Here is a 71,677-nt window from a genome sequence, read left to right on the forward strand (position 1 = left end):
CCTCCAGGTTGTTGGCAACCCTAGAGGGGCTATGTACACCCCCGCCCCCCTGCATCTTCTCTCCCATCAGTCTGTTGCTTTCCTCTGATCCTGCCTCACTTCTCCTGATATTGGTGTTGGGAACAGAGAAAAGTGGCAAGACCAGGTGACTGCGAGAAAGGGAGGGGGAGGAGGTGGTGGGTTCAGTGCCCCTCTCCCCAGAGCTGCTTTCACCGCTAAGATAAAGCTCTCCCTGCTTTGTAGATTGTGTGCTACATCTAACACAGGGTGGAGTCCCAGACCTGATTCTTACCCAATGTGCTCAGGGCAGCCCGCTAGGGTTGCCAGGTCCCTCTTCGCTACAGGTGGGAGATTTTGGGGGCAGAGCCTGAGGAGGGCGAGGTTTAGGGAGAGGAGGGACTTCAATGCCATAGAGTCCAATTGCCAAAGCGGCCATTTTCTCCAGGTGAACTGATCTCTGTCGTCTGGAGATCATCTGTAACGGCTGGAGATCTCCAGCTAGTACCTGGAAGCTGGAAAGAATCCAGACAGCACTCACACGATATATTAAAGTACTAATTTATAGAAAGTGAAAGTAGGTGCAAAAGTGAACAATATGTACAATAAGATAACAATAAGATACACATATAAGTATATAAATAACAGTCCAGCAGAAGAACAAATTCAATATATAAATGTCCTGAAAATCAGTGGGTAGCCGTGTTAGTCTGTTTGCAGTAGTCAAAAAGGGCAAGAGTCCAGTAGCACCTTAAAGACTAACAAAAATATTTTCTGGTAGGGTATGAGCTTTCAGGTAAGTGAGTGTCTATTCCTGAATATCCTGTATAGCAGGTAAGTCAGTCTTAATAATCAAATATAGACTTCTCTATGTTTATAAACTGCTGGAAGGCGATGTCCCAGGTGAGAGCCACGGAGGGAAGATGTCAGGACGTCTATATTTGATTATTAAGACTGACTTACCTGCTATACAGGATATTCAGGAATAGACACCTGATTTTCAGGACATTTATATATTGAATTTGTTCTTCTGCTGGACTGTTATTTATATACTTATATGTGTATCTTATTGTTATCTTATTGTACATATTGTTCACTTTTGCACCTACTTTCACTTTCTATAAATTAGTACTTTAATATATCGTGTGAGTGCTGTCTGGATTCTTTCCATTATCCATACAGCACTGAGCCTTTCTTTCTCCAGTACCTGGAAGCTGGCAACTCTACAACACGCGCAAACTTCCTTGTCTGTCTGAACCGGACTCAGATCCAAGCTCAGGTGGAGGTGAAAGAACACTGTGTGCCCAGAGATTTGGGGTTGAAATAGACAGTGACAAAGCTCCAAAACAGGCTTAGAAAAGAAATCAGAGGCTGCAATAAATTGGAATGATCAGGGGTGGTTTATTAAGGAGAATCAGGGTTACTGACAAGCTGTCAGAGCAATATTTCAGTACATTTCAGCACAAAATACCACACAGCCCTTCAATACGAGTACCCATTTCTTACTTTGTTTTATTTACTTTATACCCCACCTTTCTCCTCAATGGAGACACAAAGTGGCTTACATATTCTCTCCTTCATTGTATCCTCACAATAACCCTATGAGGTAGGCTAGGCTGAAAGAGACTAGCCCGAGGGCACCCAGTAGGGTTGCCATTTTCCTGCCCCTGACTCCTTTTTCTGCTTCTTCTCCTGCAGCCAACAGGAAAAAAAATAATGTTGAAAAAAAGCTGTCAGTGATAGTGTGACATCACTTCTGGGGAAACCCTGGAAGTGATGTCAGTCTGCTCTAGTGATCTGGCAATTCTTAGAGAGGTGAGACATCATTGCTGGGATTTCCCTAGATGTGATATCATGCTTCGTTGATGGTACCCTCCTATCATCTCCCCCCCAGACTCCCACTAGTTACCAGCCCATGTCTAGTACCCTAGCACCCAGTGAGCTTCCATGGCAGAGTGGGAATTTGAATCTGGGTCTCCCAGATTCTAGCCTTGACACGCTAACCACTAACCACTGAGAGCCAGCGTAGTGTGGTGGTTAAGAAGAAGAAGAGTTGGTTTTTATATGCCGACTTTCTCTGCCACTTAAGGGAGACTCAAACCAGCTTACAATCACTTTTCCTTCCCCACCCCACAACAGACACCCTGTGAGGTAGGTGAAGCTGAGAGAATATGACTTGCCCAAGGCCACCCAGCTGGCTTCATGTGTGGAAGAGGGGAAACCAACCCAGTTCACCAGATTAGTCTCCGCCACTCATGTGGAAGAGTGGGGAATCAAACCCGGTTCTCCAGATCAGACTCCACTGCTCCAAACCACTGCTCTTAACCACTACACCATGCTGGTTCTTAACCACTATGCCATGCTGGCTTTTCTAAGAGCGGTGGTTAGGAGTGGTGAACTCTAATCTGGAGAACCGGGTTTGATTCCCCACTTCTCCACATGAGCGGCGGCGGCTAATCTGGTGACCCGGGTTGGTTTCCCCACTCCTCCACATGAAGCCAGCTGGGTGACCTTGGGCTAGTCACTGTTCTCTTAGAACACCTACCTCAGCCCCACGTACCTCACAGGGTATCTGTTGTGGGGAGGGGAAGGTGATTGTAAGCCGGTTTGATTCTTCCTTAAGTGCTAGAGAAAGTTGGCATATAAAACCCAACTCCTCTTTCTCCTCCTCACACATTCCAGCGCCCACCCAGGAGTTACCTCCACAGAGCAGTGTGTACCTCAGAGAATAATAGAAGGGGGGGAGCAGAGGAGGGCAAGACAACCTTATACGTAGGGTTGCCAGTTCTGGGTTGGGAAATACCTGGAGATTTTGGGGATGGAGTCTGAGGAGGGCAGGGTTTGACGAGAAGAGGGACTTCAATACCATAGAGTCCAATTGCCAAAGCGGCTATTTTCTCCAGGGGAACTTGGAGGTGTAATAACAGGGGATCTCCAGCCACCACTGGAGGTTGGCACCCCTAGGTGTAGGGATCTTCCCTCCCCACTTTTTCCTTATAGTGGCTAGAGTGGGTGACGTTGGGCCAGTCACACACTATAATCAGCCTAACCTACAACCACAGGGTTGTTGTGAGGATTTCCGTGGCTTGGAGATCAGTTGTAATAGCAGGACAGTTCCAGCCACCACCTGGAGGTTAGCAAAACAAGAAAAGAGCACCTCCGTGCTAATACCGTCAGGTTTGGAAACTGGCACGGGAAGAAATCAGTACAATAATACAAAATGTGTATATTGTGTTTCAAAACATTTCAACAAGTACAATGGACTACAAGTGACAATAAACGATATATACAAAATATACAAAACGACGTGTTTGATGCAGTCTATGAATAGTACAGTCTGTAAATAGTAGAATCTTCTTAGTATATAGAAAAGTATTTTTAAAAGTCCATCAGGTACATGTATAAATGATCACAAAATCTTCATTAAGCATGATGGGTGGGGGACGGCCGTTTCAAGAAAATTTCTTCAGCCCCATTTCCAATCCTACATTAAATATAATATAATATATACTATCATGAAATTCCTATAAGCTACATTTAATTGAAATTAATTCCTATATATTATAGTTACAAGTATCCAAGCTTAATTAAATTCTATATATCATCATGAAGTCAGTTCACGAACTGGTGAACTGACTTCATGATGAGATATAGAATTTAATTAAGCTTGGATACTTGTAACTATAATATATAGGAATTAATTTCAATTAAATGTAGCTTATAGGAATTTCATGATGGTATGTATTATATTATATTTAATGTAGGATTGGAAATGGGGCTGAAGAAATTTTCTTGAAACGGCCGTCCCCCACCCATCATGCTTAATGAAGATTTTGTGATCATTTATACATGTACCTGATGGACTTTTAAAAATACTTTTCTATATACTAAGAAGATTCTACTATTTACAGACTGTACTATTCATAGACTGCATCAAACACGTCGTTTTGTATATTTTGTATATATCGTTTATTGTCACTTGTTGTAGTCCATTGTACTTGTTGAAATGTTTTGAAACACAATATACACATTTTGTATTATTGTACTGATTTCTTCCCGTACCACCTGGAGGTTAGCAGCTCTACTTATATGTGAGTACTGGCAATTTTTTAATGAAAACAAAACAAAACAAACACACAGAATGCCATGGGGAAGGAAACTCAGTTATAGGGATCAAGCACAATAGAAAACAAAAGTTGCTTTTAACAGGCTTGCCAGGAATCAGGGAGAAAAAATCTGGGAAAACTGAACGTAACATTTGGCATAATGACTGGTGTATGGGTGCGAAGTGGAGTGGCTGCTTGCCTTTCCTCCAATCAGAGAAGGAAAGGAGGGACTGGAGATGTGCGAGAAGCTTGGTTGGTTCATTTGAATAAGAGCTGGCTGTGAAGAATCTGATTGGCCTGTTTGAACGAGAGCCGGTGCAAAGACATCTTTGGTATGAAGGGAAGGACGCTGGCCTAGACCAGTGGTTCTCAGTCTTTCATATCTTACATCCCACCAGTTACTCTTTCAAAGAACCTGGGTCCCACCATGATAGAAACCAAAAGCCCACGTTTCCCAAGAAGAACCTTTATATGTTTCTGCGCCTCCTGTTATTGCTATCAGCATGGCCAAAGGTCACAGATGGATAATCCATGGCAGGTAGGGTCAACAGGAGATGGAATGTCACACCTGCAGGTTGACATGGGGATTGACGGAAAGTGAATTCTTAGTAATTGTTATGACAGCCCTGCATCCCACCTAGACTACTTCTGAGTCCTACTGGTAGAACCACTGGCCTAGACCATAGCCTTGATTAGGTCACAGTAGCCATAGTGCCTTGGTTGTGCTGGGTTGGATCAGCTTTCATGGACCCTTCTAAAAGTCCTCCATACTTTAACTCCTTCCTTGATGAGCAAATCTTTGTCTTGGGGCCCCCCCCTCAGAATCAATCATTCTGAGGGTTGCTAACGTCCAGGTGGGGCCTGGAGATCTCCCGGAATTACTACAGATGATAGTTTCCTTAGAGTAAATGGCTGTTTTGGAGGGTAGGGTCTATGGCATTATACCCCATTGAGGTCTCTCCCCTCCCCAAACTCTGCCCTCTCCAGGCTCCACCCCCAAAATCTCCAGGAATTTCCCAACCCAGAGTTGGCAACCCTAGCAGAAGAGGGATTTAGACAGGGTCACGATTCCCCAAGTATTTAACCCACTTCATTGTACTCTGATCTAATTAGAACTTGTCTTGGATAGCACAGAAAACAGAAAACAGAACCTTTATTGGCATTAACAGTAACAAAGCAAACATGCAAAGCAGCTAGACATGGATCCAAAAAGAATGAATACACAGTTCATCGGCAAATATTATAATAAACAATTAAATGAGGGTTCCCCTCCTTCTTTCTCCCTCCTTTAGGACCTTGGCCAGGAACTCGGCTACTTGAGTGGTAACTTCAAAGCTTTTGTCATCCAATAAATGGGCTATGTTTCCAGTAGTCATTGCAATAGTAAATTGAGGAAGGGAGCTAGTTAAGCTGCATCGAAGCTGTGTGAAAAGTGGACAGTACAAGAGAATGTGTTGTATTGTGTCAGGTTCTTTGCATTGACACCTACAACATCTTGCTTCACGTGGTATTCCCTTGTATCTACCACTAACAACAGCTGAAGGGAATATATTAAATCTGGCCAACAAAAATGCTCTACGGTGAGAGGGTATAGTTAGGTTAAAAAAATACTGGGCCATAGAATTTGTTTGATAAGAAAGGCCTAAAAAACGAGGGGAGCAGATACCTTCAGCACCGGCTTTTATTATTTGGGAATCACTGTCCCATATCCTTTTTTGGATTGTCCTAAAAATATATAATTCACTGGAATTGGACAAGGAATCAAGATCAATCCCGAGTGATCTGATCCTATTTAAGATAAGCCGAGACCATCTAGAAACAGTTGAGTCAGTATGTAAAGCTGCCAATAAACTACTTGGGGGGGATCGAAAATGAGAGCAAGAAAAACACATAGGAAGCCCCAAAGCCATGAATCATATTTCACCCCCTGTAACTTATTAGGCCTAATTCCTTTACAGTTACCATGACATCTGGTTTACACCGAGTGCTTTTATGCCTGCTTCTTCTGTTCCTGCTGAGCTCCAGTTTTGCTTCTGGGGACGATACCGTGGTGGTCACTAGCAGTGGTCCCGTCAAAGGCAGGCACCTCACAACATCGTCTGGTATGGTGACGGCTTTTCTGGGCATCCCTTATGCTGAACCTCCTGTGGGGAGCCTGCGTTTTCAGAAGCCCCTTCCCCACAAGCCTTGGAACCACATCTTACAGGCTACCAGCTTCGGAAATTCCTGCTACCAGCAGAGCCTAGGCACTTTGAGCTACGAAATATATTTAGAATCCGACTCCACCTTGCCACTTGCCGAGGACTGCCTTTTCCTCAACATCTGGGTGCCTCATCCCCGGCCTTCTGCCCCAGCCTCTGTTCTTGTCTGGATCCATGGAGGCGGTTTCTTTAGTGGGAGCGGTGCCCTCGACAGGAGCTTCTTGGCTGCGACTGAGAATATCATTGTGGCTTCTATGAACTACCGTCTAAGTGCGTTGGGCTTTCTCTCACTACCCCCAGATGCTCCAGGAAATATCGGCTTTTGGGACCAACATCTGGCATTGAGCTGGTTGAAGGAGAACATGGCTGCCTTTGGTGGGGATCCAACCCGGATAACCCTGGGTGGTCAGAGCGCTGGGGCTGCATCCGTCGGCTTCCATCTTCTCTCTCCAGTGAGCCAGGATTTATTTGCTCAGGCCACCTTACAAAGCGGAGCCTCCATTTCCCCCTGGGCTTGGGTGAGCCCCGAGCAGGCCCAGGTGAGAGGGGAGACCCTGGGCCAGATACTTGGCTGTAGTGGGAACAGCAACAGAATCATTGTGAGCTGTCTGCAGAGGAAAAACCCAGAAGAGATTATGCTCAAATTGCCCATCTTAAGTCAGAAGATTTTGATAGACACTGTCTTTGTGCCAACGACAGACGGGGAATTCCTCCCAGATGCCCCCCGGAAACTTCTGGATGCGAAGAGTTTCCCGGTTAAACCTGTCCTGACTGGCTTCACTTCCACGGAGGGTTCCCTGTTCCTCTCAGCCAGTGCACCTGGTTTTAGCCTCTACAATAACAGTCTGATCAACCATCAGCAACTACTGGAGGGCCTCCGCCTCTTGCTTCCAGAAGCTTCTGACAGCGCAATTAAGATGGCTGATGTCGCCTACACTGATGGGGGGCACGGGGAGGCACAGTATCGAAACGCATTGGTTAAAGCTTCAGGGGACTATCTCTTCTTGTGCCCGGTGGCTGTGGTGGCCCACGAGATGGCAGAAGCTGGAAGCCCCGTTTTTGCATACTCTTTCAGCCACCGCCCTTCCTTCATATCTGCTGTGCCTGACTGGATTGGGGTACCCCACTGCGCTGAGCTGCCCTATGTGTTTGGTGACCCACTGTCTGGGGCAGGTGGCAACATCACATACACACCGGCGGAGGTGGAACTCAGCCAAAGGGTTATGCGGTATTGGGGAGAGTTTGTAAAGACCGGGTAAGTGACCTCTTCCATCACCACCCATTTCTTTATCCTTGTCTCCCTTCTGCCTCTCACTCCCTCCATGAGCAGAAGGATTCCAGTTTTAGTGCTGATCTCCCATATCTATTGACTTTGCTTACATTACCTTATCCTTATCACTTTCCCTGAGACTTCCTTAAGTGCAGTATGAAAGCAAAATTCTTCGCAACACAGTGGAGGCCTTGAAATAGGGTTGCCAGGTCCCTCTTCGCAACTGGGGGGAGGTTTTTGGGGTGGAGCCTGAGGAAGGCGGGGTTCAATGCCATAGGGTCCGATTGCCAAAGCTGCCATTTTCTCCAGGTGAACCGATCTCTATCAGTTGGAGATCAGTTGTAATAGCAGAGATCTCCAGGTAGTACCTGGAGGTTTGGTAAACAAAACGTTAGCCTGCTGTATGAAGGTTACAGAAATAAACCAGCAGTCTTATAAACCCTTAAAGTGTATTAATATGCATATAAAGCAACATAAGATAGAAAAATGATATTGTAATTCATATCATATTTTTGGGAACATACATTGTTGCCCCACCATAAATCACAAAGTTACAGATGTAAAGGACTGTTAACATTGACAGTAAATAGAACACTAGAGCACAACGTAAAATAACTCGCATTGAAGTTCTGCGTAAGTGGCTCCTAGTGTCTGTAGCTTTGAGGTTCCGATCTTCCCCTGTGTATTGGGGTGCGGTTCTTGCTTTTTACAGGGATCCGGTTATTTTATCACCCTGTTTCGACCTTTTTTTAGGTCTTCTTCAGGAACCACTATAATATTATAATGATAAAATTATTATATAACATTATAACACAATGATACAATAGTATTAATAACGTCTAAATTTGAAGGCAATTCGGCTTATACCTCAAAGCTACAGACACTAGGAGCCACTTACGCAGAACTTCAACGCTCGTTATTTTACGTTGTGCTCTAGTGTTCTATTTACTGTCAATGTTAACAGTCCTTTACATCTGTAACTTTGTGATTTATGGTGGGGCAACAATGTATGTTCCCAAGAATATGATATGAATTACAATATCATTTTTCTATCTTATGTTGCTTTATATGCATATTAATACACTTTAAGGCTTTATAAGACGGCTGGTTTATTTCAGTACCTGGAGGTTGGCAACCCTACCTTGAAAAATGAATTAATTAAGGTTTTTTGTCCTGCTTTGTAGCTAGGGTTGCCAGGTCCCTCTTCGCCACCGGTAGGAGTTTTTTTGGGTGGAGCCTGAGGAGGGCGGGGTTTAAGGAGGGGAGGGACTTTGATGCCATAGAGCCCTATTGCCAAAGCGGCCATTTTCTCCAGGTAACCTGATCTCTATCGGCTGGAGATCAGTTGTAATAGCAGGAGATCTCCAGCTACTACCTGGAAGTATAGAATTTTTTTTTAAAAAGTGTGCACCTCATCAACTTCATTGTCAGCTACTTCGAATGTAAAAGCGACACAGCTACTTGAAAGACTTCAAGATTTGTTGCAACTTTTCCCTTGGCTATTCAGCCAGCATTGTCTTTGTTGCCAACATCTCCTGACTTCCTGGAAGTTGGCAACCCTACTTGTAGCTGATGCTTCAATGGTAGCTAACAACACAAGTTAAAGCAAAAACAACAACAGGTTGGAAAATTCCTGGAGATTTTGGGGGCGGTGCCTGAGGAGGGCAGGGTTTGGAGAGGGGAGGGACTTCAAAGCCATAGAGTCCAATTGTCAAAGCGGCCATTTTCTCCAGGTGAACCGACCTCTATCGGCTGGAGATCAGTTATAATAGTGGGAGTTCTCCAGCCACCACCTGGAGTTTGGCAACCCTAATGGTAGAACAGCAAACCAGAGAAAATAAAAAAAAGTTATAAATGTGGGGATGGGGAGCAGGGAAGCATAAATCATCCATTGAAAACTTAGGAGAATAAACTTGTGTTCACCTGGTGCTTAAAAGCTATCCAAGTAGGTACCAACCAAAAGTTCCTGGAGAGCATATTTTGCAACTAGGGTGCCACCACTGAGGAGTCCCAATCTCTGATCACTACTTACCCAAAGACATGCTCTACAGGCAGAAATGCTTGAGCCCATGGAAAAAAACCCATGGATCCAATCATTATCTTGCAAAACACTTTGAAACACACCTAAGGCCCCTTACTCTTGGAATATTTATAATAATTGGCAAATCATGGAATCATAGAGTTGGAAGGTACCACAAGGATCATCTAGTCCAACCCCCTGCACAATGCAGGAAATTCACAACTACCTCCCCCCACACCCCGAGTGACCCCCTACTCCATGCCCAGAATATGGCCAAGATGCCCTCCCTCTCATGATCTGCCTAAAGTCATAGAATCAGCATTACTGACAGATGGCCATCTAGCCTCTGCTTAAAAACCTCCAGGGAAAGAGAGCTTACCACCATCCAAGGAACCCTTTTCCACTGAGATAATTCTTGATCAGCAGAAAATTCTGTGGACATGCCACAAATATTTGAATTCAACAAAGGTTAGCATCCTAGTTAATTCCAGAGGACTAGCTGTGTTCGTCTGTTGCAGGGGAAAAAAAGAACAGGCACCTTGTGGTGCCTTAAAGACTAAGATGTTTTTATTACAACAGTAGCTTTCTTGGACTGCAACCCACTTCTTAAAATGCATGAAGTGGATCTGCATTTTATACACACACATGGCCACTAAAGCTGGCTTAACTGGCTGGGCTAGCGCTTCAGCTAAAAGCAGGTTGCCCCTCAGCCTCTCCTCTGTCTCCCTCCCTGTGTACCACCCTCATCTGGACCTAACTGGTAAACTTTTCTTTCCCTCACAGATTCCCTGATGGGGAAAAAGGAAGGAGCTGGCCTGTTTATTCAGGGGAAAGTTTCTTCCAGATAAGCACACATCCTGCTCATGATGATGATGATGAGATAGCTATTGGTTACTGCATCCTCTGGGAGCTGTTGGCCACTGGGGATCCTAGAGGTAAGTCATGGGCCATGGTGATTTTGATAATATTCTTTTACTTAACTGTAGCCATTACGGGCAAAGCAATGGCTTGAAAGGATGTTTGAAGTTAGTTATGGTGAAGGAGTCTGGAAAGCCCTTGCTTTGGTTCAAATACAGTTTTCAACTTTTTTTTTTTTTTTACTGGGTTCTTGTGGAACTATTAACGTATTTTCATGGCTGCTGTTCACAACTTTTTCCTTCATAAACTTATATATGAATGCCTAGTGAAGAGGGCATACATGAATCTGACAAAATGATTTCTAGTCCATGAAAGATTATGACAGAATGAAAATGTGTTAGTCTTTAAGGGGCCGCAAGACTCCTGATTATTTTTTATAGTCGCAAGGTTTCTAAAGGAGGAGGAAACCACAAAATACTTGGATTACTCTCCGGACCCTGTTGTGGGACTCTCTGACTTCTGAGATGCTTCCATTCCTTTTTTCTGGGTGGCTCAGGAGACAGGGCTTCCTCTCTTGTGGCACGTTGATTCTAGAATAACTTTCCAACATCCATCCATCTCGGGCTCAGTGTACATCAGTAGATGAGAAGTCATTTAATCACGACAATCCTTGACGGTAACTCCATGAGAGAATTTCCTCCTTTCATAGAAGGGAGAGATGCATTGCAATCATATTTGAAATGTCTATGATGTTTCAGTACTGCCCTGATTATACCTAATAATCACAATGTTGTGAGATTCTGGCACCAGATTAAGACTTGTTGGTTTCTCCAGCATTCTGCTGATTTGATTACTTGCTAATTTTGTTGATCCTTATTGATAATAGCCTCAGTTCTTCTTTGTTGTTCTATGCTTTTCACATTTTCTGTTTTTTTAATAAAGTAGCGTTTTTATAAAGTATTTTCATACTTCATAAAATTTGAATTTTTTTGAAAAAGATGGTAATTTTTTTAAAAAAAAATATATATCTCACCTTTCTAAAACCTCTAGATGGCTTTCAGTGACAACCCATTACAGCAGAGGGTGGTGTGTGTGTGTTAAGTGCCGTCGAGTCGCTTCCGACTCATGGCGACCCTATGAATGAAAGTCCTCCAAAATGTCCTATCTTTGACAGCTTTGCTCAGATCCTGCAAATTGAAGGCTGTGGCTTCCTTTATTGAGTCAATCCATCTCTTGTTGGGTTTTCCTCTTTTCCTGCTGCCCTCAATTTTTCCTAGCATGACTGTCTTTTCCAGAGGGTGGTAGAATATCGAAATCAAGAATAAACAGAATTAAAATTAAATTTGCCTGAGAAGCAAGCACGGAGCACACTGATACTTTTGGCCAAATTTGCCCCCCAAAAGCATTCTGCTTATTGTGAGATCATCTCAGGATAAGAGGGTTGCCTACTCTGGCTAGGGAGATTCCTGGAGATATGGAGGTGGGGGCCTGGGGAAGGCAGAGTTTGGGGATGGGCGCTTGCCCCCTGAAGCTGCCATTCAGGGGAACTGACCTCTGTATTCTGGAGCTGGGGCTGCCGATTACTATCTGGCAGCAGGCAATCACCCCCTGCTGCAACCTATTGCTCCATGCTGGTACACAGGGCTGCCCAGTCCCTCTTTGTCACCAACGGGAGGTTTTTTGGGCAGAGCCTGATGAGGGCGGGGTTTGGGGAGGGGAGGGACTTCAATGCCGTAGAGTCCAATGGCCAAAGCGGCCATATTCTCCGGGTGAATTGATCTCTCTCGGCTGGAGAGTGGTTTTGGCCATTGGACTCTATGGCACTGAAGTCCCTCCCCTCCCCAAACCCCGCTCTCCTCATGCTCCGCCCCAAAAACCTCCCACTGGTGGCAAAGAGAGACCTGGCAACCCTATTCCACAGCCTCTACCATTCTTTTAGCCTCCCACCGTTGTCCTCCCCCTCCAGCTTTCTGCCGTTGCACAATGTTTATTGTGATTACTAGGCAACCCCCAAAATGGCAGCTAAGATCTCATTTTTCTGTAAGGTGTGATGTTACCTTTTGAAAGCCATCAAAGAGGGTGCTTAGCAGAGGTCCTCCAGTGGACGATCCCATAACAAGGGTGAAACGATAGAGAAGGCCTGGTTCCTAGCAGAGGCTGTATAAACCATTCATGTGGAGGAAACAAGCAGAAGGGATTGATGGGCTGGTGTAAAGGCTCATACCTAAAGCGTTAGTTTTTCAGATATCTTTATTTAGATTTTTTTAAACCACCCTGTAAAATTGTAAACTACCTGGGGTACCAAATTTGGTAGAAAGCATGGTTCAAAGGAATATGGTTCCCTTCATCTGATGATTGGAAATGTCTGTTTTTTTCCCCTCACAGCCCATCTTCAAATTGGTCCCATTCCATCAAACCAGTAAGATCATGAGGTATCTTTTAAATCCTAGTGGAGGGGATTTTTCAGGTAAGCAGGCTGCATACATACTGATGGCTACATCTAAGTTTACATGAACTTGACAGTTCACAAGTCTGCCACATGGACTCAGTAATGTGTAGGGTTGCTAGCTCTGGGTAGGGAAATTCCTGTGGGGAGTGTAGTTTCAGGAGGGGAGAGATCCCGGTGGAGTACAATGTCATACAGGCTACCCTCCGAAGCAGCCATTTCCCCCAGGGGAATTGATCTCAACAGTCTGGAGATCAGCTGATCACTCCAATAAGACTATTGCTAGCTAGTAGGGTTCCCAGCTGCCTGGTGGTGGCGGTGGGCAATTGCCACCCAACTAACCGGGCTGCCTGCCAAGTTTTTGGAGGAATGGGCTAGTGTCCGTCGCAATACCGGCACTTCCAGGGTAAACAATATAAGCTGCTTTGGATCCCCACTGGGGAGAAAAGCAAGATATAAATATCTAAATAAATAAATGGTGTCTAGCCTGGCATGGGTGACATTATGCAGACATAAATTAGGATTGTAGTAACAAAATTCTTTAGTTGTTTTAACTGGATACATTTCATTTTTTTTTAGGCTCTGACTCGATGGCTTCAGTAAAATCATCTCTCAGTGAAGTATCTGAAAATGAAGGTGGCTTCAGCATCTCCCCTGCATACGTCCTGGCCTGTAGCAGTGCTTCTCGTCTTACATTTTTCCTGTGCGAGGAAAAACAAAATCTTTATCATTGCTGTTTTTCTGTTAAAAAGAGGGGATTCAGACCTTCCTAATCATTAAAAAAGGCCATGTATGATTTCTGCACTTGCACCAAAGACCCCAAATTCACAAGCAAATAAAAGAGGCTGGCAACCTTGACTGTGTTGTGATTTCTGAGTCCGCCATTTCATGAGGTTGACCTCTGAGCAGGATGTCTTGACACCAGCATTAACAGAGCTCCTCCTCAAGAAGGAATCAAGGGATCTTTTTCACGAAGGCTTTAATATGTCGGTTTTGCCTAAACCACATTGTAATTTTTAGAGCCAGTGTGGTGTAGTGGTTAAGAGCAGTGGACTCTAATCTGGAGAACCGGGTTTGATTTCCCCACACCTCCACATGCAGTCTGCTGGGTGACCTTGGGCTAGTCACAGTTCTCTCAGAACTCTCTCAGCCCCACCTACCTCACAAGGTGTCTGTTGTGGGGTGGGGAAGGGAAGGCGGTTGTAAACCTTTTTGAGACTCCTTAAAGGTAGAGAAAAGCAGGGTATAAAAACCAACTCTTCCTCTAATGCAAATGAATAATCCTCTTGGGCCATCCCACTGCTGGTTTACATGACAAATGCCTCTCTTCTGTACTGGAATGACTTGTTCCTCTTGAAAGGAGACGGCAGAGAATAGCCACACACACGTGTAAATTCTTGTTCCTGGGATGCTCAGTGTTCTCCAGATACTAGCCTGGGATCAGAAAAATCTGTCCCCCATCATAGAGGGTCATACAGAAAGAACTTGCTGCAGTAAAGGGCAATGTCTGGACGACATTGTGCCCCATTTTGGCCTGAGTTGTTGGGCTCCCTGTTTCCCCCCGTTACTCCAGAGAAAATTTAAACCTCATTTAGTGTGAAGGTAAGGGAACACTGGTGGGTGACTGCAGATGGACGATGCATTTGGATACTCCCTGGTGGGGGAGAGTGCTAAGCATTGGATTCAAAATGGCAGAGGTAAGCATTCTCCTCCCCTTTACACTTTTTAAAGGCATTTTTGGTTTTGATACCAAGCTGTACAGGACCGCTGGGGAATACTTCTCTCTGTGTGTGTAAAGTGCTGTCAAGTCTCAGCCGAGTTATGGCGACTCCTTTTGGGGGTTTTCATGGCAAGACACTAACAGAGGTGGTTTGCCATTTCATGTCTCTGCATGGCAACCTTGGGATTCCTTGGTGGTCTCCCAACCAAATACTAACCAGGGCTGACCCTGCTTAGCTTCTAAGATCTGACGAGATCAGGCTAGCCAGGGCCATCCAGGTCAGGGTGGGAATACTTCTAAAGGGCTTTAAAGAGGAGTAGTGGGAGGAGGCTGCAGGGTAGGGTTGCCAGGTCCCTCTTCGCCACCGGCGGGAGGTTTTTGAGGTGGAGCCTGAGGAGAGCGGGGTTTGGGGAGGTGTGGGACAAATGCCACAGAGTCCAATGGCCAAACCGGTCATTTTCTCCAGGTGAACTGATCTCTTATCGGCTGAAGATCAGTTATAATAGCAGGCGATCTCCAGCTAGTACCTGGCAACCCTAGAGCTGGCAACCCTAGAAAGGGGCCATAACTTAGTAGCTTAAGATCACCAAGAGGGCTTTCTGGACCTGGTACAGTATTGAGCTAGGAGGAGAAAAACCTAGTGCAGGGGTGTCAAGCTCAATTGTTACAAGGGCCAGATATGCCATCAATAGGGTTGTCAACCTCCAGGTGGTGGCTGGAGATCTCCTGCTATTACAACTGATCCCCAGGTGACAGAGATCAGTTCCCCTGGAGAAAAGGTCCACTTTGGCAATTGGACTCTATGGCATGGAAGTTCCTCCCCTCCCTAAACCTTCCCTCTTCAGGCTCTGCCCTGGAAATCTCCAGGTATTTCCCAATACGGAGCTGGCAACCCTAGACATAAATGTCACTTGGTTGGGCCAGGCCATGCCTCGCCAGCCCAGATTGGGGTGGGTGGGTGGGGGGCTGGCTTGGCTGGATTTTGGGCTGGATAAGACTCTCAAGGGGCCTTGTGTTTGACACAGCAACAACAAAAAGGGGGGAAAAAACCCTTAACCCTATAAAACTAGAATAAGGAATCAACATGAAATCATGGGCTAATATTGATACAAGTGATTTAGCGAACAATATATAGTAAATTTAATACAAACACAACACAAACACAAAATTAAAATAAATATAAACAACTTCCTGTTGCCCAAGAAGGTCGGACCAGAACCAACGGGTTGAAATTGACTCAAAAGAGTTTCCGTCTAGACATTAGGAAGAATTTTATAACAGTTAGAGCGGTTCCTCAGTGGAACAGGCTTCCTCGGCAGGTGGTAAGCTCTCCTTCCCTGGAGGTTTTTAAGAAGAGGTTAGATGGCCAACTGTCAGCAATGCTGATTCTGTGACCTTAGGCAGATGATGAGAGGGAGGGCATCTTTGCCATCTTTTGGTCACTGGGGGTGTGGGGGGGAGGTAGTTGTGGTTTTCCTGCATTGTGCAGGCGGTTGGACTTGATGACCCTGATGGTCCCTTCCAACTCTATGATTCTATGATTCCATGAACTTGTATGTAGCCCTGTTCTAGCCTCTATGTATCTGTGCTGAACATGCCAAATAAACATAAAAACACAAAATTACAACAGTATAACAATATGCCCAAATAATATGTTTGACTCCCCTGACCTAGAGCGTGTGCTAGGGTTGCCAGGTCCCTCTTCGCCACCAGCGGGAGATTTTTGGGGCGGAACCTGAGGAGGGCGGGGTTTGGGGAGGGGAGGGACTTGAATGCCATAGAGTTCAATTGCCAAAGTGGCCATTTTTCTCCAGGTGATCTGATCTCTATCGGCTGGAGATCAGTTGAATTAGCAGGAGATCTCCTGCTACTACCTGGCAGTTGGCAACCCTAGTGGGTGCTCAGGATCCTGTAGAAGTCACTGTGGTCCCCTGACAATGGTTTTACTTGCATGTTCCGACAGTCTGAGGGAGCTGATGTCTGCTGATACTCTCTTTAGCCCTTTAGTTGTCTTTAAAGTCCGCCACCATCAACGTTCATGGGCAATGGCTGCTTTAATCCACACTTGAGCAGCAGCCATTCCTGGCGTGGGAGCAGGTTTCACCCCATCTCTATGCTGCTTACTGCTTCCCCTTTCCTTTGTCACATTTGCTTAGCACAGCCACTGTTTTTGTTTTTTAAACATATTTTATTAACAGATATAGATACAATCACAGTCACAAACACAGGAACACAAAGCAAACAAAGAGAGAGAAAAACAGTGAAACTAAAATTACAGCACTATTGGTCGAGGACTTAATATTTGTTGCAAATTCTTGTATATACATACACACACACACACACACACACACATTTAATAGAGAGAGCCAGCGTGGTGTAGTGGTTAAGAGCGGTGGTTTGGAGCGGTGGATTCTGATCTGGAGAACCGGGTTCAATTTCCCACTCCTCCCCATGAATGGCGGAGGCTAATCTGGTGAACTGGATTTGTTTCCCCACTCCTACGCACGAAGCCAGCTGGGTGACCTTGGACTAGTCACACTCTCTCAGCCTCACCTACCTCACAGGGTGTCTGTTGTGGGGAGGGGAGGGGAAGGTGATTGTAAGCCAGTTTGAGTCTCCCTTAACTGGTAGAGAAAGTTGGCATATAAAAACCAATATATACATATACATATATATGCAGGATTCCATTTCTGTAACTGCAGATCCTCTTTCCTGCAGCACTCTATGCCAAAGCAAAGTCAGCGTATTTCCCCATCTTTGACCCCTTGCACGGATTTCTCCTTTCCAATATGTACCCTCCTCCCACTGCATGAGCAGAGTCCAGGTGGTCATTGCTCTTACTATATACATTAAATTGCTTGCTCCCTGTTTATTATAACTGTGGCAGGGGAGAAGACCAGCCACCTCCATTTTCTCTTTATTGCTTTGGGTTGAGCAGTGAAGGAGCTGCAAAAGTCCATCAGGGAGAAGGAAGGTAAGTCCACACAGTCCAGAAGATTGTCCTGTCTTTAAGAAGGAGATAGTGACAGGAGACGAACATTAAAGCAGCAACACTGATCTCCAGCGCCATCTCCTTGCAGAGCCAGGGAGATCAGCCTCCAGGTGGGACCTGGGGATGCCCCGGAATTACAGCTCATCTCCAGGTAGGGTTGCCAACCTCCAGGTGATGGCCAGAAATAGCCTGCTATTACAACTGATCTCCCAGTGACAGAGATCAGTTCCCTTGGAGAAAACGGCCGCTTTGGCAATTGGACTCTATGGCATTGACGTCCCTCCCCTCCAAACCACGCCCTCCTCAGGCACCCCCCCTCCCAAATCTCCAGGTATTTCCCATCCCAGAGCTGGCAACCCTATCTCCAGTCTACAGAGATCGGTTCCCCTGGAGAACACTGCTGTTTTGGACCCCACTGAGGTCCCTCTCCTCCCCAGGAACCGCCCCAAAATCTCTAGGAGTTTCCCAGTATGGATCTGGCAACCCTACACCCCCCACCTCCCGCCAGTGGCCAAGGGGGGCCTGGCAACCCTATGCTGAGCAAGCCCTAGTTCCCTCTGTGGAGTGCAGCTGAAGTTGTTCAGCCCCGGCCAGTGGAACCAGCGGTTTGGATAAGTGCCATAGCAATAAATAAATGTGTGTGTGTTAAGTGCCGTCAAGACGCTTCCGACTCATGGCGACCCTATGAATGAAAGTCCTCCAAAATGTCCTATCTTTGACAGCCTTGCTCAGATCTTGCAAACTGAAGGCTGTGGCTTCCTTTATTGAGTCAATCCATCTGTTGTTGGGTCTTCCTCTTTTCCTGCTGCAATTTTAAATACATAAAAATAAAAATCCAGCCCCTTTGGTTTCTTTTATGCCTGGATCACAAGACAATGTCATTGCGCTACCTTGGACCCACCTTGGCTGGTGTACATCTTGTCCCCAAGCTGGATCACCCATTGACTGTCATGGAGGGGTGCTGTGTCAGGAATCTTGTTAATTCTTGGAATAATGTCAATCCTATTTGAGATACAATCCCCCCCCCCCGCACCCCTGTCCCATAGCCTGATAACTTCCTCCTCAGCCCTCCATATATTAGAGTCTTAATAGCTCCCAGTGGGGTATGGGATCTGGCCTGTCTGGCAGCGCAACCCTAAGCATACTCAGTGTATACTCAGTGTACTCAGAAGAAAATCCCACCTGCCCATGCGTCCTTCTGGTCCTTGGGCTCACATGTGCCCTCCTGCCCTTTCCTCGAGAGCACCGGATGGTGCTTGTGGTTGGACTTCTGCCACCACGATCTCTCCAGGAACACTGCTGCGCACAACCCCACACATCACCATAGACTGCCTGGACCACGGGTGGCAGAATGCTTGCAAGTGAAAGGGAGGGGGAAGGCTGCACGGGTGAAAGATGTCATATAAACAATGTAGACAATGGGTTACAAGGTTTAAAGCGATGCAGGAAAAGCCTGTGATACCTACAATAATACTTTAGTGGACTACAATCCTATTCCATTATAAAGGTGCCCTTCTGGATTGTTAATTCCATTATGGCTTGAATTCTTTTTAAAAAATAATGCCCTCTTGAATAGTACAGTTTTGCACATTTTGAGGAGTGACAGAAGTGTTGGAGCCTTCCTGACTTCTTCTGGCAGGCTGTTCCCTAGGGTTGCCAGGTCCCTCTTTGCCACCGGCGGGAGGTTTTTGGGGCAGAGCCTGATAGGGTTGCCAACTGCCAGGTAGTAGCAGATCTCCTGCTAATTCAACTGATCTCCAGTCCAAAGAGATGAGATCACCTGGAGAAAAATGGCCGCTTTGGCAATTGAACTCTATGGCATTGAAATCCCTCCCCTCCCCAAACCCCACCCTCTTCAGGCTCCACCCCCAAAATCTCCCACCGGTTGAGAAGAGGGACCTGGCAACCCTACAGCCTGAGGAGGGCGGGGTTTGGGGAGGAGAGGAACTTCAATGCCAGAGACTCCAATTGCCAAAGCAGCCATTTTCCCCAGGTGATCTGATCTCTATCAGCTGGAGATCAGTTGTAATAGCAGGAGATCTCCAGCTAGTACCTGGAGGTTTTCAAAACCAAAAACTCGTGCCAGAAATAGGAAGTTATGGAAAAAAGGCACTAATGGCATATACAAATATCAAATAGTACAATTAGTGCAAAATAGAATATTGCTAAATACTTTATAAGAACAATGCAAGAACATAAGAATTATATAAATTACAAGCAAAGCACAATCAATCCAATTAGGACAATAATGGTGTCACAAGGTACAAGCAAAATTGAGGGCACTAAGAATGGAAAAATAGTCTTATCATAATGGTAAATAAGTGTTCATAGTTCAAAAGCCAAGAAAAAGAAAAATGGGATTCTGGTATTATTCCCCATTTCACATCATGCTTCTTCAATTTCAAGTCAGCTTCTTCAATTTCATGTCAATTCTGAAGAATACATGAATAGTCTAGCCTCTCTTGTAGCAATTCTTTTGTAGTGAGATTAACATTCCTTAGAACATTTGTTCCAGGAAAAGAAGTGTATCCTGCGTAACAAAATCTATACTGATGGATGGCTATGAAGCTGACTTGAAATTGAAGAAGCATGATGCTTTGATTGTGCTTTGCTTGTAATTTATATAATTCTTATGTTTTTGCATTGTTCTTATAAAGTATTTAGCAACATTCTATTTTGCACTAATTGTACTATTTGATATTTGTATATGCCATTAGTGCCTTTTTTCCATAATTACCTGGAGGTTGGCAACCCTAGCTGTTTCACACCGAGAGCACATGTGAACAGGCAGCTGCTGATGCCAAAGCAGCCATTTTCTCCAGGGGAACTGATCTCTTTCACCTGGAGATCAAGTGTAATAGCAGGATCAGAGCAATGGTGTTTGTAATCTGGAAGGCCTACATACAAGATAATCAGGACAAAGCCTTCCCTGTTGTTGCACCTCAGCGCTGGTATTCAAAGTCCTCTGAGCATGGCAGTTCCATTCATTCATCACCCATTCATTCATAAGGGTTTTTTTCTGAGCAAGAAAAAAAGCCCCAGTTTCCCCCCTGTCACAACCAGTCATAGGTGAGATGGGAGCAGCATTCTGGTAAAAAGAGAAACATCCCATCTTGTTGGTTCTTGTAGGTAAGACCACGGTCACACAGCCCGGATAACCTACAAGAACCAATGAACTCTGACCATGAAAGCATTCGACAATATCCCATCTTGTATTTCACGTAACTTCCTCTGGAACTTTCCCCCTTTCTTCCAGCTTCCAGCTGCTGAAATGCCCAGTCTTTGCCTTTCATTCTTGTGGCTCTTCCTCCTTTCCCCACTGGCCTCCAAGGCTGCATCTGATGAAGATGACACTGTAGTGGTCACCAGCAGTGGGCCTATCAAAGGGAAGCGTCTCCAGGTTGGCTCTGGCTCCGTGACTGCTTATCTGGGCGTCCCCTATGCAGAACCGCCTTTGGGGAAATTGCGTTTCCAGAAGCCGCTTCCTCATCAGCCTTGGAGCCAAGTCCTGGAGGCGACCAGCTTTGGCAACTCCTGCTCCCAGTTCCTTCTTCATGATTTCCCTGATGCTTCGGTGTGGGCTGTCAACCCACCACTGTCAGAGGACTGTCTCTTTCTGAACATCTGGATGCCCCACCCACGGCCCTCTGCCCCACTCCCTGTCCTTGTCTGGATACACGGTGGGGGTTATTGCACTGGAGCATCTTCTCTGGATTTGTATAATGGGGCCTCCTTAGCTGCTGAGGAGAACCTCATAGTGATCTCTTTGAATTATCGCTTGGGGGCTCTAGGCTTCCTTTCATTACCACCAAGTGCCCCAGGTAACGTTGGCCTCTTGGACCAACAGCTGGCACTGAAATGGGTAAAAGAGAATGCAGCCTCCTTTGGAGGAGATCCTGCTCAGGTGACCCTTTTGGGACAGAGTGCTGGAGCAGCCTCGGTGGGTTTCCATCTCCTCTCGCCAGGAAGTCAGCCCCTTTTTGCTCAGGCTGTGCTGCAAAGTGGATCTGTGAATGCCGTCTGGTCTTGGAGTAGTCCTGAGGAGGCCAAACAGAAAGCCCTTGTTTTGGGACAGACGCTGGGCTGTACTCAAGATAATGATGCTGCTGTGGTGACCTGCCTACAGGGAAAAGATGTAGCGGGTTTCAGTCAGTATGAGTTATCCGAACTGAACACCACGATATTTCTGAATCTTCCTTTCGTGCCCACCACTGATGGAGAGTTCCTCCCAGAGGACCCACAAAAGCTTCTGGAGCCTGGGCGCATTCCGAATAAACCGATTCTCATCGGCATCACTTCTGATGAAGGGTCTACCTTTGTGCCATACACTTTTCCAGACGCCAAAGACGGGCTAATAACTTGGCAGCAGCTGGTGGAGGGTGTGAAGAGGACGGTACGAAGGGCTACAGAAGAAGTTATTCAAGCCGTGGCACGAAGATACAGCAAAGAGGACCATGGCCCCGCATCCTACCGCCAGGCCATGGTGCACTCCAGTAGCGATTACTTCTTTGTATGCCCCGTAGCAGAAACCGCTGCAAAGTTGACCGAAGCTGGGAGTCCTGTGTACAGTTACTTCTTCTCACAGCACACCTCTGGCTCTGTTTGGCCTGAGTGGATTGGGGCATCCCATGGTGCTGAACTACCGTACTTATTTGGCACCTTTAAGACTGTCCTGGTTGCCAACCAAACATACACAGAGGCGGAAGCTGCATTGAGCCTTAGGGTGAAGCGATATTGGGCAGAGTTTGCTAGAAATGGGTAAGGTGTCCACTTTTCCTCTCACACCCTTCTGCTTTCTACCACAGGTATGCTCTTTTGTTTAAAACTCTAGAATAAAGGTGAGAAAATGTCGGCCTCTTCCTTCATTAAGATGGTTCTCTGTATTAAGCAGTGCACAAAACAGCACCCTGACAAGACTGCTTAATACAGTTATCCAAGCAAGCTGTAGCAAATAGTAAGGATGTTCATCAGATAAAGTCAAACTAAAAAAAATCCAAAATAAATAAATAACTTCTTGGTATGGGGGGGGTTTATATTGAAAAAATGACAGTAATAAAAGGGAGCCAAAAAAGCAGATCTCGAATACTGCCAAATCTATTCCCTTCCCTCCCTCATTTATTTCTCTCCCCTCCCCCTCCCTCACTTACCTGCTGGCTGGGTTTGCCGCTGCCTCCAAACGCCATGTGGAGTTTGGAAGCGGTATCAAAGCAAAACCGAAGGCTGGGCTTGCTCCAAGTGAGCCCATCCTTCAGTTCTGTGCCGCATATTTTTTGGGTTCAGGTTTATTAACTGCAAATTTTTTGATTAATCGGGAAAAGTCAAAATAAGTATTCAGCTTCTTTCATCTTAAAAAAAAAATTCCAGGTCTATTAAACCCAAACCCAAAAAATTTCACAAAACAACAACAACAAACAAACAAAAAAACTGATTCATACCCCTAGCAAACATTTAATATACAGGTAATATGTGAGTATTATTAAATGGCCCAAATTTTGCAGTATGTTCTTGTGACATGATTATCATATCTAGGGTTGCCAACAAGCCACAAAAAATGGATGTGGCCTGATTCTTTGCCTTGGTATGCAAAAAGTGGTATCAAGAGTTCGACTGCAAAGCATCTGATGTGAGACAAACAGCCCTCTTCAGACATTATCTCTGTGTGAACTCAGAGCCTGCCAACAGCTTGTATCAGAAGTATGAAGTTCCTGCAAGGAATCTGATAAGTGTCATCTCTCTTGTGTGAAAGGGCAACTGGGTAGATCATGTGAATGGTGGGGACGGCACGCTCCCTATACATAGGGTTCCCAAGTTCTGCTTATGGAGGGCAATCTACCAGTGGCTGCTCGTGTTGCCTGCCGACTCTTAGGTGTTGGCGGGCAGAAGCAGGCGGGGGAAGGGACGGGGAGCATCCGGTGTGATGATGTCATGAGTCCAACTGGGGCGCTGGAGGAAAAAAGCAGCCCCAGACGACCACTGGAACGAGGGAAGTAACAAAGGTAAAACAGGTAAAACAGGCTGTGAGCAGTGCCCCGTCCTCCTGCCTCGCGCCAAACAATGGATTGTTTCCTCCCCTCCAACTACCCTCCCAGTGCCTCCCAGAGCCTTGCCATTAATCAGTTGTTTGGTGGACACTGCTCGCAGCCTGTTTTACCTTCGTCACTTCCCTCGTTCCGGTGGTCGTCTGGGGCTGCCCTGCCAAACCGGAGGTGACGTCATCACGTAGATGACCCTCATCTCCACCCCCAACCCTGCCTCCCTAAACCTCCTGCTGGATGCAAGGAGGACCTGGCAACCCTACCTATAAACATGGCTGGTATTTTCCCAGTTCATCTTGACATAAGTCTGAAGAGGCTCCTATCACGACTTCCTGCCTGTTACAGAAGGGTTAGGAAAGAAGGTCATAACTCTAATCCAGAGTTCTCCAACTCAGCACCCATGGGTGGCATGGCATTTGCCACTACTTGCCCTGACGCCCTCATTCAAATGAAAGAGTTTTCCACAGCTGCAATAGTAGCTGGAGGCCATGGAAACCCTACTTCTACTGCATTAACTATTTTTTTTCCTATCCCCTCCACAGGAATCCTAATGGGGTAACAGCCAATGAGACTGAATGGCCGCTCTACAATGTCACAGAGCAGAACTTCTTCCTCCTTTCCACAAAACCACCCCAAGTTGTACAGAAATCGCCTGCCCGACACTGTGGTTTCTGGAAAACACAGGTTTTGAACGTCACACAGACAAGTGAGTTCAGCTTTTAGGTCAGTGGTTCCCAAACCTTTCGGGCCACCGCCCCCTCGGCTCCACAAACTCAACCCCAGTGTCCCCTACCCTATCCAACAACACAGTTGAAGGAGCCCACCTCTAGCGCCCCCCTGCTGCCCCCTTGCCTCTTAGTGCCCTCCCTAGGTAATCCCACTGCCCTCCAGGGGGCGGTACTGCCCACTTTGGGAACCACTGTTTTAGATTCATGGTGTGTGCTTTTGGTTGGGGTGAGAGCTGATATCTCATGAGAGGAAATTTTCTAGAAAATTTGGCTTGGATTGGAATTGCACCTCCTAAATCTGAAAGAGTTTATATGTATTGTTTCATGATCCTTCCCTCAGCTGTTGGAGCTGTTTACTTGCACATTTTACCAGCTGACTAGGCAACAAGCATTTCCACATACAAGAACTGGTTCCAAAACAAATTAATTCAGGAGTCCCAAGATTCTTAAATCTTAACTCTTCAACAAAATAAAAAAATCTTTTCTAGACCTCCTAAATTGGTGTGATTTCTACACAGGTCACTTATTCAGCCCTCATTGCAGTTTGACCACATCATATTCCTTTGTTGGTTACAGGTAATTGATGGGCTTCCTGCTTCTTGAGGACAGTCTAGATGTTTCCAAGAGGCCTGGAAAAACACAGAAGAATGTTCCACGCTGAGTAATAAAGACCCATTTCTTGGACGGATGTTGTCTGCTCTGAATTCACTAACAAGGGTCTCATTAAAACATGGGCCGCCCATTCCTGAAGGGTGGGGGAAGTTAGACAGGGGCTGGGAGCAGCACAGCCAGGTTGCCTTGACAGAGATTTCCTGCCAAAATGAAATTTAAAACAGTTTAAAAATAAAAGAAAAACTAGAATATGCCCCGATTGACTGCAGTAGAGTGTGCCACCAAAAAAGATGGAATAGCCATGCCGCAGCACGAGGAGGAGTTTCTGGGGTGAAAAGGGGTTAGGCGGCTGCCTAAAGGCAGCTCTGCCCCTTGGAACCCCCCCCCCCGAGAATGCCCCCTCCCCCGCCGGCACAGGCTTTCCCTTCTGGGAATTCCCTGCTGAGGTGGGTGGACTGGGGTGGGGGCCAGCGCAGCTCCACGGCTCCCTGACGCCGGCGTTCTTGCCCCCCCGGGACGGCATCAGCACCGCTGATGAGCTGTTTTTCCCAGTCAGCTGTTTGGCGTGAGGCAGGAGGATGGGGTGCTGCTTGCCAGCCTGCTTTGCCTTCATTGCTCCCTGCATTGGGGTGGTCATCTGGGGCTGCTTTTTTCCTCCGCCACCCCAGTTGGGCTCCCCCTCCCTTCCCCCATCTGCTTCCGCCTGCCGACAGCTGAGAATGGGAGCAATGGGTGGCAGATTGCCCTCCATAAGCGGGCAGTTGGGAACCCTACCTGAGAGAGAGAGTGACCGGGCCAAAGGTCCAACAAGCTTCATGGCAGAGTAGGGATTTGAACCTGAGTCTCCCAGATCCTAGTCTGACACCTGAAACACAACCCACCCTACCTTACAACTAGTTTGGCCCTTAGCACAATATGAGGATTTAACTAAACTGAAGCTGGGTTTTCAGTGACTCTATCTACAGGAGCTCTTTATGGCATAACACCTCTCCTCTGTAGGAGTCCTGGCCAGAGGTTGCCAGCATTTGACTCCCACCCCCTTAGCTGCCCCTGTAGCAGAGGTTTGATCCACAGCAATTAACAGGTGATCATGTTTTGCTCCATGCCATGAAAAGTCCCACCTGCTAATTGCTGTGGATCCAGCCTCTGTTAAAGGCACAAGAGCAGACTGTGTGTGTGTGTGTGTGTGTGTGTGTGTGTGTGTGTGTGTGTGTGTGTGTGTGTATATATATATAAAGTGCCTTCAAGACGCAGCTGACTTATGGCGACCCCTTTTGGGGTTTTCATGGCAAGAGACTAACAGAGGTGGTTTGCCAGTGTCTTCCTCTGCACAGCAACCCTGGACTTCCTTGGCGGTCTCCCATCCAAATACTAACCAGGGCTGACCCTGCTTAGCTTCTGAGATCTGACGAGATCATGCTAGATTGGGCCATCCAGGTCAGGGTAAGAGCAGACTAGGCTGGGTTTTTTTCTTAGGCAGTTGGCAACCCTGCTGTTATGCAGTGCTATGGCTATGGATATAGCAACTGGTTCAAGACTATAAGCTACCAGCAAGCTAAAGTTGTTGCTATTGTGCTAGGAGGCAATCTAAAGGATATCTGTAAAGCTGGGACTCATTGTAGGTGAATGGTGGGTGGAAGTGGTTCTACAGTGTCTCTCCTGTACCAAAAGAGATTCATGGGACTTTCCTAATAGCTGTGCCAGAAAACACAGAGGAGAATGGTTTCCACCTACTCACAGCTCCATTCTTCTGAGGCTGCATGTGTTTAATATGGATGAAGTAGGGTTGCCAGGTCCCGCTTTGCCACCAGTGGGAGGTTTTTGGGGCGGAGCCTGAGGAGGTCGGGGTTTGGGGAAGGGAGGGACTTCAATGCCATAGAGTCCCATTGCCAAAGTGGCCATTTTCTCCAGGGGATCTGATCTCTATTGGCTGGAATCACTTGTAATAGCAGGAGATCTCCAGCTAGTACCTGGAGGTTGGCAAACCTAGGGTGAATTCAGACACCAATTGGGTTGCCTCACCAACCAAATCAGAGGCCCCGTCTCATCAGTCTTCAATGCATTTGGGCACCCACACAAATAGGACTAATCTCCTTTGTGGGTTTTTCCCCTTGGGGGTGGGGGTGGGCAGCTGATATTTTCCCATGTAAACAAAATGCTTCTGGCCTCATTATGCCCGGTATATTATGTTAGCTGCCATGGAACACAGGCAGGATGCTGCTGCAGTCATCTTGTTTGTGGGCTTTCTAGAGGCACCCGGTTGGCCACTGTGTATGAACAGACTGCAGGACTTGCTGGGCCTTGGTCTGATCCAGCATGGCTTTTCTTATGTTCTTATGTCCTTACTTTCTACAAAGGGACCAAGACTTCAGATTTAGATATGATAATGAGGTAGTTCTATCCTTGTTCAGATTTTGGTACTCCAACCCCACGCACACATGAACACATGAAGAAGAAGAAGAAGAGGAGTTGGTTGTTATATGCCAACTTTCTCTACCACTTAAGGAAGAATCAAACCGGCTTACAATCACCTTCCCCTCCCCGCAACAGACACCTTGTGAGGTAGGTGAGGCTAAGAGAGATCTAAGAGCTGTGACTAGCCCAAGGTCACCCAGCTGGCTTCACGTGTAGGAGTGTGGAAACAAATCCAGTTCACCAGATTAGCCTCCGCTGCTCATGTGGAGGAGTGGGGAATCAAACCCGGTTCTCCAGATCAGAGTCCACCACTCCAAACCACTGCTCTTAACCACTACACCACACTGCCTTATACTGAGTCAGACCCTTGGTCTGTCAGGGCCAGCACTGTTTATTCTACTCTAACCAGCAGGAGCTCTCCAGGGTCTTAGGCAAAGTTCTTTCACATTACCTGCTACCTGAGCTTTTTAACTGGAGATCCTGTTCAATCCTGGAGATTGAACCGGAGACTTTCTGCTTGCAAAGCAGATGCTTTGCCACTGAGACATAGTTCCTATCTGTGTAATGGGAAAGTGCGCTACCCACAATCTTCTCTCAATATGTGCAATTGCCATTTTGTGGGAACAGAGCAACATACGTATTTTTCAGTTTTAGTAAGTGTGATCAAAATTCCAGATTTCTGCAGTACACATTCATATGTACTGGAGCTGGTACATACTCTCATTGCCCTATTCACATAAAACAGCAACCACTCAGATCTAGAAGAGGGCAGGGAGTGCACTCTTTTGTTACACAAATTGGACTGCCAAAATTGTAATGACCGAACAGGTGAGCTGATGATCCTTCCTGACATGAAGTATTGTGGAGTGGCTGTAACGTAACTGGAGGATGCACTAAATGCAGGGGTGGGGAACCTTTTTTCTGCCAAGGGCCATTAGGATTTTTTAAACATCATTCATGGGCCATACAAAATTATCAACTTAAAAATTAGCTGGCCAAACCCCAAGCAGGCAGCTGCCCCAGGTGACCACCCCCTGTGCGCGGGCTAGCAGGCAGGCATCCAACCAGTGGTGCACTCGCCCACCTGGTGGCACAGGATGGTCTGTTGCACCAGCCGGGCGTAGCCGTCCAGCCACACGCAGGAGTTGCTCCTGCTCCGCATGGTCAGGGCCAGATTCTCCAGCCAGCTCCTGCTACCTCCGCCTGCAGGGATGAAATGAGGACACACTGGCTAGGAACTCAACCCTCCCACTGCGCATTCTGACCCTGCCTCCTTTAACCCCTCCATTGTCGCCACTTCCACCCCCAGCCCTCTTGTAGTACAAAGGGAATACATTTCTCCACGGCCTGGCTGGGAAAGGGTTAACACAGTTTCTTCAGCGGTCCTAGCAGCTCCATAGCTAAAGACTCTTCTGCAAGGAGGAAAAAAGGTTCCTCTTCTCGGCAAAACAAACATCTGCCTTGAATAGAGGCTATTCCTGTCCGCGGGAGGGGGCGGATCACCAGTCTTAGATCCTTCTAAACTAGAGATCTGCCAGGACCCACAAAGGGCCAGACCAAATGATTTTGTGGGCCTTAAACGGCTCCCGGGCCTGACGTTCCCCACCTTTGACTAAGTGGTTGTGGGGAATGATCCTAAGGTATGCCCCAGACACTACATATTACTCTGTAAGGCTACTATATTGGAGCAGAGGCCGAAAATCCAAGATCAGTTTCTTTAAAAAAAGAAGAGGGAAACATCCAGTGTCAAGAACCTCAACAGATGAATGATTGTACCATGTTTGCTGAAGAAATCCAAGGTTGGTAAACAGAGTTGTCCTCACCGAGGAGGGCAGGGTCGAATTTTGACAAGATGAAATTTGGGGAAACATTCATTGCCAAGATTCAAACCACCTTTACAGGAAAGGCAATGGGTAGAACCATCCAATATTCCCCCCTCCCTTGGCTATTTAGTCTTTTAAGTTTGAACAATGTGCTACAGAATAAGTAAGATTTTGCATGATTTAGTTTGATTGGATTTTGTACAAGGACGTCTCCAATGCAAAGACTCAAAGTTCTTTTTGTTTTTAATGGCAAAATGGAAAGTATATTAACACTGCAGCCAGAAGCTACCATCTAAGTTATGGCTACCACAGTGGGGATCTCTGTATTAGACATTTCTCCTGTCTTACTATGTTACAGCTATCATCCAAATCAGAACATATTTGGGAGACTTTGTCAGCAAAAAAACTGCCAAAGCATCACGGCCAATGACCTATTCCTGAGAAAATAAAAAATTAGATTTAAGAGGGATATCACTGACCAGGTTTGTTCCAGTAGTGGCTAGAGTTGGTGAATCAAGAAAACCCAATACAGGCCCTCTCAACCACATATGCTGACATTCCAGCAGCAAAGATGGGACTGTCTGTGTCCCCAGATGTCAAGCCTGCTCCTTTAAGGGGAGAACAATTCCATCCAAAGGAGGCAATGCCCCAGCCACTGGGTCACTGTGTCAGACACTGTCGTCCTTCTGCCAATCACTGCAACTAAACAGTGACTTTAGGAGGGAGTGTAGATCTAAGAACATAAGAAAGTAAGAAAGGCCATCTGGATGAGACCAAGGCCCATCATGTCCAGCAGTCTGTTCACACAGTGGCCAACCAGGTACCTCTAGGAAGCCCACAAACAAGGAAGCTATCTATCTATCTATCTATCTATCTATCTATCTATCTATCTATCTATCTATCTATCTATCTATCTATCTATCTATCTATCTATCTATCTATCTATCGTCTGTCTGGTTTACATGAAGTATTTTGATATCTGGGGCTGTGTTAGCTGCTAGCTGGGGCAAGACTGGCTTGTACCCTGTTAGGCATGTCGGGTTTCATATACTCGGGAAGGGGGACAGAGGCAGAGCCTTGGTCTGCTCCTACAAAGAGCACCTGCGGGGGAATGTTGGAAGTAAATGGTTTGCTTGTACTGGGAGACTGGCAGGGCTCTGGAGGCTGGGACAAGGGATCTTTGTAAGAGGGTGGGTTTTACCACTATTGTAGACAACTTTGCAGTGGGAATTATAGACTTCACCTCACCCAAGACATGAACACATGAACCTGCCTTATACTGAATCAGACCCTTATACTGAATCAGTCAGTTATTGTCTACTCAGACCGGCAGAGGCTGTCCAGGGTCTCAGGCAGGGGTCTTTCACATCACCTACTTGCCTAGTCCCTTTAACTGAAGATGCCAGGGATTGAACCTGGGACCTTCTGCATGCCAAGCAGATGCTCTACCACTCAGCCCCTCCCCATGTTTCCCTGGAAGAGAAAGAGGGAGAAGGAGAGGGCGGGGGGGGGGGAAGAGAGAGAGAGATCAGGGATAAGGAAGGATTGGTGTTGCCAAGAAGCCTGAAGAAAAATGCCCTGTCCTTTTAATAGAGGCTTCATATGTGGAAATGTGAGGCTGACACTTTTCATGGCATGGAGGTAAATAACATCCCATTAAGCCTCTATTAAAAGGAAGATTCCCCCCCCCCAGGCAGTTGGCCAACCTAGAAGGATGAGAACACCCCTCTACATGAGACAGAACTATGAGATTTAGATGTGAGAGCTCTCAACATCTTTAACTTCATGAAAAAGCCATCTTTCCCATGGCACAAACTTCTTACGAAGGAGCAAGATGTCCATACACTGTGACACACTCACATACGCAGGGCCTTTTTTTCTCTCTTGTGTGTGGCACTGCATACTGAGTACTGTAACCTTTTAGGGGGCTCTTCCAAGTCCTGCGGGGGAACTGGTAGAAATCAGGGCAACCTCTTATATAAGTACTTACCAACACCTTTTCTAAAAGAAGAAAAGCACTGCGCATACATGATTGTATGCAAAAATACCCCCAAACCCCACAAGGTGCTTGTGCTTTAATACACAAACTTTCTGGTCCAATTTTGACCAGGACCACAAGATACAACCTGTGCCTGAATGCAATTTCCAGAAACCAAATCTGAATACTGGTGAATATGGGCAAAGTTGTGCATCTTGGGGCAGATATTTATAGAGTGCTAGAAACAGGGCATGGGCTTACTATATTAAGGGCCCGAGAAGTCACAACTCAAGAACCTGCAAAAAAGGCAAATCAAGGTGCGGATCACAGCCAGAGCCCAGGGTCCAGGGCGAGTACAGCTTATTTATTGATGGAGTTCAAGGGTAATAAACTGCGCTGTTATCTCTGAGTTGTTGTAGAGGGTTTAGTTGGAGGTTGGCCAACCGTACCTGGAAAAAAAGAAGGAACAAGCCCCATTCCTTTTTTTTCCAACAGAAAAAATAGCAAAAAAATCTTATTGTAGCATGAAATTTATAGGGCCTCTTTTATCAGAGGCAAAAGTTGGTCATCAGATCTCGGAAGCTATGCAGGGTCGCCCCTGGTTAGTCCTTGGATGGGAGACCCCCAAGGAAGTCCACAATGAGCCCTGGTGTTCTCTTTTGGCACCACAATTTATATTTCACGTACTGGTATCCCTGACACAGATATATAGGGAGTTACTGTTTTCAGAGGACTTCTGGGTGCCCCATCCACTACCCTCCATGCCACTTCCTATCCTTGTATGGATCCATACTAGTGGAGGTGGGGAGGTTATCACCGGCACAACTTCAATGAATATGTATAATTAGGGTTGCCAACCTCCAGGCACTAGCTGGAGCTCTCCTGCTATTACAACTGATCTCCAGCCGATAGAGATCAATTCACCCGGAGAAAATGGCCACTTTGGCAATTGTATAATGGAGCACCCTGGGCTGCTACAGAGAACGTCACTGTGGATGTCATGAACTACCGCTTAGAGGATCTGAGTTTTCTGTTCTGAACATTGGATGCCCTGAGGAACATGGGCTTATGGGGGCCAACATATGACCCTAAAATGGGAAAGGCGTCTCTGCTTGAGGTCTCAAAGAACTGTAGACAGTGTACACCCTATTTGGCTGTGTAAAACTCTGCATATTGGGCAGGTGTAGAAGGGTATGGGTTGCACTCAGTGGCCTCCCCCATAACAACAGAACATCTGAACATATGCAGTGAGCCCTATGTGTGACCAAATGCACAAGAGAAGCAGTGGACACGCGATTGAATCCCTGCTTTTTTGTTTTTTGCAGCATTCCCAATTAAGTTTAGAAAGCCTGCATGTGTACACTTAGGGCAAAAACGCATGGTCGCTTTATCCTCCTTTTATTCCCTGTTTCAGCCAAGATTCAGCCAGGATCGAATGCATGCGTTTCGCTGAACGTGTGTCCGATCTTGGCTGAATCCTGGCTGAAACAGGGAATAAAGGAGGCTAAAGCGACCATGCATTTTTGCCCTTAAACTAGTTTTTGCAGATGTCCCGAGTAGACAACCTCAACCTTGATGGACCAATGGGTTGATTCAGTAGAAGACAGATGTGGCTATGGGATGGGACCAGTGGGTGCAATTGTCATTTATGTACAGTGTACATGATTTTGAAAGCCTGAATAACAATAGGACAACAATCTGATTCAGTGCATAGCAGCTGCTTATACCCATATTTTCTTCATTTTTAAGAGCTCTTTCACTCAACCAAAACATTGAATGATGCATGTATATTATGCATGGCAAAACTGAGGGATTGATTATGGCGAAAATACACTCCCAAATTCTTGAAGAAGAAGAGTTGGTTTTTATATTCCACTTTTCTCGACCATAAGGAATCTCAAAGAATATTGTCGAAGGCTTTCACGGTCAGAGTTCATAGGTTCTTGTAGGTTATCCGGGCTGTGTGACCGTGGTCTTGGTATTTTCTTTCCTGACGTTTCGCCAGCAGCTGTGGCAGGCATCTTCAGAGGAGTAACACACACCGTGGTCTTGGTATTTTCTTTCCTGACGTTTCGCTAGCAGGTGTGGCAGGCATCTTCAGCTGCTGGCGAAACGTCAGGAAAGAAAATACCAAGACCACGGTCACACAGCCCGGATAACCTACAAGAACGTATAATCTCAAAGAAGCTTACAACTGCCTTTCCTTTCACCCCTCACAACAGGCACCTTGTGAGGTAGGTGGGGCTGAGAGAGTTCTGAGAGAGCTGTGACTGCCCAAGGTCACCCAGCAGGCTGCATGTGGAAGAGTGGGAAATCCAACCCGATTCTCCAGATTAGAGTCTGCTGCTCTTAACCACTGCACCATGCTGGCTCTTGGATTAATCCTGCAGTTTGCAAACTGTGTAATTATAAGGAGGTTTTAATTTCATGATAATGTTCTAAGAAAACAAACCCTACCCACAATTCAACCTGATTTCTTCTCTAGGTGCTAGAGTTCCAGAAAAGCTATTGGATTCCCTTGGTCCCTCTTGGAGAGTCCCTGTTTTCTGGTACCCATGTCTGGCAAACCACTGTCCCAGTTTTGCCCTATTTTGGCTCTTGGGGAAATTTTTTGGAGATATCTGTTTGAAAATGTTCTTCCTGTGTGCATTGGCTTCCCTTCTATCATCAACCCATAACCACTTATGATTGATTTATTTAGCAATTTTAACCCTACTTTCCCCCTAGATAGCTCAGAGTAGTGTATATCATTCTTCCCATTGCATCTTCACAACAACCCTGTGAGGTAGGACAGCTTGATAGAGAGTGACAGGCCCAAGCACCCCCAGCAAGCTTCCATGGCAGAGGGAGGATTTGAAACAGGGTCTCCCAGATCCTAGTCTGACATCCTAACCACTACACCACACTGGCTCTGCTATCAAGATAGCAGATGAATAGGTGTAAGTCTTCAATAATAACAGCACATAGTACTCAATAGGGTTGTCAGATCCCTCTTCGCCACTGGGGGGAGATTTTTGGGGTGGAGCCTGAGGAGGGTGGAGTTTGGGGAGGGGAGGGACTTCAATGCCATAGAGTCCAATTCCCAGAGTGGCCATTTTCTCCAGGTGAACTGATCTCTATCAGCTGGAGATCAGTTGTAAAGCAGATCACCAGCTAGTACCTGGAGGTTGGCAACCCTATCAATTAAACTCTGGCCAAGTTGCAGTTTGCCTACATTGAGGGATACTTGTATTTTAGGGTTGTCAACCTCCAGCTGGTGGCTGGAGATCTCCCACTAGTACAACTGATCTCCAGGGGACAGAGATCAGTTCCTCTGGAGGAAATGGTCACTTTGGAAATTGGACTCGATGGCATTGAAATCCCTCCCCTCTCCAAACCCTTCTCAGGCTCCACCTTCAAAATCTCCAGGTATTTCCCAGCCCGGAGCTGGCAACACTATTGTATTTCCACATGGTCAAAAGTCAGGAAGATTTGAATATATGTAGCCCGTTTTTGCCTAGAGGACCTCACTCCATGCAAAAAGCAAGGCCTCTTTGAAGCTGGCATGTACCTTACCTTTGAGCGGGCAGAGGCCAGATGGTCATTGGCTTTATATATTTACACACAACCTTGCCTATATTTGCAAGAGTTGCTAGTGACACGTAGTTCCTTTGATCTGAGCTGTGAGGGACATTAAAAAACAGCAAAGCCCCATCTGGACATACAAGAGGTGAGTCTGTCATGAACAGAAAAACTATGGGTGAAAACGCATGGTCGCTTTAGCCTCCTTTATTCCCTGTTTCAGCCAGGATTCAGCCAGGATCGAACACATGTGTTTTGCCGAACATGTGTTCGATCCTGGCTGAATCCTGGCTGAAACAGGGAATAAAGGAGGCTAAAGCGACCATGCGTTTTCATCCATCGTTTCTCTAAACAGAGACTGGAATTGGGTGTTTAGTCTTTGGGGGAATGGTAGAAGAGCCAACACCACAATGAAAATAGGGAGCTTTGAGTACTATCACTAGGGCTTCTTACCTACTTTGCAATCTTATGCAGAGTTGCGCTGAATAAGATTACCTTGATAGTTCCTTAGTTGTTTAGGAATTGTGGTAGTGTCCAACTGATATGATGTGTGATAGAGTAGATTTGTATTTTTTGTTTGTTTGTTTGTTTGTTTTAAGGAGAGGTCATTAGCAGTGAATTGAATTGCTAGCTCTGGGTGGGGAAATAACTGGAGATTTTGTGGGTGGAGCTTGGGGAAGGCAAGGTATGGGGAGGAGAGGGACCTCAACAAGGTCCACTGCCAGAGTCCACCCTCCGAAACAGCCATTTTCTCCAGGGGAACTGATCTCTGTCATCTGGAGATCAGTTATAATAGCAGGAGATCTCCAGGGCTTGCCCAGAGGCTGGCAACCCTAGCAGTGAAGGGGCACGGTCACAGAAAAGCCCAATATCTGGCCAAAACCAGATGGATTACTTGGGATGATAGAAAGGACGGTAGGGGTTGTTGAGCTGGTATCAGAGAATGTAAGAGGTCTATAAAATCAGTCCTTCAGATATGTGGAACCCATATCTGAATTTCATCCTTCATAAAATGTTGGGTATTTTCCATAACGTGTGGTGGAAATGAGTAGGGGAGACCACTGTGCAAATTGAAGAAGGATGGAGGGGCTACAGATCCCCAGAGCATATAAAGCATATGCTCGGCATGCAGAAGATTCCAGGTTCAATCCCTAGCATCTCCAGTTAAAAGACTCACATAGCAGGTGGTGTGAAAGACCTCAACTTGAGACCCTGGTGAGCCGTTGCCTATCTGAGTAGACAATATGGACTTTGATGGACCAAAGGTCTGACTCAGTATAAGGCATGTGACAAAGGGAGCCCATCGTGGAAGTAGAGATGCCATGTGGATCAAACTACTGATATTACCAGCGTGGTGTAGTGGTTAAGAGCGGTGGTTTGGAGCAGTGGAGTCTGATCTGGAGAACTGGGTTTGATTCCCCACTCCTCCACACGAGAAGCGGAGGCTAATCTGGTGAACTGGATTTGTTTCCCAACTTCTACACATGAAGCCTGCTGGGTGACCTTGGGCCAGTCACAGTTCTATTAAGAGCTCTCTCAGCCCCACCTACCTCACAGGGTGTCTGTTGTGGGGAGAGGAAGCAAAAGTGATTGTAAGCCGGTTTGATTCTCCCTTAAGTGGCAGAGAAAGTTGGCATATAAAAACCAACTCTTCTTCTTCTTCTTCTTCTTCTTCGATCAAGGCAACTTCCTTAAACACATTCACTGGGTGGGGCGATGGTGTTAAATCTCATTGAACTGAAAGTCTTACTTCTAAGTAAATGTGATTACGGTTGAGCTGCAAATCATAAGGCACCAACTGACCATATGGATAGACCAGTACCCAGTCTCAGGCATACCAACCATTACAGGCTGGCACCTTTCCATACGATAACCCATATTGTAGTATTTAGAACTCAGCATTCTCAGCTTTTTTTTTTTTGCTGCAGCTGACATGGCTAGTCACCTGAGTCCATTTGGTTCATTGCAGGCATACCTGAAGGAGGAATTTCCACACATGTATCCATAAACGAACAGACCATTCAGAAGGGTGTTGCTCATCTGGTGCTGCTCATGTACTGACATTTGAAGAGGGGAACTAAAACCTCCACAAATGGCTCTTTGGTGTTGATGGTGAGGGATTCCCAGCCCCTTCCTCCTTTCCCTACAAACAGTTAAATGCTGGGATTTTAGAAAGAGGCTTTGTGTGCATCGTATTTGGATCAGAGCTTGGGTGTGTTTTATGTAACTAATTTGAGGGCTTGTTTATTTCAGTGGCTGCAATGCTCACCGTCATCCCTTCATTCTCCCACCTTGTTGTCCTCCTCTTCCTGCTGGATTCCGGTTCTGCCACTGAAGAGGACACTATGGTGGTCACCAGTAATGGACCTCTTAAGGGCAAGAGGCTTCAGGTTGGTTCTGGTGCTGTGACTGCTTATCTGGGCATCCCGTACGCAGAACCCCCCATGGGGATGCTGCGGTTCCAGAAGCCCCGGCCACATCAGCCGTGGAGCCACGTTTTGGAGGCCACCAGCTTTGGCAACTCATGCCACCAGGAAACTTTTTATTTATTGCCTTATTCCAGAATGTGGGTTGCCAACACACCATTTTCAGAAGACTGTTTGTATCTCAACATCTGGGTGCCGTACCCTCAGCCTACAACACCAGCTCCTATCCTTGCTTGGATCCATGGTGGGGGATATGTTGCTGGTGCCGGTTCTCTTGACATAAGTAATGGAGCGTTCTTAGCAGCTACAGAGAATGTCATTGTGGCCTCCATGAACTACCGCTTGGGGGTTCTGGGTTTTCTTTTCTTCCCTCCAGATGCCCCAGGGAACATGGGCTTGTGGGATCAACAGCTGGCTGTGCAATGGTTGAAGGAGAATGCAGCTGTCTTTGGTGGTGACCCAGCTCAATTGACTCTCTTCGGCCACAGTGCGGGAGCAGCCTCAGTGGGCTTGCACCTCTTGTCACCAGCCAGCCAGCCCTTTTTTGCTCGGGCTGTGCTACAGAGTGGAGCTCCCAACGCCCCCTGGGCTTGGAGGGAACCTGAGATGCTCAAAAGCTGTACCGTGAGGATGGGTCACATACTGGGCTGTCCTAATAAAAACCACAGTAATGTTGTGAGCTGCCTACAGAGAATGGAAATCAAAGCGGATGGATTCGATGAGTTCAATTTTCTCTTCTCACCCACCACGGATGGTGACTTCCTTCCTGCTGAGCCGCAAAAGCTTCTGGAGAGCGGGCAGGTTCATGCCAAACCACTTCTCGCTGGAGTCACGAGTGACGATGGGTCTGTCTATGTGTTATATTTTGTTCCTGGTGGCGTTAAAAGTGATGGGATACTGACCTGGGAGCAGCTCCTGGAAGGGGTGAGGGCAACAGCTCAACACCGCATTGTAAAAGATGTCAAAGCTGTAGCACTGAAATACCTTGAGAATGGCCATGGGCCAGAACACTACCGTTGGGCGATGGCCCAGTTATCAAGAGATTACTTTTTTGTATGCCCACTGATTGAAATTGCTGCCAAGGTAGCAGAAACAGGAAGTCCTGTGTATGTCTACTCCTTCAACCACCACATGTCTGGCTTCATTTGGCATGAATGGATGGGGGCAGCCCATGGAGCTGAGCTGCCTTACCTGTTTGGAACCTTGTTGACAGTGCGGGGAACCAACCAATCCTTGACCAAGGCCGAGGCGGAGGCTGAGGCTGCACTGAGCCGCAAAGTGATGCGGTACTGGGCAGAATTTGCCAGAAGTGGGTAAGGCATTAACATCCCCCCCTCTCATAAATGTCTCCATTTTGTAAACTGGATTTCATGTGGGACATGAGTATGTTTGTGGAAAGTGCTGTCAAGTCGCAGCCGAGTTACGGCAACCCCAGCAAGGGTCTTTCAAGGCAAATGAGAAGCAGAGGTGGTTTGCCATTGCCTTCTTCTGCAGAGTCTTCTTCTGCAGGTTTAACTTGGAAAAATGGGGGGGGGGTTTGAGGGGAGCAAAAACTCTTGACATGAGTTAGGCCAGGTTGTTGCCCCACGTCAAGTCCTTGGTTCTCATGCCGATGAACGTCTGTGTACAGTTTCGCTCGTCCTGTTTTCTGCAGCTGTGGTAATGTTTAGTCTATCTTCCTGGGAACCACTTATCTTGGAGTTGCCTAGCAATGTTTACTTTTTCAGTCCGTAGTGTCTTAAGCATGTAACCTGCCTGTATTCACCATTACTAGCCTCACCTGCCTTTAGGCAGTCAGTCCTTTAATCTATCTTTTTGCTCCTAATAAAGTATTCCTGCTTCAGAGCTACCTGGCTGGATGAGTTTGCTTATGGGATGCTAGGGACAGACCGCCTGATCCTGACATTAGGCTAGCAATCAAATTTTTGGGCTGTGTTGCCGTGTTCTCCCCAACACCATGGGTGAAGTTCCATACACCAAAGTGCCCGATACCACGAGAACGCTGTTTCCTGACCAAGACCCGGTGGACCCCAAGGTACCGGACGAGGAACCTAAGCAACTGGAGAAGCCAGAGGAGGCCCCCAAGTTGCTGTTGGGATAACCGCAGCCTCGGGGCATGGATAGAGTGGTGCCCGGACCTCCGGACGTTCATCCGCGGCTCTGGCTGGAGTCTCTGTGGGTGCCTCCACACGTTAATACCCAGCAGCGGCGGGGAGTTGGCTCCGTCTTGCTGGAGGAGGACTGGGATTTTTCTGTAGGCTCTCGGATGGGAGCAATGAGGGTTTCTGAGGACCCACCTCTGTGGGGCACAGGATTGCACCAGATGCAGAAGTGGCGAGAAAGGGAGGAAGACTATCAACCCCAGTTGCAAAAGTGGTGAGAGCGGGACGAGGACTACCGACGCCTCCAACAGCAAAATCATGAACTCGTCGAGCAGGTAGCTTGGCTGTGGGGATTATTGGAGGGACTTTGGCAAGAGGTGGCCGAAATCCATCAAGCGCAGCCTGCAGAACTGGCGCTGCTGCCGCCCCAGCAACTGGTGCCACCGCCACCTCAGCAACCGCAAGCACTGCAGGTGCCCACACCTCTGGGTCAACCGGCTCCCCAGCCTCAGCCACCCACTCTGCGGAGGGAGTTGCGAGCCTCCTTTGACGGCTCAGGGGAGAAGCTCCCCTACTTTTTGATTCAGGTGGACGGTTTCATGAGAGAGCAGGAACCCACTTTCGCTTCGGAGGAGAGTCAGGTACGGTACATAGCTTCACTGCTGGAAGGAGAGACAGGGAGCTGGATGGTCCAGCAGTACGGCCTTTGCTCCCGTGCGCTGAGGACCCTAGATGACTTTGTGTTTGTGCTCAGATGGCGTTTTGAGGATCCGCACCAGAGCAAGCGGGCCAAGACAGCTCTGCTACAGCTTCGCCAGGGTGCCAAGTCAGTGATGCAGTATGCGAGTGAGTTTCAGTTGAAAGCAAGCAAAGTTGTGGATTGGAGCGAGGCCACACGTGTGCAGTATTTCCGTGAAGGACTGAACTCAGATGTTCTCCACTGGGCTTTCATGCAAGGAGACCCCCCTGATCCTGAGGGGTGGATTCTGCTGGCGGTGGAAGTGGAAAACCGCCAGCAGTTACTGAACTTGTCAAAACAACGCAAAAACAACTGACTTGGGGCCACGGCCGGAGCGGCAGTCCCTAGAGGGGGCTCTCGACTGCCAGGGAGGACTGCCACCCTGACAGCGGAGAGAGTGAAGAATTTTCAGAGCAGGGCGTGCCTGGTTTGTGGCAGAATGGGACAATTCGCTGCTGCTTGCCCCTCCCGGCCTGAGGGTCCCCCGGCTGCTCCATGCCCGGCCAAGGAGGAGGTGGCGCGGGCAGGAGGCAAGGAGCGTCGGAAGAGTGTGGCTCCCGGAAGACAAGGACCCTCCGCTCTCAACCTCACATCGACTAGCCAAGAGGAACAGCGTACTACACAACTCAATCCAACGGGATCGCGGATTACAAATGTGCCAGTGCCAAGCCAGGACAGCTCGTCAGCCTTGGAGGAGAAAGAGGCTTGGAGTCGCCAGCCAAAAAAGTCCCAGGTCTTTCCGACAAAGAGCAGGGAGCTCCAGTGATGGTGAGTGATATGGGAGAGACTTTATTTTTAGACATTGTTTTACAAAGTCCCAAGGGGGGACCCCAGTTTTCAGTGGAGGCTTTAGTTGACTCAGGGTGCACATGAACTTTGATCAATGAGGAGACTTTTAAAGCTTTAAAAGTGAAAGTGGTGGACATGCCCCAAGCCATCCACTTTACTCAAATGGATGGCAGTGACTTTGGGGGGGGGGGCGTTAACCGGCGCACAGGCCGAGTAGCGTTGGGAGTTGGGACTCATTGGGAGCAGATCCATTTTACAATAGTTCCAAGCATCCAGTACCCGGTGGTACTTGGAGCAAATTGGTTACAAGGACACGGTCCCACCATAGATTGGGTGGCCCGGACTATTGCCTTCGCCCAGCCACAGTGTGACTGACACCAGAGAGAGGTAGTTGTCCGGGGGTGTGCTGATAGGGCTTCAAGGAAATGGGATCCTGTACCCCCCCAACTACCTGGAGAGTACACCCAGTTTGCAGATGTGTTTAATGAGAAAGAGTGCGATGTTCTGCCTCCCCACCACCCACCAGACTGTGCCATTGAGCTGGTGGGAGAGGGCAGACTGCTGAAGGGGAAGGTTTATCCCATGAGTCCAAAGGAGAAGTCAGTGTTGTGGGAATTTTTGGATAAAAATATAGCTCGTGGGTTCATCCGACCCTTGTCAGCGCCTTGCTCCGCTCCCTCCTTTTTTGTGCGTAAGAAAATGGGAGATTTTCACTTATGTATTGATTTCCGCAGACTCAATGCAGTCACCCAGACTAATGCCTACTCCCTTCCATTGATTCCAGATCTGCTCAGCCAACTGAAGGAAGGTCACATCTTTACCAAATTGGACTTGGTCGAGGCGTATTATCGCATTAGAATACAGAATGGGGATGAGTGGAAAACAGCTTTCTCTAGTTGCTTTGGAATGTATGAATACCTGGTCATGCCCTTCGGTCTTGGTGGGGCTCCTAGTGTCTTCATGCAAATGATTAACGAGGTTTTACATGACTTACTTTTCAAAGGGGTGATTGTGTATCTGGATGACATTTTGATTTATTCAAAAACTTATGAGGAGCATGTGAAGTTAGTCAAAGAGGTACTGAGATGCCTCCGGGACAATCACTTGTTTGTAAAGTTGTCCAAATGTGAATTTCATCAGGAGAAACTGATCTTTTTGGGGTATGTGATTTCGCACAAGGGTCTGGCCATGGATCCTGAGAAAGTGAGGGCAGTTTTGGAGTGGGAGCCGCTGGCTACACACAAACAATTGCAGCAGTTCCTCGGTTTCGCTAATTTTTACAGAGGGTTTCTCAACAGTTTTGCGCAGGTGGTGTTACCCATAACAGATTTGTTAAAGATGAGGGGGAAGGGTGGTTCGGCCACTCTGCCTTCCTCCCGGTTGAATTGGATGCCAGAGTGTCAGCAGGCCTTTGACACTCTGAAAAAACTGTTCACTTCAGAGCCTATACTCAAACACCCTGACTGTGAGAAACCTTTTATTGTTCAAGTGGATGCTTCCGATGTAGCGATGTGGGGAGCATTACTGCAAGTGGGGGAAACGGGACAACTTCAACCCTGTGCGTACTTTTCTAAAACGTTTTCCCAGTCTGAATTGAACTGGCCCATTTGGGAAAAAGAGGCGGCCACAGTCAAATGTGCTCTCACGGTGTGGCAACATTTGCTAGAGGGGGTCAACATCCCTTTTGAAGTGTGGACGGATCATAAAAATTTAGAGGCTTTAAAAGGAATGTGCAAACTCATGGCAAAGCAGGTGAGGTGGGCCGAATTCTTCTCTAAGTTCCATTTTGTGTTAAAGCATGTGCCTGGCAAGCAGAATCAATTGGCAAATGCTCTTTCTCGACTCCCCCAGTATCAGAACAAGGTGGATCGTCCCACAGACTTGCTATTTACTCCCGAGCAGTGGGAGACTTTGCCTAGCCTGGCCGTTCTTACTCGCTCCCAAACACGAACTGCCCCTCCCTTGGAAGGGCTGCCGGAGTCATTCAAAACTGCCTTGACTCAAGCCTGCCAGGCAGAGGGAGTCACAAATAGCCTGCCTGACAAAATGACTCAGCGGGGGGAGTTCTGGTTTAAAGAAACTAAACTGTACGTTCCTGTTTCTCTGATGGATCGGGGCCATGGTTCCAAGGTGGCGGGGCATTTTGGTTTTGTTAAAACCCTGCATCTTTTATGCAGACAGTTCTGGTGGCCAGGGATGAGAACAGACTTGGATTCCTTCATTTGCAGTTGCCCCACTTGCGCTACAGCCAAAAGGGTGGTGGGGAAGCCACCTGGACTTTTGAAACCTTTGGAAACGCCTTCGGCTCCTTGGGAAGTTATTGCCATGGACTTTGTCATGGATCTTCCTCCCAGCCGGGGGAAGATGGTACTATGGGTGGTCACAGACCTTTTTTCTAAATAGGTTCATTTGGTTCCTTGCATGGGACTTCCCACAGCTCAAAAACACGCTCAAATGTTTGTATCACATGTCTTCAAATATCACAATTTTCTGCACAAGGTAATTTCCGATTGGGGCCCACAATTCATAGCAAAGTTTTGGAAAGCTTTTCTTGAGTTGGCGGGGGTGGAACAAGGGTTGTCCAGTGCCTATCATCCCCATACCGATGGTCAGACTGAACGTGTCAACTCTGTACTAGAATGTTATTTGCGTTGCTATGTAAACTACCATCAAGACGATTGGGTGGATCTCTTGCCTTTTGCTGAGTATGCTTATAATAATGCCTCCCATCAGTCCACCGGTTTTAGCCCATTTCAAGTAGTGTATGGAAAGGACTTCGGGCCGTTTGGGAGTGTGGATCATTCGGGGAAGGACGCCGACGCTGAAGTGGCTGATTGGGTGAATGTGGTACAAAATACTTGGCCCTGGTTACAGAAAAAATTGGAGCGGGCCAAGCGAAAGTACAAAGCACAAGCAGACAAACACCGTTCTCCGGGGTGGGACATCAAAGTGGGGGACCAAGTATATCTGTCCACAAAAAATCTTCGCTCCCTACGCCCGTGTAAAAAACTCAGTGAGAAGTATGTAGGGCCCTTCCCAGTCTCGTGGCTCATAAATGAAGTCTCAGTAGAACTCAGTCTTCCAAAGTCCCTGAGGGGCATCCATCCGATGTTTCATATCAGTTTGCTAAAGAGATACGAGCACGCAACAGAATGGCATCCCGATCCTGCTCTCGAGCCCCCGGTGTTGGGGGGGGGGGAAGGAACATTTTGAAGTTCCAAAGTTTCAGTGCCATGACCAAGAAGGCTCTTTTTCCAGTTGCCACCCATCTAGCTTCTTATGGTGGGGGCATCAAAAGCAGGGCCTCTGAAAATGACTTTGGAGTGGATGGGTAGGTTCATACGGGAGTAGGTGGTCATTCAGTTATGCTGATCTCAAGCCATTATAGGTCTTTAATGGTCAATACTAGCATCTTGAATTGGGTCATTCAGTTATGCTGATCTCAAGCCATTATAGGTCTTTAATGGTCAATACTAGCATCTTGAATTGGGCCCAGAAGCAAACAGGGAACAAGACTGGTTTCACAAACTAACTATAGTTGGGAGGCTTCCGGTGGTGCGCTGGGACGAGCAAGACGTTCCCTCAGGTTGTCCTGGGAGAAATCCAAGTCTGCGCTAATTTAGGGGTGATATATGCACCCCAATCCAACCCTTGCAAGTGGGTCGGACAGCAGGAACTCCCTGCAGCCCGCAAACGCAGTGTGACCTCCCAAAGACTCTGAGGGAGCTTTATAAGCCCCCCAGAGCTCTGGACGCCGGTCCTGCGAGGGCAAATAGGGAAAGGAATCGCCACAACGCAACTTTGGCATAAGGCTCTACCCTCCACCATCTTAACATCAACATAAGGACTATTTTAAGAAAAGAACCTCACCTCTCGATGCCTAAGTGAGTACAAAGAACCCTTCGTCTTTTACTGGCATTTTCGAATAGCTGGGGGGTAGATGAAGATATTCCCAGTACCTCTGCTCCTCCCTTATTCTAATCGGGAAAGTTTGATTTGTAAATTCCATCAGGATTAGCAGCAGGAGCCTTATCAAATAGATCAGCTTAAACCAAAACAAAGAGCTGGAAGGACGCTTAGATGACGGACTAAAATCTCTACCAATGAGAAGCAACTCTGAGGGAAGGGGAGGGCGAATTTCTTCCTGATTCTCTGGTGAAAAAGAATTTCCTGCCACGTTAGCAGCAAGGGATTCATCAGACCGGAAGCCCCTCTATACCACCCTCTCTATCATCTGACTCACAACAACAGGAAGCAAGCTGGAGGACCGGATACGCGTCGCACTTGAGTAACACAGAAACAACTCCTGAAGGAAACAACCATCGAGATGAGGCGGTAGAAGGTCCCTGGCAAATTCAACTTCCGGAATACTTCCTGGTAGATTCGACCTAGAGCGTCCATTAAAACTCGCTGGTATTTCAAAACTTTATTAAGCTATTTTAAAGCCAAATTTGGCTCTTTTCAACCCGAAAAAATTACTAAGCTGATCATTGAACTACCTTCTATTAATTACCATCTGGAGGGCCCTGTCTGAGGATATGACTTTTACCAGCCTTATTCCAATGTAAATGTCTGGAACCCGACCCCGTTCTGGCTCACTGCATAGCCCTGCCTATACTAAACTAAAGGACTCAGCACAAATTACAGCTATGGATAAGAAATTGCAAGATATGTTAGCCAAACAAACAGAGGAAACAAACAAGCAGCTTGAACAGATGTCCACACAGATGTCTACACAGATGGCACAGTTAACTTCTATGATGACAAATCTAGGTCAAGCATCTCAAGCTATTAACCACAAATTGGATGGTGTAACAGGAGATCTTAAAGAAGTAAAAATTCAAATGAGTACCATGCAGTCAGATATGCAAGCAATGGATTCATCAATAAAGAAAGTGATGGAAGAGCATAAGGATACAAAGAAAAAATTAGCAAGCCAAGAAAAACAGATTGAAACAATACAATTAAATCAGTCTGTTGTAAAAGATCAAATAGCCATGATGGAGATGAGAGTGAGAGAGACCAACCTTCGTCTGCGCAATCTTCCAGATATGATGGGAGATAACAAAGAAACTGTAGTCCCAAATCTGGCTTACCTGTTCCAGATGGACCAACAAGAATTGAACCAAGTTATTAACAGAGTATACAGAATACCATTACCTGCTAGAATGAAAAGATCTAAGCCAAGAGACCTGATGATAGTGTTCTATGACACTAGGATTAAAGATAAGATCATGAAGATGCATTATGACAACCCGGTGTCAGCAGGAGACATTCCTCTAATTTTATTAAAGGACATACCAAGACATTTACTCTCACAGAGGAATAATTACAAAGAATTTGTGTCTGTTTTGAAAGCTAATGGTATCAAATATCGCTGGATTATGCCACAAGGCTTGGCTTTTACCTACAAAGAAATGAAAATGACAATTACATCTACAGCAGATGTGGGAAAATTTCTGAGAAAATATAAATCAGATCTTAAAGGATTAACTGGAGATCAAAAGGAAGAGGAAGAAGAACAACAACAAGAAGAAGAACCACAGGGAGCAGCAGGAGGAACTAAATTATAGACTGCATATTTTGCTTCAATAATCATTGTACCATGGCAAAAGTAATTTCTTGGAATGTGAATGGTTTGAATGAAAAAACTAAAAGGGCTAGAATTTTTAAATATCTACAGAAGTATAAATACTCCCTAATTTGTTTACAAGAGACTCATATAGCAAAAAAACACAAAAAATATTTGGATAGGCAAATGCTTGGACAAGCATTTGTGGCATCGGCCAAAACAAAAACTAAGGGAGTAGTAATATATGCTCATTCTAGTCTTAGTCCTGAACTACTATATAAAGACAACGAAGGGAGAATTGTAATTATAAAAACCAAAATATTGGGGCAAAAGACGATTGTGGTAGGAATATATGCTCCCAATGAAGGAAAAACAAAATTTTATGGACAATTGCATGAACTGATCTCTCAGTATGCCAATGACCAGATTTTATTGATGGGTGACTTAAATGGCGTTATTCTCCCAATTTTGGATAAAAAATCAAAAGCAAAAGACGAAAATGAAGGATGTTTACCTAAAACTTTCTTCACCATGGCTACAGAATTGGAATTACAAGACATCTGGAGAACAATGAATACTACAGCCAAAGAATATACCTTTTATTCAGCGAGACATGACTCACACTCCAGAATAGACATGATTTGGTCTAGTAAATCAATTTTTACGCAACTACGTAAAATACATATTTTAACAAGAACTTTTTCTGATCACAATCCGGTTACATTTGAGTGGAACAATAAACAAGCATTTAGATGGCGATTGAATGATAAACTTTTAAAGGAAAATAAGATTCAAAAAGAATTATATGATCTGATTAAAGATTTCTTTGAAGTCAATCTTAATGGAGAAACTACGTTGAATATAGTGTGGGATGCATTTAAAGCAGTTCTAAGAGGATTTATGATACAGAAACATGTAGCGTGGAGGAAAACTCAACTACAATTTACCAATAATATACTTTGGGATTTACAAAATTTGGAACAAAAACTTGTTATGGCGCTACAAGAAGAAGAGAAAGATGAAATACAAATGAAGATTTCTGTATCTAAACATCAATTAAATTTGGTCATAATGGAGGAAATGAACAAAAACTTAAAACTTGCCAAACAAAAATATTTCGAACATGCTAATAAACCTGGGAAATTTTTAGCAACACAACTGAAAGACTCATTTCAGAAGAAGATTATAACAAAAATTCAAACTGCTAAAGGACCAGTTCATTCAACTACAGATATACAAAAAGAATTTGTTTCATTTTACACTAAGCTGTATCAGAAAGAAAATATTTCAAAACAGAAAATAGATAAGTTTTTAAGTTCAATACAGATGAATATTCTTTCAACAGACCAACGAGAATGGATAGATGCTCCAATCACAAGGGAAGAAATACAAGAAGCAATAATGAAACAAAAACCGGATAAGACACCTGGACCAGATGGAATTACTGCTCTATTTTATAGAACATTTAGTGACAACTTAGCAGACTTTTTTGTATCACTTTGTAATACAATTTTGGATAAAGGAGTAGCCCCAGAAACTTGGTCGCATGCATACATATCGTTGATACCCAAGGAAGGAAGAGACCCAGAAAAAACATCAAACTATAGACCTATTTCGCTGTTAAATGTGGACTATAAGATTTATGCCTCGGTCTTATCGAATAGGATAAGAAAATTTATTAAAGACCTTATACACGAAGATCAGGCAGGCTTTGTTCCAGGAAGGCAAATTAAAGACAATATAAGAATCTTATTGGACTCATTAGAATATTATGATCAGAATATACAACGATCAGCCGCCTTTGTATTTTTGGATGTGGAAAAAGCCTTTGATATGGTCTCGTGGGGCTTTATGGAAAAAACATTGGTAAAATTAAATTTTGGAGACCGTTTTTTGAAAGGTATATCGGCTATTTACACATCCCAACATGCGAAAATTTTGGTGAATGAATCAATGTCGGAAAATTGTCAAATTAAGAAAGGAACTAGACAAGGCTGTCCTTTGTCTCCGTTATTATTTTTGTTGGTGTTGGAAACATTATGTTGTAAACTAAGGAGTATGGAGGACATTCGCGGTCTAAAAATTAAAAAACATGAATTTAAATTGAGAGCATTCGCGGATGACCTCCTGTTAATTCTGGAAAACCCAACACAATCAATGAAGTTACTACAAGAGACTCTGGACGACTTTGGGGAAGTATCGGGATTTAAAGTTAATCAAGAAAAAACAAAGACAATATTCAAGAATTTATCAGAAATAGAACAACAGGAATTCATCTCGTTTACAGGTTGGGAGAAGGCCAATAAAGTTAAATATCTGGGAATCTGGATCTCAGCGAAGAACAAAGAATTGTTAACTAACAACTACTTTAAATTATGGGGTAAAATAAAAACTGATATGATTATTTGGTCAAATAAAAAGTTGTCACTATTGGGACGTATTTCAACAATTCAAATGAATGTGTTACCAAGGATGCTCTTCTTATTCCAAAATTTGCCTATAATATCACATGTTAAATACTTTGATATTTGGAGGAAGGACATTTTAAACTTCATCTGGCAAGGGAAAAAACCGAGGATTGCTTATAAATACTTGGTGGACCTTAAAGTTAGAGGAGGTTTAGCACTACCAAACTTTCAACTTTACGCTGAAGCGGTAGCCTTAACATGGCTAAAAGACTGGATAACCTTATCAAATACACGTTTACTGGAGCTTGAAGGCTTTAATAATATTAGTGGATGGAATGGCTATTTATGGTATGACAAAATTAAGATACAAGCATCATTTAGGAATCATATAATCAGGTCCTCTCTACTGCGCATCTGGATGAAATATAAACATATTTTGGAACCAACAACTCCGATGTGGATTTCACCGCAAGAAATGCTAACACTACGTCCACTTAGACCGGACAAATTTATAATTTACCAGGAATTAATTAATTGGGAGGGGTAAAAATGTTCATTAAAGGAATTTCAATTTCTCAAAGAGGATTTACAATGGTTGCAATATTGTCAGATTAAATCAGTTTTTGTACAAGATATGAAAAATGGATTTTCTAAAGAAAAGTCCCCTTTCCACAAGATGTTACTAGAAAACAATTTGAAACTGATCTCTAAAATGTACAATCTACTTTTAACATTATATTGTGAGCAGGAGACAATTAAACCAACTATGATTGACTGGGCTCAAAATATCGGATATGATATTGCTTTAAATAAATGGGAAAGACTTTGGTCAAAAGATTTGAAAGGAATAAATGCGCAATCAATTCGAGAAAACATTTATAAAATGATGTATAGATGGCATTTAACACCTAAGAAGATGGCAAAGATATACAAAGTGACATCCCCTAAATGTTGGAAATGTAATAAGGAAATTGGTTCCTTTTACCATATGTGGTGGACTTGTGATAAAGCTAAAGATTTCTGGGATATGATATACAATGAACTGAGACTAATACTACAAAAAATATACCCAAAACACCAGAAATGATGCTATTAAGTATGATACCTGACGACTTGCTAATACAAAGAACTTTTTTGATCTATGCTACAACAGCTGCGAGACTGCTTTATGCAGCAAAATGGAAGGGGGCAGAAATTCCTGAGAAAAAAGACTGGATTGGGAAAATGTTTGAATTGGTGGAAATGGCAAAACTTACAGCCATTTTAAATGAAAAAGACAATGTTCGATTTTTAGGGGAATGGGAGGATTGGATGAAATATTGTGAATATGAATTAAAACTGGGGAAAATGGAAGAATACTTATTAATCTGATCTAGAGGACACAATTAATATTAAGAGTTATAATCATTTATATTAATAGAAGATGTTTTATGAAAGTTAAATGAATTTATGATAGTTAAGATCAGACCAATTACGATGGGATGAATATTTTATTAAGAAGCGGAGAGAGGTGATGGGGAAGTCATAAATTTTCCTCTAATTTGTTTTGTTTGTTTGTTATGAATTCAAGAAACTATAACAACATAGAGTTAGAATTTTGAATTTCATATTGCTTTTATTGTTGTTTACTATCATGGAAAATTTGTATTATAAAAACCAATAAAATTATTATAAAAAACAAACAAACTAACTATAGTTAAACTAACCATGGGGTTGCATTATGTCTGATGTGAGCCACTAAATAATCCTAATCCTAAAGCAGCCATTTGCCTTTGGTCCTCTTTCCTAGTGGCTTGTCTTGAGTACAGGACATGTCCAAAGAAATAAATGCTCAGGTAACAGTAAGCAGTTTCTCATGTCCTTCCAGATGGTGGCAGCAGCTATTTTGACCACATTTAGCCTGGCTTCCATATCATGGTTGATGTTTCCTTCATTCTCAGGAGTAAACAGCACATGCTGATTAATTTCAATATATGCAGATATATGCCTCGGTTAATTTCAAAGCACGTGGCCAGGAGAACAATTCGGGCTTAAAAGAACGGTAATTTTATTTTGAAGTATCAGTAATTCTAATCGCTGTGCTACAACCACCACCCAGAACGATAGTCTGTAACTGGCTTACAATTTCTGTGTTTCCTCTGCAGGAATCCTGGTGGGTCTACAGCCAGCAAAGTCCAGTGGCCACTCTATAATGCCACAGACCAGAATTTCTTTCGCATCAGCACAGAGGATCCCCAAGTTTTGCAGACGTCCCCTGCTCAGCACTGTGATTTCCTGGCAATGCAATTCCTGAACGAGACAAAATGGAGTGAGTTCAAGCTCTTAATGTATGAAAGAGTAGGCATAATCTAGCAAACTTTAAGGGTGTCTTAAGCCTCATTACACTTTCCGCCACTGCCTCACTTCGTGGGTCTTAAGTCAGCATGCCGAGAACTTTGGCGTGAGCATGAATGCCAGGCAAATTTGCCATGCTCAAATTCCTTAAGTTTACAGGCGTAAAATCTGAACGTTCCCCGCCAAATTGTATCTTGAGCATAGCACTGTGCTCAGTAGCTTTGCTGCTGTAGCTGCTTGTGCTACAGGTCAAAGTCATTGTTTGGTTACTTTTGTCCAGTCTGAGAACTAAATTGTGTGAGAACATGGCGGGGGGGGGGGGCTGGATCTCAATGCACATCAGGTATTAAAGAAAACTGTGGCTAACAAAGCAGAGAAAATAGATTGCCATCCCGTCTAGAATCGCCACTGCAAGAGTGATTCATCACAGGATCGGATCAGCAATCTGACCTCCGTGGAAAAAGTCCCAGTTTAGAAGCAGCCCAGCTTAGAAAGTACAAATGACTTCCAGTTTGTCTCCTATTTCCACCTGTACAGTTAGGGCCAAAATATACATAACATGTGAAATGAGCCAGGATGTGGGTGTCTGACTTGACTCTCAGTAACATGGCAATGCAGGAAATAACCCTTAAAAAACCTCTACTCAACTTCATACACTGCAAGGGAATAAGAGAGGCATCAGCCTCCCTTACTGCACTGTTTTCAGCAGCAGAAATGGACACAGGAAGTGGTGTCTACACCTTCCTTTGACTCCACGTGTCCTTAAATATATTGCTTAACATGACTCATTGAATAAATAGCATTGCCATAAAACCCTCTTTTTGGGAGGGATTTGTAAACATTTGTCACTGGAGTACATGTGATTGGAGAGCCAGTGTGGTCTATAGGGTTGCCATCTCCAGGTTGGGAAATACCTGGAGATTTTTGGGGTGGAGTGTGAGGAGGGCACGGTTTGGTGAGGGGAGTCCTCATACCCCATACTTCAATACCATAGAGTCCCATTGCCAAAGCGACACTTTTCTCCAGGGGAACTGATCTCTATCAGCTGGAGATTAGTTGTAAAAGCAGGAGATCTCCAGCAAGTACCTGGAGGTTGGCAACCCTAGTGGTCTAGTGGTTAGAGTGTCAGACTAAGATCTGAGAGACCCTGCTTCAGATCCCCCCTCTGCCAAGGGAGCTTGATGGGAGAGTTTGGGCCGGTCACATACACTAAGCCTAAACTACCTCACAGGGTTGTTGTACGAATAAAATGCAGGAGAGAAGAATGATGTAAGCTGCTTTGTGTCCCCAGTGAGGAGAAAGGTGAAGTTTAAATGAAGTTGTGATATGAAGCCACCCTTGGTTACACCTCAGTAGCTGTCTTGGTCAGCTGTTAATTTTCACTTTCTTCACACACCCCCTTCTGCAAATGTATTCTCAGGAGTCTCTGTTTCTCCAGGCCAAGCAGAAGATGGGAAGAACAAGACCAGAACTTAACAGAGAGTAATGTGATTGTGGTAAGTCTGATTTTCAAGCAAACCTATCACTGGATTGTGATAAGGTGGATTTTCAAGACTGAGGAAAGGCCGAGGAAGTTGGGAATGTTTAGTCTGGAGAAGAGGAGGTCGAGGGGGGGACATGATTGCTCTCTCACTGGCAGTCTTTAAGCAGAGGCTGGACAAGTCAGGGATGCTCTAGGCTGATCCTGCATTAAGCAGGGGGTTGGACTAAATGGCCTGTATGGCCCCTTCAAACTCTATGATTCTCTGATTCTATATTATTTGTGAGGATCACAGCGTCACTAGTATACATGGGCCAGTTTTTTTAAAGGTTATGTTCTGTGATGTGCTTCTAGTATCTTGCAGTCTACTCCAATAACATTGAGCCACTGTGTCCTGTTGTAATGTGTGTTCTGCTTCTAGACTATATTGCAAAAATGTTGTCTGAAGACTTGCGGTGAAATTCTGCCTGAGAAGCTAAGAGGACCTGGACCTAAGCAACACTTGAATGGAACACCACCTGAGAACTCCCAATGACCCGAGCTTGTGGGAGGAAGAGAAGTATGAAAATAAAACAATTGTGTCAGGGATTTATGAGAAGAAAATTGCTTTCTCACCCACTGTTACAATCTTGCCACTGAATCTCTAAGTCGTATTTGCTCCAATCAATTCCTTTTCATGGAATTGTTGGCTCTCACTTTAAAACAAATAAAAATTATTATTATTATTATCATCATCATCATTATCATTATTATATTAGTTTATGTAGTTAGTAAGACATAATATGTCTGGTCATATCTGCCCTCTTTACCCCATGCTTTTCTCACTATAGTTGAACACATGAAGCTGCCTTGTACTGAGTCAGACCCTTGGTCCATCAAGGTCAGTATTGTCTACTCTGACTGGCAGTGGCTCTTCAGGGTCCCAGCCAGAGGTCTTTCATATCACCTACTATCTGGTCCCTAACTGGAGATGTTGTGGATTGAACCTGGGACCTTCTGCATGGGAAGCTTGTGTTCTATCACTAAGGAGCCACATCCTCTTCTGCAGATGAAACTGCCATATTCTGAATCAGACCACCGACCTATTAAGTTCAATACTGTCAACTGTGATTGGCAGTAGCTGTTACAGAGCACAGCTATCTTGGATGGTCAAAGGCATGACTTCTCTGCTCCAACTCTCTTTTATGTAGCTTACTCCAGCCACAGTATTCATGAATCAACAGCTAAATCATGGATCACTGTGGTTAGATCTGACTAACCCAGGAATGGATGCAGTTGTCACACCAGCTGAATCTGGGCATAAGAACTCCAAACCACCACAGCCACCTGGTTTTCTAAGGTGGCTGTGGTGTTGAGTAGCATTCTCAAGTGGAGAACCTTGCTTTTCAAGGAGAGAATAACCCCATCCAAGACAGGAGAGGTCCCGGGTCTGTTTTCTGCTAACCCAAAGAACCTCTGTCTTGTCCGGATTAAGTTTCAGCTTGTTCACCCACAGCCCATTACTGACCTCAAACACCAGTTCACAACATCAACTACATCCTTGGCATTAAGTGGGAAAGATAGAGCTGGATATCACCTGCATGTTGGTGCCACCGCAGCCCAAACCTCCTGACGACCTCTCCTAGTGGCTTGGCATAGATATTAAATAACATGAGGGATAAGATTGATTCCTGTGGAACCCCACAAAAAGCTTAATAGGGGTTCTATTCTTCACCGTCCACACCCTCTCCTGCTCCTGTACCAGGATACTCAGATGTGAGGCAAACTTATATTTTTTAAATAGAAAAGTCTTCACAGGATAAGTTTATTATTGACCAGCTTGTGTGTGTGTTAAGTGCCGTCAAGTTGTTTCCGACACATGGCGACCCTATGAATGAAAGTTCTCCAAAATGTCCTGTCTTTGACAGCCTTGCTCAGATCTTGCAAATTGAAGGCTGTGGCTTCCTTTATTGAGTCAATCCATCTCTGGTTGGGTCTTCCTCTTTTCCTGCTGCCCTCAACTTTTCCTAGCATGACTGTCTTTTCCAGTGACTCTTGTCGTCTCATGACGTGACCAAAATACGACAGCCTCAGTTTAGTCATTTTAGCTTCTAGGGTCAGTTCAGGCTTGATTTGATCTATAACCCACTGATTTGTTTTTTTTGGCAGTTCACGGAATCGGTAACACTCTCCTCCCAACACCACATTTCAAAGGAATCTATTTTCTTCCTATCAGCTTTCTTCACTGCCCAGCTTTCACACCCATACATAGTAATAGGGAATACGATGGCATGAATTAATCTAGTCTTGGTGGCCAGTGACACATCCTTACACTTCAAAATATTTTCTAGCTCCTTCATGGCTTCAGGACAGCTTAACTCTTGTTTATCTGTTATCCTATTTCACTGCTTATATTAATCACTGGAGATATATTAATCACTGGAGATGTGGAGAACGAAACAGGACAACAAGTTCATTTAGCTGGGCAGAGTAATAAAGTAACTTTGAGCTTGGCCTGAACAGTGCACACATTTACAGTTTGAAATATGTGAGAGGTTTATAATCATGAATACCACAGTAGAGACACTTTTTAGTTTTAAATGTTTTTGAGAGGGACAGCACCTAAATCCTGCCTATCTACTAATTCACTGAAGTCCTTACCAGATTCCCTGCCTAATTAGGACGCCCCCTAACCTTTCTCTTTTAAAACCTGCTCTCCATCCCACTTGCCCAGTTGGTCAGCTGTGTCCCTCCTCTAAAATTCTACTCCCTTTTATCCCCACTAAAGGGTGATTGGCTTTAGCCAGCGTGGTGTAATGGTTAAGAGTGGTGGTTTGGAGTGGTGAAGTCTGACCTGGAGAACTGGGTTTGATTCCCCATTCCTTCACATGAGTGGCAGAGGCTAATCTGGGGCGAAACGCATGCGTTCGATCCTGGCTGAAACAGGGAATGTGTGTGTAAAGTGCTGTCAAGTCGCAGCGGACTTATGGCGACCCCTTTGGGGGGGGGTTCATGGCAAGAGACTCACAGAGGTGGTTTGCCAGTGCCTTCCTCTGCACAACAACCCTGGTCTTCCTTGGTGGTCTCCCATCCAAATACAAACCAGGGCTGACCCTGCTTAGCTTCTGAGATCTGACGAGATCAGGCTCGCCTGGGCCATCCAGGTCAGGGCGAAACAGGGAATAAAGGAGGCTAAAGCGACCATGTGTTTTTGCCCCATGGATGAACTGGATTTGTTTCCCTACTCCTACTCACGAAGCCAGCTGGGTGACCTTGGGCTAGTCACACTCTCTCAGCCCCACCTACCTCAGGTGTCTGTTGTTTGGAGGGGAAGGAAAGGTGATTGTAAGCTGGTTTGATTCTTTCTTAAGTGGTAGAGAAAGTCAGCATATAAAAAACTCCTCCTCCTCTTCCTCTTCTTCTTCTGCTTCTCCTCCTCCTCCTCCTCCTCCTTCCTTGAAGGACCAACTTTGTAGCTTGAAGCTACCCACAGACACCATTTGGCTTTTGGATAACAGCACTGGCCTGGAGGGAGTTTTTCCCAGCTTCCCCGACCCTAGCAGGATCGAGACAATCAAGGAAATCACCCCTTCCATAAGCTGAATGTTTTTCCTTTGGAAAGCATGCATAGGCTGAAGGAAGGGGACAGCCAAGGCAAAGTATTTTCTGCTGGAACTTCAAGAAGCATTGTCAGCCTGGCCAAACGAGCAAGGCTACACTAGAAAGACAAACCATAAAGCTCAGTTTCTCCAACTACACATTTACAGTGGAATCATAAAAAGTGTCCCACCCTTCTAAGTCCATTGAAATCAACGCGTTTAGAAGGGTGTAACTCTGTTTAGGATTGCACTGTTAAGCAGTCCTTACCGTAGTTTCAACATACTGCTGGCACACAAGTCCAGGAGCAATGGCTGTGATGTGGTATGTCTGGGAGTCCATAGCTGAAATAGGTGACTGTGTAACAGTCCCGCTGACCCACAAGCATGGCTCCATTTGGCCCTCTGAGGCAGACACTAGCAGCTGCCAGACTTTCTGCCAGGCATCACGCCTCTTTCCTGGCCTGCCTGAACGTCAGAGGAGGGCTCTTTCTCTCCTGTTTTTCCTACTGTATGCTGCCACCAACTGGTTATTTTAGGAATTACCAGACAAGAGGGCCTGTACCCCCAGCTTCCCTACTTTGCTGCCATTCAAAGGCTCTGCCTAGTCCTGTGTCTCCCACTACCTGAGGTCTGGTTACCAAGGGGGTGTCTTGTTGCACTAGTTGCACACTCCCAAAGAAATAGCGATTGAACAAATGACCACCTCCCTTCCCTGGTGCCTGTTTTAAATAGAGTGTTTGAATGGTGCAGGTCTATGTGGTATGGAGAACAACTACCAGCATGGTATAGTGGTGAAGAGCGGAGGTTTGGAGTGGTGGACTCTGATCTGGGGAATCGGGTTTGATTCCCCACTCTTCCACATGAGCGGCGGATGCTAATCTGGTGGACCTGGTTGGTTTCCCCACTCCTACACATAAGGCAACTGGGTGACCTTGGGCTAGTCACAGCTCTCTCAGCCCCACCTACCTCACAAGGTGTCTGTTGTGGGGAGGGTGTGAGGTACTGTGTTGGTTGTCTCTTGGCTTAGCCTGTACAAGCGGCTAGAGTCTGGTACGAGAGTCTGGCTCTTGACACGAGTCAGGCCTCTGTCGGTATATTCTCACTCCCAGTGCTTCCCTCCTCCCTGTGCCCTTGACTGCTAGCAAGCAACTGCTAACGAGCAAGTCCTTTGTTTTGATGTCTGCCTTGCCTTCCCAGCCAAGACTGTGTTATCAATTCCTTTCCCAGGCTTCTGGGTGATGCACCTGTGATGTAGACATGCTTAAAGCTATGCAGTATTTTCTAAGTAGTCATTAGCAGCTTTGCCTTTGCGTGTGCCTAGCTGTGCCTGTTGCTTCTACAATAAAGTTTACCTGCTTCTGACCTGACCGTCTGAGTGAGTGACTTTTTGGGAATTGCCCAGGGCGGCTGGAGAACCTCACAGAGGGGAAGGGAAGGCGATTGTCTTTTTTTCCTTTAGGGAAAGCTTAGGAAATGCTAACGACCATCCTGGCCAGAGCAGGGATATACAGCATATAAAAACCAACTCTTCTTCTTCTTCTTCTACCAGCATTGAAACTAGTCTCCACTCACATACTGTCTGCACAGCGACAGATTGAGCAAGAGCAAAAAGAGAAAAAGTGCAAATAAGCAATTCCCTGCCCCTCACTCTATACATGCTCTAGCTGATCTTATTCTAAGGCAGGCTCATTAACGTAGATGTTACAGTGTTCTAAAAATGTCCTAGTACCTTGGAGTCTTTGTTCAGACAGCCCTTCGCCTTTGTTGCACGTGGTAATGGCGGCCATCAAGATAAAGCTCAGGTGTGAGAAAACCTTCCTCCAGTTGTTATGAGACAAAAAGGGCCTGCGAAATAGACCCTCTGTGCCAAGGGATTTTATCTCTTCTGTTTCTCCACCCCCTTGTGGGTCAGAGAATCCTTTCCTGAAATCTCTAGGAAGATACAATTTAGCATCTTGCACCCCCAAGTCTCTGTCAATTTTAGGCATCAGATTCCAGTTAAGGTGTAATGGGTAATTTCATTTCACCCTGTCTCTGGCCAGGATGGTCATTAGCATTTCCTAAGTTTGATGGTAAGAAGTTGGGCAGCGCTTGGGAGCAATTGACTTACTCACTTCTGCCAGTCTTCTGCTAGGAGACTGAGAGAAAAAACCTTTAAAAGTAAACATGGTTGTTGTTGTTTTTTTGTCAAGGCCAAACCCTAAAGCAAAAAAAGATATTTCTCCACAGTGACATTAAGGGTTGCCATATGTAGAGCTCCAAAATAAGAAAGACATATAAGAAAGAAAATACCAAGACCATGGTTACACAGCCCGGATAACCTACAAGAACCAAAGAAAGAGATTGTAAGGGAATTGCACCTTTTCTGTGCCTGACCAATACTACCAGAATGTATCAGGGAAAAAGACAGGTTATGCCCATCCAGTCTTCAGGGAACTGTCATGGATGAACCATTATCTGATGAAATATAGGCGAATGGATACTTGGAACCTCTGCTAGGGCAGGGGAACAATTAGGATGGTTCACCTCGGGGGACTGATGGATCCAGAGGGTTTCCTAATGTCTCTTGGAGATTTTCTGGTCTTCAAGGCTGGTGCTCTTGTTGCAGTCCTAGTTGACCTGTGGAATACAGAGATGACCCAGACTGTGGACAGAATAGCCCCTGAATGCCCTCTCACCTTCCATGGAATCCAGAATGCTGTTGGATAACTGAGAAGCAACGGACCATGAAAAAAGTTGGGAAGACAAGTTAGAGCGCAAGTGGAGAAAAAGTCAAAGAGAATTTGATGGCGAGTATGTTATCTTGCCCACTTTGTGACAATGATAGCAGTGGCGTGAGGTCACTTCTCTGCCACCATTTTCTCTGCACAATGCCAGATGGCAGAGCATTTTTGGGTTGTGAAGGGGCTCTTGTCTCACATCCCAGAGGATACTGACACAGAAAACATGCAAGCTCACTGTGATGTCTTTGCAAAGCATTTGCAGATAAAGTCACTCCTGTTCATCACACCACAGTTGGAATGGGTGGGTCAACCTCAGGATGTTATTGGAACAGTCTGGTCTTTGTTATATGGATGACTTACAATTGGTGAGGCCTGCAGGAAGTGGACAAGGTGCTTCGGAATATGTGGCCCACCACATACAGTCTTAATTCTTGCCCCCTTGGCTAATATTATCATGGTGGGCAGGGCTGGTTGATTGGGTTCAAGAGGTAAAAAAAAATGCCTCTTAGTTGGAGGGTGTCGTTCCAGCCACTTTGAAACAGGCGGTTATGAGACCGCCTCTTGAAGAAAGCATCCCTGGACCCAAATGACCTAGACAACTACCGTCCAATGGCTAACATTCCATAGTTGAGCAAGGTGTCCAAATGAGTGGTGGCTACACAGCTTTAGATGGTCTTGCAGGAGACAGATTACCTGGATCCATCTCCATCTGGATTTAGGCCTGGGTTTGGGACGTAAATGGCCTTGGTCACCCTGACCGATGACCTTCGCTGGGACAGCAGCAGAGGGAGTATGTCCCTGTTGATTCTCTTGGACTTCTCAGTGACTTTCAGTATGATCAACCATGGTGTCCTTCTGGAGAGGCTGGCTTGGTTGAAAGTGGAGCGCACTATACTTCAGTTGCACCATTTTTACTTGACCAACAAATTCCAGAAGGTGGTGCTGGGGGAATGCTGCTTGGCCCTGTGGCATTTATACTATGGGGTCCTATAGTGTTCCATCCTGTTCTCCCATACTATTTAACATCTACACAAAACTGCCAGACGTCATCTGGGGTTTGGAGTGAGGGATCACCAATATGCAGATGACATCCAGCTCTATTTCTCCTTAACAGCTAAGCCAAGTGGTTCTGTGGAAGTACTGAATAGGTGACTGGAGAATGGGAGAATGGGATGAATGAGGGTCTATAAACTGAAGCTCAGTCCAGTCAAGACTGAGGTGCTGCTGGTCAATGAACAAAGCTGCTTGCGGATTGAGGAGTCAGCCTGTCCTGGAGGGGACTGCACTCCCCATGAAGGAACAGGTTTTTTTTTTTAACTTTGTGGGTATTGCTGGATCCTGGCCTAGAAGAAGAAGAGTTGGTTTTTATATGCCGCCTTTCTCCACCACTTAAGGAAGAACCAAACCGGCTTACAATCACCTTACCTTCCCCTCCCCACAACAGACACTGTGTGAGGTAGGTGGGGCTGAGAGAGCTCTAACATAGCTGTAACTTGCCCAAGGTCACCCAGCTGGCTTCATGTGCAGGAGTGGGGAAACAAATCCAGTTCACCAGATTAGCCTCCGCTGCTCATGTGGAGGAGTGGGGAATCAAACCCGGTCCTCCAGATCAGAGTTCACCACTCCAAACCACCGCTCTTAACCACTACACAATGCTGGCTCTCAGTTGGAGATCCAGATCTCATTTGTAGTGCATGGCAACTGTTATCAGCTCTGAATGGTTTACCAGATTATTCCTTGAAAAGCATGATCTGGCCAGAGTGATCCATGCTCTGCTCACATCCAAGTTAGATTACTATAATGTGCTCTGCCTCTCGTGCCCTGTTCCCTGTGTGGCAGGCAGTGACTACAGACAGGGCATTTTCTGTGGTGGCATCTTGCCTCTGGAACATCCTTCCCCTTGAGGCTTTGCCTGCCACCTACTTCACTTTCTTATAAGCGCCATGCCAAAACACAAATTAACCCGGGCTTTTAATTAGGGGTTTTATCTTAACAGCTTTTTAATGGTCTGCTAATGTTTTATGCAGGAGTCCCATGGCGCAGAGTGGTACGCTGCAGTATACTGCAGTCAAAGCTGTGCTCGTGACTTGAATTTGATCCCAACGGAAGGTAGTCGGCTCTAGGTTGACTCAGCCTTCCATCTTTCTGAGGTTGGTAAAAGGAGTACCCAGCTTGCTGGGGGTAAGTTGTAGATGACTGGGGAGTGGCAAACCAACCCGTAAACACACTCTGCCTAGTAAATGTTGCGATATTATGTCACCCAATTTTTAAAGGTTTTATGGGTAGTTTTTATGCTTTTTATGTCCACTGGCTTATTTTTAAAGGATTGTTTTTGTCCTGTGATTATATTGATTGAGAACCCCCTGCCCCGCTCATTTATTTAAGACTTACAGCAACCAGAAACTTTTTGGAGCTACAGGGGTTTGACATACCTGGCAGTTTAACTACAGACATTGACACTATTTGTTTTTGTACTGTGATGCTGTTTTAATTGTAAGCTGACAAGTGGCAGGACTTTGAAGAGGTGGCATAGAAATATCTCAAATCAACAAACGAATAAAAATATCATTGTATCCTATTTGAGTTGCCTTTTTGCCGATAAGGTACAGCTCCTTTCCCCCATGAGTATTTCTATTTAACACTAAATAAACACATGACATGTCAAGTGACATATGAGTTTTTCTTTCAGAACATAACCCAAATTTCTGGTCTTCTTTTAGAACAATCCGGTCCAAATACCCCCTCGATTGTTTCCCTTTGGGGTAACAGCACAGAGGGGAAAGCTAAAGCTGCTTCCCTGCACTGCTGTGGTTGCAACTGGAGCAGAAACAGCATGCCTCAGGGAAAGAGGACAACATGCAAGTAATAGATGTCTGTGGTGGACTTCACAGGTTGGGTTCAGGATCTGCAAAATCTCAAACCCTGTGAACTTTGTCTTATGGAAGTCAACCCTAAGGGCCAAAACCTGACCCCCCAAAAAAGTGGTTCTTAGGATTCTGCACCCAACATTGTATGACTGCCTAGTTTCCCATGGAATCACAGCATCTACACAGCTGCCATTACATGGGGCTGAAAGGTGAATGGAAGGAAAGGGATAAAGAAATGTAGCCGCTGCTACAAAGTATTACAGAAGTTTTCTGATTTGCAACACAAGGGGATGATGCTCTCGCCAGGCACTGCGGTCTTTGTTATCCTGTTGCAAGTACTCCGAGCTCTGATAGTACAGCCGTGTATCTGGTACAGTACTTCGCCTCCTGCAGGTAGAGAACGAGACAATCAAAGAACCCGAAGTCACAAGATGCTGCTTCTATAACCTTAGGCAGATGATGAAAGGGAGGGCATCTTGGCCATCTTCTGGACATGGAGTGGGGGTCACAGTAGGGGGGAGGTAGTTGTGAGTTTCCTGCATTGTGCAGGGGGTTGGACTAGATGACCCTGGTGGTTCCTTCCAACTCTATGATTCTATGAGTCTAAGATCCGAAGCTATCATTCCCCACCACACTCAACACATTCTGGAAAATGCAAGAGGTAAGCTCTTGTGTGAAAGGCAGAACCAGTGAATAGCCAGTGAAGCATTTTAGAAGTGGGGGGAGGGCAGTGCACCCCTCATGCCCATTGGTGTGGTCTTGGCTGCTGATTCCTCTGGCTTCGGTTGGGGAGGTATGATGCATAGGAGCTCCGTGGCGCAGAGTGGTAAGCTGCAGTACTGCAGTCCAAGCTCTGCTCATGACCTGAGTTCGATCCTGACAGAGGTTGGTTTCAGGCAGCCGGCTCAAGGTTGACTCAGCCTTCCATCCTTCCGAGGTCAGTAAAATGAGTACCCAGCTTGCTGGGGGTAAAGGGAAGGTGCCTGGGGAAGGCACTGGCAAACCACCCCGCAAACAAAAGTCTGCCTAGTAAACATCGGGATGTGACCTCACCCCATGGGTCAGGAATGACCCGGTGCTTTCACAGGGGACCTTTACCGTTACCTTTTACGTGATGCATACCTATTATCTCAAGGATCAGAGGACCATGCCTATTATTTTAGATGCCGTGGAACACAGGTAGAATAATGCTGCTGCAGTCGTCTTGTTTGGGGGCTTCCTAGAGGCACCTGTTGGCCACTGTGTGAACAGACTGCTGGACTTGATAGGCCTTGGTCTGATCCAGCATGGCTTTTCTTATGTTCTAAGCAGCATACTCCATCTGCATTCCTCTTTCCTGACAGGGTGAGCATCACAGAATTATTCATGAAGTCCTGGACTGCAGATCTTCCCTTATAATGGGCTGTATTGCAGCTATTTGTGTAGGGCAAGCTGCATAGTTTGGCCCATAGAAGAAGCAGAGCACACGCACACGCAACACCGTCTGTTTCGTTAGCAACTTACTGTTCCGGAACACAATAGTCACACACATTTGCCCAGGTTTGGCCACACATTCAGTAGCTTTTGGGAGGCAGCCGATGTGGGGGAAATTCAGGTAACATTGTTTGCAACGCAGGCAGCTAGCTGCAAGGTGAGACATAACACAGAGATTCCATATAAGTAACTAATCTGCAGGAGATACCACATCTGAAAAGGGAAAAAAAACTTACTGCATCCCATTCCATTCTCTTTTTATTAATTTATTTAAGCATTTATGTGCCCCTTGTCTCCCCACTGGGGACACAAAGCAGCTTACAATACCAAAAGAGAACATTGTGTTCTTCTAATAGTAATTTACTGGTGGTCCCTGGACCAAGGAGTGTCCGGCTGTTCTCAACCAGGGCCAGGGCTTTTTCTGCCCTGGCCTCTGTCTGGTGGAATAGTCTCTCAAATGAGACCGGGGCTCTGTGGGGCCTTAAGAAATGCCTAGGTTTGCTAGGTCTCTCTTCGCCACCAGTGGGAGGTTTTTGGAGCAGAGCCTGAAGAGGGCAGGGTTTGGGGAGGGGAGGGACTTCAACACCATAGAGTCCAATTGCCAAAGTGGCCATTTTCTCCTGGTGAACTGATCTCTATTGGCTGGAGATCAGTTGTAATAGCAGGAGATCTTCTGCTGTTACCTGGAGGTTAGTACAGGAGCGAACCAAGAAGTAACAAAGTGCAAAACGTTTAATAGAAGCTAACACACAAAATCAAACGTACTAATGAAGCTAACACACAAAAGTAACCACCGACGCAATAGGAAAAAATTCTCATGCGAGAAAGTTCAAGAAAATTGTCTTGTAAAATCTCCAGTGGAGTATATAGATGATGGTCACGTTGTATATGAATATTATCTTGTGTCGAAGAAGCAGAGTGTCCAAAACGGATACGGCCGTTTCAAATTCCTTGGCTCCTCCAAAGCCAAGTCTTATCTAACCTAACTGGAAGGCGGGTGAGGCAGAAAAAAAGTCTTTACTGGAGATCCTGGAAATGCCAGCTCCTGAACCTGGTTCTTTTTGCACACAAGGCATGGACTCCACCATTGCGCATTGGCCATTTCCTACTCAAAACATGTGTACTTCAAAATATAGCTCAGGAAGCCAGGAATATCTCAACCACAACATAATCCAAAAATAAACAAAAGTTTATTTACTTTTGTTTATTTTGGATTATTTTATGGTTGAGACATTCTTGGCTTCCTGTGCTATTTTTTTTTTCTCATTTGAGCCGTGCCCAGTTTCTAGCATAGCTTCTCTTTTTGTCTCTTACAGTACTTCAAAATATACACATGCACTTAGTGCATTGGCTTGGATTCTGGGTTCAATTTCAGTTTCCACTATCAGCGGGCGCGGGGGGGGGGGATCAGCAGTTATTCGCCCCACTGCAGACTTTCATACTGTCCCCGCCCCCAGGAACAGAATTTCTGGAGATCATTTTGGGCTGTAGTGAGATGTGATGAACTCCTGTTCCATGGAGGGATATACTTCAGGAGCCAACTGAGGAGAAAGTGATGAGGTCAGTCTTAAGTGTATGGGGACCATGAAAGGGGAAATGGGGGGGGGCTGTTGTGTCATGAGCAGATTGATGGCTTTTCAAGTTTCCCTCTAAATTTCAAATCTTTTCATTTTCTTGAAGCTGGGACTTACCTGCGAGCATGAGGCAAAACAAAACCCAGGCTGTGAGCAGAGCGTTGGTCATTCTGGGCTGAATGTCCGATGCTGTGTGAGTCAGAGCTTCTCTGCAATGAAGCCTTTTGTGATCCCTCTTCGTGCTGGCCTCCCAGGTTTGCTCCTCCTTCCTAACTGATTTACTGCTATCCTATTGCGAGCAAACTCCACGTAGAGCAGCCAGATTCGAGCCCAGCAGCCCTTCACAGACCAACAAGATTTATCAGGGTAGAAGCTTTCAAGAGACCAAGCTTCCTTCATCACAAACAAGCTTTGACTCTCAAAAGCTTCTACCCTGTAAATCTTGTTGGTCTCTAAGGTGCTACTGAACTCCATGCTAGCTCTTCTACTGCCCACCAACATGGCCACACTGTTGAAATTATCTCCAAATATTCTATATTTTGTCATCACCCCCGAAAGCCCGAAGTATGTCTTTGCTCCCTTGTCTCGTGAATCTTATTAGTGTTTTGATTTAATCATTAACTAACATGATATTCATGCCTGCATGGCTTGAAATTCCAAGCCCTTCGGACGTCGTGTTCCAAAACTGAATAAATGGCTCCCGTGTCCTTCATAAGAAACATAAGAACATAAGAAAGGCCCTGCTGGATCAGACCAAGGCCCATCAAGTCCAGCAGTCTGATCACACAGGGGCCAGCCAGGTGCCTCTAGGAAGCCACAAACAAGACGACTGCAGCAGCCCCATTTTGCCTGTGTTCCACTGCACCCAATATAATAGGCATGCTCCTCTGATACTAGAGAGGATAGGTATGTATCATGACTATTATCCATTCTAACTAACAGCCATGAATACCCCTTTCCTCCATGAATATGTCCACTCCCCTTAAAGCCCTCCAAGCTGGCAGCCATCACACATCCTGGGGCAGGGAGTTCCACAATTTAACTATGCGTTGTGTGAAAAATACTTCCTTTTATATGTTTTGTATCTCTCACCCTCCAGCTTCAGCAGATGACCCCGTGTTCTAGTATTATGGAAGAGGGAGGAAAACCTCTCACTGTCCACTCTCTCCAAACCATGCATAATTTTATAGACCTCTATCATGTCTCCCCTTAGCCGCCTTCTTTCCAAGCTAAACAGCCCTAAGCGTCTTAACTGCTCCCCATAGGACAGTTGCTCTAGTCCCCTAATCATTTTGATTGCTCTTTTCTGCACCTTCTCAAGCTCTGTAATATCCTTTTTTAGGTGTGGTGACCAGAACTGTACACAGTATTCTAAGTGTGGTCTCACCATAGATTTGTACAAGGGCAGTATGATATCAACAGATTTATTCTCAATTCCTCGTCTAATTATTGCCAGCATGACATTTGCCTTTTTTACAGCAGCCACAGATCTTCATTGAGCTATCCATTACCACACCAAGATCCCTTTCTTGATCTGTCGCTGCCAGCACAGATCCCATCAGTGTATATGTGAAGTTGGGATTCCCCTCCCCCAAAGACTGTTTTAGAGCATGAAGTAGGATAGGCAGATATCAGCTGGTGAAACTTTTCAGGGAAGAAACTAACTATTATTACCCACTAATGCTTACAGGTTAAATTATTCTGAAAAGTACCAGAGGAGGTGTTGATGAAAATAGTTGGTCACCCTAAGAGCATCCAGTCACACCAACTTTAATACAATTTGTGGAATGTGTAAACAGAACTTTACTATCAGAGGCAGCATGGTGCAGTGGTTAGAATGTTGCACTAGGATCTGGGAGACCCAGGTTCAAATCCCTGCCTTAAAGCTTGCTGGGTGATTGTGGGCTAGCCACACACTCTCAGCCTAACCCATTTCAATGGAGAAAAGGAGAATGTTGTATGTCACTTTAGGTCCCCATGGGGAGAAAGGTGGCAAATAAATAAAATAAAGACTAATTAAGATCTGATCAGAACAGTATCAATTTGCTAATATCATAAACATGCCGAATCCTAACAGAATATTTTTTTGGCATTTAGGAATGGTTGGGAATCCTTCAGTCTGGCTGATATTTTAATGCCCCACTTTCTGTCCGAAGGGTGGACTCTGGGGCATTATGCCCTGCTATGACCCTCCCCATGAGTCCCATGGCGCAGAGTGGTAAGCTGCAGTACTGCAGTCCAAGCTCTGCTCATGACCTGAGTTCGATCCCAACTGAAGTTGGTTGATCTTTACCTTTATGACCCTCCCCTCTCCAAGGCTCCACCCCCAGACTTTCAGGAATTTCCCTCCATGGAGTTGGCAACCCTATTTGCTTGTGATAACAAGTCAAGCAATCGCAATTTAATTTTGTATCAATTCAGCTGGGAAAAAAATGAACCAACCAATACACAGAAAGTAGGAGTCCATTATGCCAGAAATCACTATCCTAATAGCCTTCCTAAGGCCTTTTGTAAATGGCACACTCCTCCATGGTATCTTTATCTGATGCAGCCTATGAGTACACCTCTTGTTGAATGCTGAGACATTAATTGTCTATTTATAGGAACTGTTTTCTACCCTGTGAGTCTCATCGCCGAAGGCTCTCCTTGATACATTAGTTTTACAGATCAGAATGTTCAGCCTGAAAGATCTCTATGTCCATCTGAGGATATCTTGCATGAGATTAAAGCATGAACGCTAACAGAAAGGACATGTGGTGATCATTAAGAAGTCCTCATGTGACATTCCTTTTATGTGCCCACCTAGGAGGAGGAGAGAGGGATTGAAGCTCAAGCCATGTATAGGGTTGGGCAAACAAATAAAAAATCAGTAAATTTCAGGTTCGGGTTTATTGGGCCCAATTTTTTTCAGTAAACTTTTTTACAAGCCCTTTGGAAAAGCAGAAAACCCATACCGGTGAAGGAGTATTTTGGCTTTATTTCCAAAAAGTTTGGGTCCATTGTAGTCTATGGGGATTTCCCCAAAGCTCCTGTGGGGGCATTTTTGGAGGTAGAGTCACCAAATTTGAAGCATGGCTCCAAGGGACTCTCCTTAGATGGTCACCAAAGTTTGGTGAACTTTGGGACAGGGGGCCCAATTTTATGGGCCCGCAAAGGGGTCGCTCCATCCTCCAGGCATTTGAGAGCTGAGCTGTCCATCAGTTTTCAGGTGCAGAAGTTCAGCATTGCTGAGGGCTGGTGGAAAGAGCCAATTAACAGGCTGGCGCCTCAAAGTCTGGGGGCTCCCTTCACATGTGGGGTACATAGCATGATGTCCATGCAAATTAGCTTTGAAATGGAGGAAAAAGGCTTAAATGCAAGAGAAATAAGGCACAGAAAACATTTCTTTTGGTGGCAAATCACATCCTGTGAACAGACCTTTATTATAGTAATCAAAAATCTGATTTCAAGAGATGGTCACGATGTGGAGAAATAAAGCCTTTACCTGGGGAGACCTTCAGTTTGACAGCAGGTTTTCGGGTGTGTGTGTGTATATCAGAGCCAGCCGAAGTCTCGACCACGGGGGCTGACTGAAGGAGATTGCTCATCCGCGTGGGTGAGGAAGTCTCCTTCAGAAGCCTGGTGGTCTGAGCAGCTGTTGAAGCTGGCTCTTTTTAGTTGGAGGGTATATCCCTCTGGACAGGACTGGGTGAGCTCTGTCTTTTAAATGACTCTTCTATTGGGTGAATGGGAGCAGACTAGTCTTTTATTGGGTGATTTACCTGGAAAGTTGGTCAGACCAAGTTTGCTCCAATTACATGACCTTGGGGCCCTAACAGAATCAGTCATCCCCCCCCCCAAAAAAGGGAGAAAGCACAGAGCCGTGCATCTGAACAAAGGCAAATAGCTGAACCCAAAAAAGTCAAATATCTATTTGGCTTTTTCGGGAATCATCTATTCGGCTTCGGGGAGATCCCCAGGTTTTGGCATTCGGTAAAACTGAAACTTGAATATTGCCCAAACGGCTAATTTCAGGTTTATTTTCAGTTTGGGTGTATCGATATGCACAACCCTAGCTATTTCATATCCTTTGACTTGAAAACCCCTCTCACAAAAGTAGGATCCATGTGGATGGACTGCGGGCTCACTGAAGAAAAGGCACATGCTTGAAGAAACCCATTTTGGTAAACAATTATAATTTCATAGGATCCTTGGCCTAAATCCTTGAGCTGGGTCCTTGAATTTTTTTTAACTACAAATTGTATAGACCAAATAAGAAAAGTGGGGAGACCAGGCTTCAAATTGTCACTCAGTCATGCACCTCACCCAGTGTCCTGGAGGCAATCATTTTCTCCTATGGCTAACCTACCTTACAGTGGACAAACAGAACATGATATATCAGTATTTATTTATTTTATTTCCTTTATAGCCTGCCTTTCTCACTGGGACTCAAAATAAATTCTAAAACATAAAAAAAGATTTGATCAGACAGTGTAAGACTGTTCATTACTGATTTTTTAAAAAACCCTCAGACCCCCCCCCTCCTGTAGTGTGGGTGGAAGCTGCTAGGGTTGCCAGTTCTCTGACTGTGGCAGGAGGCCTCTCACCAGCAGCCCTAGTTGCCCATCACGGCTCTGAGTGGCAGCAGGACATAATAATAATAATAAAAATAACTGGCTTCTTCGCCTCACCACTTCCAGCCTCTAGGTTTTTTCCTGGAGGTGATGTAGACACACAGCTATGTTGTGCCCTACCCTCTCACTGGTTGCTAGGCTTGACCTGGCAACCCTAGAAGCTGCCATGTGGACTGGGACAGGGAAAGTTGCTATCTGGGAGCCCCATTGCTTATGCACTACATAGGCAGCTGCGGTGATGCTTGGACTTCCCATTTTCCCGAATTTGAATCATTCAGAAATTTGTACTGCGGATAGTTTTCTATAGGGCTGTCGATTCGGTTCGGCCCGAACTGAAAATCAACCGAATTTTCCTCGATTCGGCACTTTTCTGTTTGGACGGATCCGAACTCCAAAATGGGAGCAATCCGGGAGGCCGAACTCTTCATGTTCGGCGAGTTCAGCGAGTAAATTCAGCGAATTCGGTGGTTCGGCGGAGATGCATGTGCAGGAGCTGATCCGCCTGTTGGCAATCTGCTTTCTCCCGTGGCCAATGGTAGCCCAGCAGATTCTTCTCATGGCCAATCAGAGCATTGATTTGAAGTTTTGAACTGGCCAAGAGAATGTTTAAAATGCCCGCCCATCCCTCCCTTCCCCACTGTCTTCCATTTTGGTGGCGAGAGATCCAGCCAGCAGAATTGGTGCGGTTGAGAGATCCACCCGAGTTCATCAGTTGGAACTGGTTTGAGGGTGTTTTGTGGTGTTTGTGTTGTGCGGGTGGTTGCTTTGCTTGGGGTTCCACGGTCCGGCCTAGCCTCCCCCACCAGGTTGGCTTGAGAAGGGCGAGCGGTCTCCGTGCGGAGGTGCGAGGAGGACCCTCTCGCTGCCGGGGCTCCCGCGTTCCCATCCCATCCCCACCCCCGGGTGCTTGGGTGCCACTTGAGTTCATCCAGCGCTTTTGGCTTTTGGTTGTCTTGTGGTCTTTGAGTTGTGCGGGTGGTTGCTTTGCTTGGGGTTCCACGGTCCGGCCTAGCCTCCCCCCCAGGTTGGCTTGAGAAGGGCGAGCGGTCTCCGTGCGGAGGTGCGAGGAGGACCCTCTTGCCGCCGGGGCTCCCGCGTTCCCATCCCACCCCCCACCCCCCGGTGCTTGGGTGCCACTTGAGTTCACCAAAATTGGCGGTCCTTTCAATAAGGGTCACAAGAAGCAATGATGAAAGTTTTGAATGTCCAGCTCTAAACCCCCCCCCCCCGCAGCCACGGGAGGCCAAGAGTGATTGTTTAAAATTTAAATGGCAATATTCGGCCGAATATTTTGCCGAACTTTAATTTCTTGCCGAATTTAACGGATCCGAATTGGGGGAGTTCGGACTTCGGCGTGTACCGAATCCAGACGGGCCGAATTCGGCCGAATCCGAACTATACCGAATTTTTTTATTTTCAACAGCCCTAGTTTTCTATGGTGTGTGCTCATTGCACACATGCGTGCATGCATGCACACTCTAACTCAAATTGTGATGAAGACATTGAGCTTTGCCAGAAATATTCGACTGGATAATGCACCCCCAAAACAGAAATGTTTCTGCATTTTTCTGTTAGTTTGTTCCCTTTCTTTAAAAAGAACTTTTCAAGAACAAAGCACTCTGAGGATGAAGACTGGTGATGTGTGTGTGTGTTCCCGATCAGGTTTCTCTCTCTGTGTGTGCATGTGTGCATTCTCATGATTAAGTATTTCTTGGATGCAAGGCCATACAAGGCAAGGAGACTGTGGAAAGAGGAAAAACTCAATGGCCATTTTTGCATGGTAATTAGCAGCATGTTCCAGGCTGAATTGCACCGCATATTTTTCTTGAATTTTGCACGTGGAACCGTCATTCCAGAAGTGACTGCAAAGCTGCCACATACCTGCTTCACCTCACAAGAGAGCCCATTTAACGCAACCTTTGGTGTTTGCCGCTAAGAATCCCCCTCAAGGAACCATGAAAAACAACAGAGGTGCGTTAGCTATGCACATGCTAATGGCTATGCAAACAGGAACAAAGGAGCAGCCGAGTGGGGGGAGCGGAACTTCTCCTTTTGCGTCAGGACCATGAAAAGGCATTTTGACAGTCACATTTTTAAAAAGAGCTTTGAGCGAGCATCAAAATTGACCATGCAAAAATGGCCAGTAAGAAACCCAGCAACCTTTCCCTCAGGATATTATATTGAGGGGAGGAAAATATGCCTGGGAGTGCCCTCATGGATAGCTTAGGCATTTCAAC

At 45.7% G+C, this 71,677-nt stretch overlaps 3 protein-coding genes across 3 annotated transcripts; all 3 read left to right on the plus strand.

Annotated features, from left to right (window-relative positions):
• The first annotated feature begins 6,066 nt into the window (after positions 1–6,066).
• Positions 6,067–11,734, plus strand: LOC130473991 (acetylcholinesterase-like). The gene is made up of 3 exons (XM_056845667.1): positions 6,067–7,559; positions 10,378–10,529; positions 11,730–11,734. Exons 1-3 carry the CDS (start codon positions 6,067–6,069, stop codon positions 11,732–11,734), a joined length of 1,650 nt encoding a protein of 549 aa, XP_056701645.1.
• A 9,147-nt stretch (positions 11,735–20,881) lies between these two features.
• On the plus strand, positions 20,882–24,998 carry LOC130493040 (cholinesterase-like). Its single transcript, XM_056866818.1, has 3 exons — positions 20,882–22,368; positions 24,188–24,351; positions 24,950–24,998. Exons 1-3 carry the CDS (start codon positions 20,882–20,884, stop codon positions 24,955–24,957), a joined length of 1,659 nt encoding a protein of 552 aa, XP_056722796.1. The 3' UTR covers positions 24,958–24,998.
• A 12,025-nt stretch (positions 24,999–37,023) lies between these two features.
• On the plus strand, positions 37,024–53,071 carry LOC130473999 (cholinesterase-like). Its single transcript, XM_056845679.1, has 3 exons — positions 37,024–38,501; positions 50,943–51,106; positions 53,034–53,071. Exons 1-3 carry the CDS (start codon positions 37,024–37,026, stop codon positions 53,069–53,071), a joined length of 1,680 nt encoding a protein of 559 aa, XP_056701657.1.
• Positions 53,072–71,677: the final 18,606 nt, after the last annotated feature.

Source organism: Euleptes europaea, chromosome 1 (assembly GCF_029931775.1).
Source record: "Euleptes europaea isolate rEulEur1 chromosome 1, rEulEur1.hap1, whole genome shotgun sequence".
NCBI classification, from domain to species: Eukaryota; Metazoa; Chordata; class Lepidosauria; order Squamata; family Sphaerodactylidae; genus Euleptes; species Euleptes europaea.

Coding starts and splice junctions, on each gene's coding strand:
- LOC130493040 (XM_056866818.1), top strand. CDS start 20,882: ATGCCCAGTCTTTGCCTTTCATTCTTGTGGCTCTTCCTCCTTTCCCCA. Junction 22,369..24,187: donor GCAGAGTTTGCTAGAAATGG/GTAAGGTGTCCA, acceptor TCCCCTCCACAG/GAATCCTAATGGGGTAACAG.
- LOC130473999 (XM_056845679.1), top strand. CDS start 37,024: ATGCTCACCGTCATCCCTTCATTCTCCCACCTTGTTGTCCTCCTCTTC. Junction 38,502..50,942: donor GCAGAATTTGCCAGAAGTGG/GTAAGGCATTAA, acceptor TTTCCTCTGCAG/GAATCCTGGTGGGTCTACAG. Junction 51,107..53,033: donor CCTGAACGAGACAAAATGGA/GTGAGTTCAAGC, acceptor TTCTGCTTCTAG/ACTATATTGCAAAAATGTTG.
- LOC130473991 (XM_056845667.1), top strand. CDS start 6,067: ATGACATCTGGTTTACACCGAGTGCTTTTATGCCTGCTTCTTCTGTTC. Junction 7,560..10,377: donor GGAGAGTTTGTAAAGACCGG/GTAAGTGACCTC, acceptor TTTCCCTCACAG/ATTCCCTGATGGGGAAAAAG.